Consider the following 71500-nt stretch of genomic DNA (forward strand, 5'->3'; position numbering starts at 1 on the left):
CCTATTTATTGAGCGCTTACTGTGGGCAGAGCACTGGACTAAACGCTTGGGAAGGACAAGTTGGCAACATCTAGGGACGGTCCCTACCCAACAGAGGGCTCACAGTGTAGATGTTGCCAGGTTGTTGCCAACTTGGACTTCCCAAGCGCTTAGCCCAGTGCTCTGCACACAGTGAGCGCTCAATAAATACGATGGAATGAATGAATGAAGGGGCGGTGCATTGGGCGGAGCACTGGGCGGAGCCCCCGCGGGGGGGATGGGGGGTTTCGGGGCGGGGTGCTAAGCACTGGGCGGAGCAGGAAGAGGGACTTCCCGGAATTGGGCCCACCACCGCCCACCGATGACCTCTGACCCCCACAGGGCCAAGGCAGAGGGGGGCGTAGGTGACCTCTGACCCCTGCCCTCCCACGGGGGGCTGCTCTCTAGGAAATAATCATCACAATCATGGCATTTGGTAAGCGCTTACTATGGGCCGGGCACTGTTCTAACCGCCGCGGGGGGGATACAAGGTAACAATGATGGTATTTGTTAAGTGCTTACTGTGGGCCGAGCACTGTTCTAAGCGCCCGGGGGGGATACAAGGTAATAATAATAATGATGGTATTTGTTAAGCGTTTACTATGGGCCGAGCACTGTTCTAAGCGCTGGGGGGGATACAAGGTAATAATAATAATGATGGTATTTGTTAAGCGCTTACTATGGGCCGAGCACTGTTCTAAGCGCCCGGGGGTGGGGGTGGGGAGGGGGTAATAGTCTTTTAGACTGTGAGCCCACTGTTGGGTAGGGACTGTCTCTGTATGTTGCCAATTTGTACTTCCCAAGCGCTTAGTACAGTGCTCTGCCCATAGTAAGCGCTCAATAAATGCGATTGATGATGATAATAATAACGATGGTATTTGTTAAGCGCTTACTATGGGCCGAGCACTGGTCTAAGCGCCCGGGGGGGATACAAGGTAATAATAATAATGATGGTATTTGTTAAGCGCTTACTATAGGCCGAGCACTGTTCTAAGCGCCCGGGGGGGATACAAGGTAATAATGATAATGATGGTATTTGTTAAGCGCTTACTATGGGCCGAGCACTGTTCTAACCGCCGCGGGGGGGATACAAGGTAACAATAATAATGATGGTATTTGTTAAGCGCTTACTATGGGCCGAGCACTGTTCTAAACGCTGGGGGGGGGGGGGGGGATACAAGGTAACAATAATAATGATGGTATTTGTTAAGCGCTTACTATGGGCCGAGCACTGTTCTAACTGCTGAGGGGGATACAGGGTAATAATGATAATAATAATGGTATTTGTAAAGCGCTTACTATGTGCCGAGCACTGTTCTAACCAATGGGGAGGATACAAGGTAATAATAATAATGATGGTATTTGTTAAGCGCTTACTATGGGCCGAGCACTGTTCTAAGCGCTCGGGTAGGGGGCGGGAATACAAGGGAATAATAATGATGGTATTTGTTAAGCGCTTACTATGGGCCGAGCACTGTTCTAAGTGCTCGGGGCGGGGGGGGGGGGGGGATACAAGGGAATAATAATGATGGGATTTGTTAAGCGCTTACTATGGGCCGAACAGTGTTCTAACCGCTGGGGAGGGATACAAGGGAATAATAATAATAATGGCATTTATTAAGCGCTTACTATATGCAAAGCACTGTTCTAAGCACCGGGGAGGTTACAAGGTAATCAGGTTGTCCCACGTGGGGCTCACAGTCTTAATCCCCATTTTACAGATGAGGTCACTGAGGCCCAGAGAAGTGAAGTGATTTGCCCCAAGTCACACAGCTGACAAGTGGCGGAGCCGGGATTTGAACCCGTGACCTCTGACTCCAAAACCCGGGCTCTTTCCATTGAGCCATGCTGCTTCACTTCCAATAATAATAATAATAATGATAGTATTTGTTAAGCTCTTACTATGGGCCGAGCACTGTTCTAAGCGCTGGGGAGGGGGGATACAAGGGAATAATAGTGATGGTATTTGTTAAGTGCTTACTATGGGCTGAGCACTTTTCTAAACGCTCGGGTGGGGGGGGGGAATACAAGGGAATAATTATAATGGTATTAAGCGCTAACTATGGGCTGAGCACTGTTCTAACCGCTGGGGGGGATACAAGGGAATAATAATAATGATAATAATGGCATTTATTAAGCGCTTACTATGTGCAAAGCACTGTTCTGAGCACTGGGGAGGTTACAAGGTAATCAAGTTGTGTAATAATAATAATGATGGCATTTGTTAAGTGCTTACTATGTGCAGAGCACTGTTCTAAGCGCTGGGGGGGGATACAAGGTGATCAAGTTGTCCCACATGGGGCTCACAGTCTTAATCCCCATTTCCCAGATGAGGGTACTGAGGCTCAGAGAAGTGAAGTGACTTGCCCAAGGTCACACAGCAGACATGTGGCGGAGCCAGGATTCGAACCCATGACCTCTGACTCCAAAGCCCGGGCTCTTTCCACTGAGCCACGCTGCTTCTCAAGTGGGGCTCACAGTCTTAATCCCCATTTTACAGATGAGGGAACTGAGGCCCAGAGAAGTGAAGTGACTTGCCCAAAGTCACACAGCTGACAGGTGGCGGAGTTGGGATTTGAACCCATGACCTCTGACTCCAAAACCCGGCATCTTTCCATTGAGCCACACAGCTTCACTTCCAATAATAATAATAATAATAATAATAATAGTATTTGTTAAGCGCTTACTATGGACCGAGCACTGTTCTAAACACTCGTGGGGGGATACAAGGGAATAATAATGATGGTATTAAGCGCTAACTACGGGCCGAGCACTGTTCTAAGCGCTCGGGGCGGTGGGGGATGCAAGGGAATAATAATGATGGTATTTGTTAAGCGCTTATTATGGGCCGAGCACTGTTCTAACCGCTGGAGGGGATACAAGGGAATAATAATAATAATGATGGTATTTGTTAAGCGCTTACTATGGGCCAAGCACTGTTCTAAGCGCTTGGGGTGGCGGGGGGGGGGGATACAAGGTAATAATAATGATGGTATTTGTTAAGCGCTTATTATGGGCTGAGCATTGTTCTAACCGTTGGGGGGGATACAAGGTAATAATAATAATAATAATGATGGTATTTAAGCGTTTACTATGGGCCGAGCACTGTTCTAACCAATGGGGGGGATACAAGGTAATAATAATAATGATGATGGTATTTGTTAAGCGCTTACTATGTGCCGAGCACTGTTCTAAGCGCTGAGGAGGAGTGGAAAGAGCCCGGGCTTTGGAGTCAGAGGTCATGGATTTCCAATCCCGGCCCCGCCACGTATCAGCCGTGCGACTTTGGGCAAGTCACTTCACTTCTCTGGGCCTCAGTTCCTTCATCTGTAAAATGGGGATTAAGTCTGTGAGCCCCCCGTGGGGCAACCTGATCACCTTGTAACCTCCCCAGTGCTTAGAACAGTGCTTGGCACCTAGTAAGCGCTTAATAAATGCTATTATTATTATCATACAAGGTAATAATAATGATGATGATGGTATTTGTTAAGCGCTTACTATGTGCTGAGCAATGTTCTAAGCGCTCGGGGGGGAATGCAAAGTAATAATAATGATGGCATTTGTTAAGCGCTTACTATGTGCCGAGCGCTGTTCTAAGCACTGGGGGGATACAAGGTAATAATAATAATGAAAGTATTTGTTAAGTGCTTACTATGTGCCTAGCACTGTTCTAATGGCTGGGAAAGATACAAGACAAGGTAATAATAATAATAGTGGCATTTGTTAAGTGCTTACTATGTGCTGAGCACTGTTCTAAGTGCTGAGGGGATACAAGATAATAATAATAACAGTATTTGTTAAGAGCTTAGTATATGCCTAGCACTGTTCTAATCGCTGGGAAAGATACTAGGTAATAATAATAATGATGGCATTTGTTAAGTGCTTACTGTGTGCCGAGCACTGTTCTAAGCACTCGGGGGGGATACAAGGTGATCAGGTTCTTCATCCCCATTTTACAGATGAGGGAACTGAGGCCGGAGAATAATAATAATATTAATAATAATAATGATGGCATTTGTTAAGCACTTACTATGTGCCTAGCACTGTTCTAAGCGCTGGGGGGGATGCAGGGTGATCAGGTTGTCCCATGGGTGGCTCACAGTCTTCATCCCCATTTTACAGATGAGGGAACTGAGGCACAGAGAATAATAATAGTAATAATGATGGTATTTGTTAAGCGCTTACTAGGTGCCAAACACTGTTCTAAGCACTGGGGGGGGGGGTAGACAAGGTGATCAGGTTGTCCCACGGGGGCTCACAGTGTTCATCCCCATTTTCCAGATGAGGGAACTGAGGCCCAGAGAAGTGAAATGACTTGCCCAAAGTCACCCGGCTGACAAGTGGCGGAGGTGGGATTCGAACCCATGACCTCCGACTCCCAGGCCGGGGATCTTTCCACCGAGCCACGTTGCTGGCCCCAATGCAAACTGGGCGGGGGAGGAGGAGGAGGAAGCGGTGAAGGGGTGGAAGGAAGGAGGAAGCGGTGAGAAGCAGCGTGGCTCAGTGGAAAGAGCCTGGGCTTTGGAGTCAGAGGTCATGGGTTCAAATCCCGACTCTGCCAATTTGTCAGCTGTGTGACTTTGGGCAAGTCACTTCACTTCTCTGGGCCTCAGTTCCCTCATCAGTAAAATGGGGATGTAGACTGTGAGCCCCCCCCGTGGGACAACCTGATCACCTTGTAACCTCCCCAGCGCTTAGAACAGTGCTTTGCACATAGTAAGCACTTAATAAATGCCATCATTATTATTATTATTAAGGGGGGAGGGGAGGTGCAGCCCTGGGAGCCCCCTCCCCCCGGGGCTGTGTGTGTGCGCCCCTCCCTATCCCCCCCTCCGCCTTACCTCCTTCCCCTCCCCACAGCACCTGTATATATGTATATATGTTTGTACGGATTTATTACTCTATTTTATTTGTACATATTTATTCTATTTATTTTATTTTGTTAATATGTTTTGTTTTGTTGTCTGTCTCCCCCTTCTAGACTGTGAGCCCGCTGTTGGGTAGGGACCGGCTGTAGATGTTACCAACTTGGACTTCCCAAGCGCTCAGTACAGTGCTCTGCACACAGTAAGCGCTCAATAAATACGATTGAATGAATGAATGTGTGTGTCTTTTGTCCCCGTGGGGACCCGGGTGGAGGGGAATGCTCTTGGTGCCCGTCTACTTGTTTGGTTTGGTTTTGTTGTCTGCCTCCCCCCCTTTTCTAGGCCATGAGCCCATTAGTTGGGCAGGAACCGTCTCTGTTGCTGAATTGGGCTTTTCCCAAGCGCTTAGTACAGTGCTCTGCTCACAGTAACCGCTCAATAAAGACGATGGAAGGAATATATACACATCAAAACAAGTAAATAGGCATAAAACTGTGAGCCCGTTGTTGGGTAGGGACCGTTTCTCTGTGTTGTACTTCCCAAGCGCCTAGTACAGTGCTCTGCACACAGTAAGTGCTCAATAAAGACGATGGAAGGAATATATACACATCAGAACAAGTAAATAGGCATAAAACTGTGAGCCCGTTGTTGAGTAGGGACAGTCTCTCCATGTTGCCGACTTGTACTTCCCGAGTGCCTAGTACAGTGCTCTGCACACAGTAAGCACTCAATGAAGACGATGGAAGGAATATATACACATCAAAACAAGTAAATAGGCATAAAACTGTAAGCCCGTTGTTGGGTAGGGACCATCTCTCTATGTTGTACTTCCCAGGCGCCTAGTACAGCGCTCTGCACACAGTAAGCGCTCAATAAAGATGATGGAATGAACATATACACATCAGAACAAGTAAATATCATCATCATCAATCGTATTTATTGAGCGCTTACTGTGGGCTCACAGTCTAAAATAGGCATAAAACTGTAGGCCCGTTGTTGGGTAGGGACCTCCTCTCTATGTTGCTGACTTGTACTTCCCAAGCGCCTAGTACAGTGCTCTGCACACAGTCAGCGCTCAATAAAGACGATGGAATGAATACATACACATCAGAACAAGTAAATAGGCATAAAACTGTGAGCCCGTTGTTGGGTAGGGACCGTCTCTCCATGTTGACGACTTGTACTTCCCAAGCGCTTAGTACAGTGCTCTGCACACAGGAAGTGCTCAGTAAAGACGATGGAAGGAATATATACACATCAAAACAAGTAAATAGGCATAAAACTGTAAGCCCGTTGTTGGGTAGGGACCTTCTCTCTATGTTGTACTTCCCAAGTGCCTAGTACAGTGCTCTGCATGCAGTAAGCGCTCAGTAAAGATGATGGAAGGAATATGTACACACCAAAACAAGTAAATAGGCATGCGTGGCTCGGTGGAAAGAGCCCGGGCTTTGGAGTCAGAGGTCGTGGGTTCAAATGTGGCCCTGCCAATTGTCAGCTGGGTGACTTTGGGCAAGTCACTTCACTTCTCTGGGCCTCAGTTCCCTCATCTGGAAAATGGGGATGAAGACTGTGAGCCCCACGGGGGACAACCTGAGTACCTTGTATCTACCCCAGCGCTTAGAACAGTGCTTTGCACATAGTAAGCGCTTAACAAATATCAACATTATTATTATAAAACTGTAAGCCCGTTGTTGGGTAGGGACCGTCTCTCCATGTTGTACTTCCCAAGCGCCTAGTACAGTGCTCAGCACGCAGTAAGTGCTCAATAAATACGATGGAATGATTGAATGAGTGAGGGAGGCCGAGACCGGCCCCGACCTGCCGGAAAGCAGCGCCCCCCGGTGGCCGGGAGCGCCCTCGCAGGCCCGCGCCGCGGGCAGGAGCAGCGCCCCCTTCCGGGAGCCCTGAGCCTCTGCCCCGGATAACAATAATAATGATGGCGCTTATTAAGCGCTTACTGTGTGCAAAGCACTGTTCTAAGCGCTGGGGAGGTTACAAGGTGATCAGGTTGTCCTCCGTGGGGCGCACAGTCTTCATCTCCATTTTACAGATGAGGGAACTGAGGCCCAGAGAAGTGAAGTGACTTGCCCAAAGTCACACAGCTGACAGGTGGCAGAGCCGGGTACGAACCCGTGACCTCTGACTCCAAAGCCCGGGCTCTTTCCGCTGAGCCACGCTGCTAGGCTGGGAGTAGCGCCCCCTGGTGACTGAGAGCCCCCACTCCACGGCAGCGTGGGGGAGAGGGGCTAGGCTGGGACTAGCGCCCCCTGGTGGCCTTGAGCACCTGCCTGGGGTAGCTAGGCTGGGACTAGCGCCCCCTGGTGACTGAGAGCCCCCACTCCACGGCAGCGTGGGGGAGAGGGGCTAGGCTGGGAATAGCGCCCCCTGGTGGCCTTGAGCACCTGCCTGGGGTAGCTAGGCTGGGACTAGCGCCCCCTGGTGACTGAGAGCCCCCACTCCACGGCAGCGTGGGGGAGAGGGGCTAGGCTGGGAATAGCGCCCCCTGGTGGCCTTGAGCACCTGCCTGGGGTAGCTAGGCTGGGACTAGCGCCCCCTGGTGACTGAGAGCCCCCACTCCACGGCAGCGTGGGGGAGAGGGGCTAGGCTGGGAATAGCGCCCCCTGGTGGCCTTGAGCACCTGCCTGGGGTAGCTAGGCTGGGACTAGCGCCCCCTGGTGACTGAGAGCCCCCACTCCACGGCAGCGTGGGGGAGAGGGGCTAGGCTGGGACTAGCGCCCCCTGGTGGCCTTGAGCATCTGCCTGGGGTAGCTAGGCTGGGACTAGCGCCCCCTGGTGACTGAGAGCCCCCACTCCACGGCAGCGTGGGGGAGAGGGGCTAGGCTGGGAATAGCGCCCCCTGGTGGCCCTGAGAACCTGCCTTGGGACAGAGTTGGGGAGAGGGCCTAGGCTGGGACTAGCGCCCCCTGGTGGCCCTGAGAACCTGCCCTGGGACAGAGTTGGGGAGAGGGGCTAGGCTGGGACTAGCGCCCCCTGGTGGCCCCGAGCCCCCGCCCCGGGGCGGGGTGAAGGAGAGTGGCTAGGCCGGGAGTAGCGCCCCCTGGTGACTGAGAGCCCCCACTCCACGGCAGCGTGGGGAAGAGGGGCTAGGCTAGGAATAGCGCCCCCTGGTGGCCCCGAGAACCTGCCCTGGGACAGAGTTGGGGAGAGGGGCTAGGCTGGGACTAGCGCCCCCTGGTGGCCCCGAGCCCCAGCCCCGGGGCGGGGTGAAGGAGAGTGGCTAGGCTGGATAGAGCGCCCCCGGGTGGCTAGGCCCGGAGTAGCGCCCCCTGGGGACTGAGAGTCCCCACCCCAGGGCAACGTGGGGGAGAGGGGCTAGGCTGGGAATAGCGCCCCCTGGTGGCCCTGAGAACCTGCCCTGGGACAGAGTTAGGGAGAGGGGCTAGGCTGGGACTAGCGCCCCCTGGTGGCCCCGAGCCCCCTCCCCGGGGTGGGGTGAAGGAGAGTGGCTAAATTGGGAATAGCGCCCCCGGGTGGCTAGGCCCGGAGTAGCGCCCCCTGGGGACTGAGAGCCCCCACCCCACGGCCACGTGGGGGAGAGGGGCTAATAATAATAATGATAATGGCATTTATTAAGCGCTTACTATGGGCAAAGCACTGTTCTAAGCGCTGGGAAGGTTACAAGGTGATCAGGTTGTCCCACGGGGGGCTCACAGTCTTCATCCCCATTTTACAGATGAGAGAACTGAGGCCCAGAGAAGTGAAGTAACTTGCCCAAAGTCACATAGCTGACAACTGGTGGAGCCGGGGTTTGAACCCATGACCTCTGACTCCAAAGCCCGGGCTCTTTCCACTGCTCCACGCTGCTTCCCCTAGGAAGTGGCTAGGCTGGGACTTGCGCCCCCTGGTGGCCCCGAGAACCTGCCCTGGGACAGAGCTGGGGAGAGGGGCTAGGCTGGGACTAGCGCCCCCTGGTGGCCCTGAGAACCTGCCCCGGGGTGGGGTGAAGGAGAGAGGCTAGGCTGGGAATAGCGCCCCCGGGTGGCTCTGAGCCCCTGCCCCGGGTGGCTAGGCTGGGAGTAGTGCCCCCTGGGGACTGAGAGCCCCCACCCCACGGCCGCGTGGGGGAGAGGGGCTAATAATAATAATAATGGCATTTATTAAGCGCTTACTATGTACAAAGCACTGTTCTAAGCGCTGGGAAGGTTACAAGGTGATCAGGTTGTCCCACATGGGGCTCACAGTCTTAATCCCCATTTTACAGATGAGGGAACTGAGGCCCATAGAAGTGAAGTAACTTGCCCAAAGTCACACAGCTGACAACTGGCGGAGCAGGGATTTGAACCCATACCTCTGACTCCAAAGCCCGGGCTCTTTCCACTGCTCCACGCTGCTTCCCCTAGGAAGTGGCTAGGCTGGGACTTGCGCCCCCTGGTGGCCCCGAGAACCTGCCCTGGGACAGAGCTGGGGAGAGGGGCTGGGCTGGGACTAGCGCCCCCTGGTGGCCCCGAGCCCCCGCCCCGGGGCGGGGTGAAGGAGAGTGGCTAGGCTGGATAGAGCGCCCCCGGGTGGCTAGGCCGGGAGTAGCGCCCCCTGGGGACTGAGAGTCCCCACCCCACGGCAGCGTGGGGGAGACGGGCTAAGCTGGAAGTAGCGCCCCCTGGTGGCCATGAGCACCTGCCCCATGTAGCTAGGCTGGGACTAGCGCCCCCTGGTGACTGAGAGCCCCCACTCCATGGCAGCGTGGGGGAGAGGGCCTAGGCTGGGAGTAGCGCCCTCTGGTGGCCATGAGGCCCCGCCCCACGGGGAGAGAGAGTAATAATAATAATTTGGTATTTGTTAAGCACTTACTATGTGCCAAGCACTGTTCTAAGCACTGGGGGAGATACAGGATCATCAGGTTGTCCTACAGTCTTAGTCCCCATTTTCCAGATGAGGTAAATGAGGCACAGAGAAGTGACGTGACTTGCCGAAAGTCGCACAGCTGATAAGTGGCAGAGCTGGGATTGGAGCCCACGACCTCTGACTCCCAAACTCGCACTCTTTCCACTGAGCCCCGCTGCTTCTCTAAGGTGGGAGCACCTAGACTGTAAGCTCACTGTGGGCGGGGAATGTGTCTGTGGTATTGGGCCATTGGACGCTCCCAAGCGCCTAGTCCAGTGCACCGCATCCGGGAAGCGCTCAATAAATATGAGCGATTAATTGAGCAGCACCGCTCCTCGGCCATGATCCCAGCGCTTAGAACAGTGCTTTGCACATAGTAAGCGCTTAATAAATACCATTATTATTATTATTATCCTCTGCCCAAGCCCTGCCTTACCTTCTGGCCTGACCTGTTGCGAGGCGTCATCCCGGTTAGGAGCGGTGGTGGAGCAGGTGGCGGAGAGACGGAGGGAGATAGTTTACCCTCTCCCTTTTTCTCACTGTGTTTCTAACTCTCTCCAGAACCTCCTTCTTTCATTCATTCGTTCAATCGTATTTATTGAGCGCTTACTTTGTGCAGAGCACTGGACTAAGCGCTTGGGAAGTACAAGTTGGCAACATATAGAGACGGTCCCAACCCTTGCATCTGTAAAGTGAATCTGCCACTGCCTCCCAAAGACAAAGGGTTAAACGCAAAGCGGTGTATTGGGAGAATTTTGAAGTGGGTATAATGTACTGCTGCCATTTTATCAATTAATCAGGAATTTTGAAGTGGGTATAATGAACTGCTGCCATTTTATCAATTAATCAGTGGAATTTATTGAGCGCTTAATCCTCCAAAGGCAGTATTAGAGAAGCAGCAGGACGTGGTGGATAGAATATGGGCCTGAGAGTCAGAAGGTCATGGGTTCTAATCCTTTCTCTGCCACTTCTCTACCGTGTGACCTCGGGTAAGTCACTTCACTTCTCTGGGCCTCAGTGACCTCATCTGTAAAGTGGGGATTGAGACTGTGAGCCCCACATGGGACAGGGACTGTGTCCAGCATGATTTGCTTATATTCATTCATTCATTCAATCATATTTATTGAGCGCTTACTGTGTGCAGAGCATTGTACTAAGCGCTTGGGAAGTACAAGTTGGCAACATATAGAGACGGTCCCACCCCAGCACTTAGTACGGTGCCTAGCACACAGGAAGAGCTTAACAAATACCACAGTTCTTCTTATTATTACTGTTAATAAACACTAGCACTTAGTACAGTGCTTTGCACACAGTAAGTGCTCAATAAGTACAATTGAATAAATGAATGGTGTAGGGAGGGAGGGAAAAGAAAGAGGAAGTGGAAGATGCAGGGAAAAGAGGGGAGGATCACTGAGGGAGATTGAGGAGCACGTGATGGGGAAAAAGGAGTGGTGGATATTACAGTGCTCTGCACACGGTAAGCGCTCAATATATGCGATTGAATGAATGAATGAATATTGGAATCGTCACCCTCGGAATTTCCCCTCAGGAGCAACTGCTTGGAGGGAAGGGGAGTGTCCTCTCTGACAAGACGATGCCTGGCTGAAGGAAGCTGGAGGGCGGACACAGCTTGAAGTTGGGAATTTCCCAGGGAAGCTTTCCTGGAGAAGGTGGCGTTTCAGGAGAACTTTGAAAATTAGAGGGATTGCATTCTGGAGAAGTTGAAGGCAGAAGAAATTCTGAGATTGGTAAGTAGGAGACTCACACACACATAATAATAATGATGATGATGGGTATTTGTTAAGCGCTTACTAAGTGCCAAGCACTGTTTTAAGCACCGGGGAGGTTACAAGGTAATCAAGTTGTCCCATGGGGGGGCTCACAGTTTTAATCCCCATTTTACAGATGAGGTAACTGAGGCCCAGAGAAGTGAAGTGATATGCCCAAAGTCACACAACTGACAGTTGGCAGAGCTGGGATTTGAACCCATGACCTCTGACTGCAAAGCCCTTGCTCTTTCCACTGAGCCATGCTTCTTTTCCATAAGGTGAATTTCACCAAGGGAGACATCTCCAAAGATGAAGATAGCTATAAACAGGAATACTCCAGAATATGACTAATCAGTAGTTTTCATTTATTTATTTTTTTATTGTTATTTGTTAAGCGCTTACTCTGTGCCAGGCACCTTACTGAGCGCTGGGGTAGATATAAGCTCATCAAGTTGGACACAGTCCCTGTCCCACATGGGGCTCACAGGCTTAATCCCCACTTTACAGATGAGGGAAATGAGGCAAAGAGAAATTAAATAATAATAATAATGGTCTTTGTTAAGCGCTTTCTATGTGCCCAGCACTGTTCTAAGCACTGCGGGGGATACAAGGTAATCAGGTTGTCCTGCGTGGGGCTCCCAGTTTTAATCCCCATTTGACAGATGAGGTAACTGAGGCACAGACAAATTAAGTGACTTGCCCGTGGTCACACAGCAGACAAGTGACAGAGCCGGGATTAGAACCCAGGTCCTTCCGCCTCCCGGACCTGTCCACTATCCATTAGTCCCCCCTGCTTCTCTGCTTTGATTGAGTGTTTACTCTATGCAGAGCACTGTACTATAATAATAATAATAATAATAATAATAATAATAATAATAATAATAACAATAATAATAATGGCATTTGTTAAGCGCTTACTATGTGCAAAGCACTGTTCTAAGCGCTGGAGCACTGTTCTAAGCGCTGGTGAGTACTGTAGTGTTAGAAACGATCCGTCTCCTAAAGGAATTTGCAATCTGTTAGAAACCACCCCGCAATATGCCCAACCTAGGGGTTATAGCCCACTTGTGTCAATCAGTTAGTTGTATTTATGAGCGCTTCCTGTGTGCCGAGCACTGTACTAAATTCTGAGGAAAGTACACTATAACAAGACAACAGACACATTCCGTGCCCAACATGAGCTAATTGTTTGTCTCCCCCTCTAGACTTTCATATAAATTATAGATACAGACATCAGTGCCGTGGGGCTGGGCATGTGGGGAATGAATAATAGTAATAACAAAATAATTGTGGTATTTGTTACGAGCTTACTTTGTGCCAGGCACTGTACTAATCAATCAATCAATCAATCGTATTTATTGAGCGCTTACTGTGTGCAGAGCACTGGACTAAGCGCTTGGGAAGTACAAGTTGGCAACATATAGAGACAGTCACTACCCAACAGTGGGCTCACAGTCTAAAAGGGGGAGACAGAGAACAAAACCAAACATACTAACAGAATAAAATAAATAGAATAGATATGTACAAGTAAAATAAATAAAGAAATGAATAGAGTAATAAATATGTACAAACATATATACAGGTGCTATGGGGAAGGGAAGGAGGTAAGATGGGAACTCTATGAAGCAGCTTGGCTTAGTGGAAAGAGCCCAGACATGGGAGTAAGAGGACATGGGTTCAAATCCTGGGTCCGCCACGTGTCTGCTGTGTGACCTTGGGCAAGCCACTTAACTTCTCTGTGCCTCAGTTACCTCATCTATAAAATGGGGATTAAGACTGTGAGCCCAATATGGGACAGCCTGATTATCTGGCATCTCCCCCAGCGCTTAGAACAGTGCGTGGCACATAGTAAGCGATGAACAAATACCATCATTATTATTAATATTACTAAGCGCTGGATAAAGGGAGCAAGTCAGGACGACACTAAAGGGAGAGGGAGAAGAAAGAAGGGCTCAGTCAGGGTTGTCTGCTGATCATTCATTCAATCGTATTTATTGAGCGCTTACTGTTTGCAGAGCACTGTACTAAGCACTTGGAAAGTACAATTTGGCAACAGAGACAATCCCTACCCAACAACGGGCTCACAGACTAGAAGTGGGGAGACAGGCATCAAAACAAGTAAACAGGCATCAGTAGAATCAATATAAATGACTGCATATAGGCCTAAGCCCCACCCCAGTGTTATGTCTAATTACTGCAGAGGGAGGATTTAGACTGTGAGCCCACTGTTGGGTCGGGACTGTCTCTGTATGTTGCCAACTTGTACTTCGCTAGCGCTTAGTACAGTGCTCTGCACACAGTAAGCGCTCAATAAATACGATTGATTGATTGATTGATTGAGGATCCCACTCTGCCCCCTCCTCAATTGCCTGGCCCACCCTCCTGGGTCCCCAGCACCTATCATTGGGATTAAAGTTGGAAAAACTTTACAGTGCTCTGCACATAGTAAGCGCTCAATAAATACGATTGATAACTCAATAAATACGATTGATAAAAACTGCAGCTGGGTGGGCTGGGGGGTCAGGAAAACGGCGAGGAGGGCAGGGCTGGGCAGGGCCCCAGTCACAATGTCATTTTCCTTATCTGCAGTGCCCAGTGGTAATGGTGGAGCTGGTTGGGGGCCGGATCCCAGCTAACTGCGTGTGAGTCGATGGGGAAGCGCTTCCCACCCTCATCCACGGTTCCGCGGTCCTAACCCTTCACCTAACGAGCCTAACATAATGATACCCCTTGGTATCGTGGGGTGCGCTTCAGTGTGCTGGGGTGGTGGGAAGGGGTGGGGTTTAGCCTGAGGACTTGAAGTCTACATCACCAGTGGTGAAGTTCACCTGTGAGTGGGAGGAGGGCAAAAACTGCCAATGTGGAATTGTTGGGCGCACATGTCCCTTTCCCTTTCCCTTTCCCTTTCCCTTTCCCTTTCCTTCCTTCCCCTCCCTCCCTCCCTTCCTTCCTTCCTTTCTCTCTCTTCCTCTCTGTTCCTCTCTCTATCTCTCTTTCCTTCTCTCTCTCTCTCTCTTTCTCTTCCTCTCTCTCTCCACAATAATAATAATAATAATGATGGCATTTGTTAAGCGCTTACTATGTGCAAAGCACTGTTCTAAGCGCTGGGGGGGTTACAGTGGGATCAAGTTGTCCCATGTGGGGCTCCCAGTCTTAATCCCCATTTTTACAGATGAGGGAACTGAGGCTCAGAGAAGTGAAGTGACTTGCCCAAGGTCACACAGCAGACTTGTGGCGGAGCCGGGATTCGAACCCACGACCTCTGACTCCAAAGCCCGGGCTCTTTCCACTGAGCCACGGAATAATGATAATGATAATGATAATGACACAATGACTGTAAGCTCATTGTGGGCAAGGAACATTTCTATTATGCCATACGCTCCCAAGCACGTAGTACAGTGCTCTGCACACAGTGCTCAATAAATACAATGAATTGCTTATTTCATTTGAGGGGAACTAAGACCCAGAGAGGTGAAGTGACTTCTTCAGGGTCCCACGGCAGAGCAGGGACTAGAACCCAAGCCTCCTGCCTCTTCGCCCCGTGGCCTTTTCCCCAGGCCTTAAAGCCCCCAGTCGGGGCAGAGGCCCGCTGGCCGGACTCATCCTCCCCTCCCCGCCAGCGGAGGATGGACTCCGTTTCCTCTCGCGCAGAGCGTTAGGCCGCCCGACGAGGGACGAGGAGGAGCCGGCAGCATGAACGACGATCGCGGCGTTGGCTTCCGTCAGCAGCTCCTGAACATCGACAAGAACCTGGGCAGCGAAGAGGTGGAGGCCCTCAAGTTCCTCTGCAACGACTGGATCCCCTTCAAGAAGCTGGAGAAGGTGCGGTCCGCCCAGGAAATCTTCCAGCACCTGGAGGACGGGGACAGGCTGAACCGGGAAAACCCTTTCGTGGTGGTCGAACTCCTCTACCACATCAGGCAGCACGCTCTGCTCAAGCATGTTGGCTACACCAAGGAAAAGGTCATCAAGGAACTGCCCGCCAAGGGCAAACTCTCTCCATTCAGGTGAGGCTTCTAGGCCGTAAGCTTCCTTGAGCACTTATTGCGTGCAGAGCACTGTATTAAGCGCTTGGGTCTCAGTTGGTGGCTCATTGGAAAGAGCACGGGCTTTGGAGTCAATCAATCAATCAATCAATCGTATTTATTGAGCGCTTACTATGTGCAGAGCACTGTACTAAGCGCTTGGGAAGTACAAATTGGCAACACATAGAGACAGTCCCTACCCAACAGTGGGCTCACAGTCTAAAAGGGGGAGACAGAGAACAGAACCAAACATACCAACAAAATAAAATAAGTAGGATAGAAATGTACAAGCAAAATAAATAAATAAATAAATAAATAGAGTAATAAATATGTACAACCATATATACATATATACAGGTGCTGTGGGGAAGGGAAGGAGGTAAGATGGGGGTCAGAGGTTATGGGTTCAAATCCCAGCTCCTCCAATTGTCAGCTGTGTGACTTTGGGCAAGTCACTTCACTTCTCTGGGCCTCAGTTACCTGCATCTGTAAAATGGGGATTAAGACTGTGAACCCCAAGTGGGACAACCTGATCACCTTGTATCCTCCCCAGCGCTTAGAACAGTGCTTTGCACATAGTAAGCGCTTAACAAATGCCATCATTATTATAGAGAAGCAGCGTGGCTCAGTGGAGAAGAGCATGGGCTTTGGAGTCAGAGGTCATGGGTTCAAACCCCGGCTCCGCCAATTGTCAGCTGTGTGACTTTGGGCAAGTCACTTCACTTCTCTGGGCCTCAGTTACCTCATCTGTAAAATGGGGATTGAGACTGTGAGCCCCACGTGGGACAACCTGATCACCTTGTAACCTCCCCAGCGCTTAGAACAGTGCTTTGCACATAGTAAGCGCTTAATAAATGCCATTATTATTATTATTACAATGCAACAACATAACAGACACATTCCCTGCCCACAGTGACCTTACAGTCTAAAGAGGGAGTCAGACATTACTAGAAACAAATGACTGATACGAAAAACAATGCTTTGGGGCGGGGATGGGGAATGAATAAAGGGAGCAAGTCTGTGTGGGAAGGGAATGTGTCCATTGTATTGGACTCTCCCCAAGCATTTATACAGTGCTTTGCACACATTAAGTGCTCAAAAAGGATGAATGAATAATAGTAATAATTGTGGTATTTGTTCAGCGCTTACCGTGTGCCCGGCACTGTATACTAAGCGCTGGGGTGGATACAAGCAAATTGGGTTGGACACAGTCCCTGCCTCACATGGGGCTCACAGTCTCAATCCTCATTTTCCAGATGAGGTAACTGAGGCCCAGAGAATAATAATTAATAATTTTGGTATTTGTTGAGCGCTTACTATGTGCAGAGCACTGTTCTAAGCTCTGGAGTGAAGTGATTTGCCCAAGGTCACACAGCAGACAAGAGGCAGAGCCGGGATTAGAACCCGTAACCTTCTGAGTCCCAGGCCCAGGTGCTAGCCACTGTGCCATGCTGCTTCTCAGTGAACTTCCGCTCTCCAGAACAAAAAAATGTTCAGCCTTTCCAACCTGCAGTCGATCAATCAATCAATCGTATTTATTGAACGCTTACTGTGTGCAGAGCACTGTACTAAGCGCTTGGGAAGTACAAGTTGGCAACATATATAGACAGTCCCTAATCAATCAATCAATCAATCAATTGTATTTATTGAGCGCTTACTATGTGCAGAGCACTGTACTAAGCGCTTGGGAAGTACAAATTGGCATCACATAGAGACAGTCCCTACCCAACAGTGGGCTCACAGTCTAAAAGGGGGAGACAGAGAACAGAACCAAACATACCAACAAAATAAAATAAGTAGGATAGAAATGTACAAGTAAAATAAATAAATAAATAAATAAATAAATAGAGTAATAAATATGTGCAACCGTATATACATATATACAGGTGCTGTGGGGAAGGGAAGGAGGTAAGACGGGGGGATGGAGAGGGGGACGAGGGGGAGAGGAAAGAAGGGGCTCAGTCTGGGAAGGCCTCCTGGAGGAGGTGAGCTCTCAGCAGGGCCTTGAAGGGAGGAAGAGAGCTAGCTTGGCGGAGGGGCAGAGGGATTGGGGGCATTCCAGGCCCGGGGGATGACGTGGGCCGGGGGTCGATGGCGGGACAGGCGAGAGCGAGGTACAGTGAGGAGATTAGTGGTGGAGGAGCGGAGGGTGCGGGCTGGGCAGTAGAAGGAGAGAAGGGAGGTGAGGTAGGAGGGGGCGAGGTGATGGACAGCCTTGAAGCCCAGGGTGAGGAGTTTCTGCCTGATGCGCAGATTGATCGGTAGCCATTGGAGGTTTTTGAGGAGGGGAGTAATATGTCCAGAGCGTTTCTGGACAAAGATAATCCGGGCAGCAGCATGAAGTATGGATTGAAGTGGAGAGACACACGAGGATGGGAGATCAGAGAGAAGGCTGGTGCAGTAGTCCAGACGGGATAGGATGAGAGTTTGAATTAGCAGGGTAGCGGTTTGGATGGAGAGGAAAGGGCGGATCTTGGCAATGTTGCGGAGCTGAGACCGGCAGGTTTTGGTGACGGCTTGGATGTGAGGGGTGAACGAGAGAGCGGAGTCGAGGATGACACCAAGGTTGCGGGCTTGTGAGACGGGAAGGATGGTAGTGCCGTCAACAGAGATGGGAAAGTCAGGGAGAGGACAAGGTTTGGGAGGGAAGACAAGGAGCTCAGTCTTCGACATGTTGAGCTTTAGGTGGCGGGCGGACATCCAGATGGAGATGTCCTGAAGGCAGGAGGAGATGCGAGCCCGGAGGGAGGGGGAGAGAGCAGGGGCAGAGATGGAGATCTGGGTGTCATCAGCGTAGAGATGATAGTTGAAGCCGTGGGAGCGAATGAGGTCACCGAGGGAGTGAGTGTAGATTGAGAACAGAAGGGGACCAAGCACTGAACCTTGGGGAACCCCCACAGTAAGAGGATGGGAGGGGGACTGTCCCTACCCAACAGTGGGCTCACAGTCTAAAAGTCCTCACAGGATGGTGCTTAGAAAGAAAACCAGAAGCAGCGTGGGCATGTCACTTCACTTCTCTGGACCTCAGTTTCCTCATCTGTAAAATGGGGATTCGATTCCCGTTCTCCCTCCCATCTAGACTGTGAGTCCCGTGTGACTGTGTTTGACCTGATTACCTCATATTTACCCCAGGGTTTAGTACAGTGCTTAGAGAAGCAGCGTGGCTCAGTGGAAAGAGTCCAGGCTTGGGAGTCAGAGGTCGTGGGTTCTAATCCCGGCTCCGCCACTTGTCAGCTGTGTGACTTTGGGCAAGTCACTTAACTTCTCTGTGCCTCAGTTCCCTCATCTGTAAAGTGGGGATGAAGACTGTGAGCCCCCACATGGGATAACCTTGATTACCTTGTATCTCCCCCAGCACTTAGAATGGTGCTTGGCACATAGTAAGTGCTTAACAAATACCAACATTATTATTATTATTATTAATATTATTATTATTATTATTACAGTGAGCCCTATGTGGGACAACTTGATCACATTGTATCCCCCCAAGCGCTTAGAACAGTGCTTTGCACGTAGTAAGCGCTTAATAAATACCATCATCATTATTATTTAGAATAATAATTCTGGTATTTGTTAAAAGCACTTACTGTGTGCCAGGCACTGTACTAAATGCTGGGGTGGCTACAAACAAATTGGGTTGGACACAGTCCCTGTCCCACACTGGGCTCATAGTCTTAATCCCCATTATACAGATGAGGAAACTGAGGCCCAGAGAAGTAAAGTGACTTACCCAAGAATACACAGCAGACAAGTGGCAGAGCCAGGATTAGAACCCACAACCTTCTGTCTCCTAGGCCCGTGCTCTAACCACTATGGCACACTGCTTCCACTAGGTCATGCTCCACTGTAGCCAGTGTCATCTATCGATTAATCCATCAGGGGTATTTATTGAGGTCTTACTGTGTGCAAGACATTGTAGTAATAATAATAATAATAATAATAATGGCATTTATTAAGCGCTTACAATGTGCAAAGCACTGTTCTAAGCGCTGGGGGGTTACAAGGTGATCAGGTTGTCCCACGGGGGGCTCACAGTCTCCATCCCCATTTTACAGATGAGGGAACTGAGGCCCAGAGAAGTTAAGTGACTTGCCCAAAGTCACATAGTTGACAGTTGTCGGAGCCGGGATTTGAACCTATGACCTCTGACTCCAAAGCCCGGGCTCTTTCCACTGAGCCACGCTGCTTAATATAATAATAATGATAATCGAGGTATTTGTTAAGCCCTTACTATGCGTCAGGCTCTGTACTAAGCGCTGGAGTGGATACGAGCAAATCGGGATGGACGCAGTCCCTGTCCCACACGGGACTCACAGTCTTAATCCCCATTTGACAGATGAGGGAACTGAGGCCCAGAGAAGCAAAGTGACTTGTCCAAGGCCTCACAGCAGACAAGTGGCGAAGCTGGAATTAGAACCCGTGACCTTCTGACTCTCAGGCCCGGGCTTTATCCACTCCGCTGTGTACTAAGGCCTTGGGAAATTACAACCGTGCAACCAAATCAATCGTATTTATTGAGCACATACTATGTGCAGAGCACTGTACTAAGCGCTTGGGAAGTACAAATTGGCAACACATAGAGACAGTCCCTACCCAACAGTGGGCTCACAGTCTAAAAGGGGGAGACAGAGAACAGAACCAAACATACCAACAAAATAAAATAAATAGGATAGAAATGTACAAGTAAAATAAATAAATAAATAAATAGAGTAATAAATATGTACAACCATATATACATATATACAGGTGAGATATTATATATACAGGTGAGATGTATATTTATATACATATAAACAGAGTTTGTAGCTGTGATCCCTGCTCCCGAGGAGCTTACAGTCCTCAGGGCTGTGCATCTCTACATCCACAACGGCTTCTGATATCATATCGCTCTGCACCCAGACAGAGTGGAATAGTTGGAAGAACATTCCCTGATTCTGCCGAAAATGTGGAGTGAAAACACATTCCTGACAGAACCGAATGTACGATGAAGAGACTATTTCCTCACAAATAAGGTTTATTGATCAACTACTATGTCCAAAGTACTAAGGGCTTGGGAGAGAACAATACATCATCATCATCATCATCAATCGTATTTATTGAGCGCTTACTATGTGCAGAGCACTGTACTAAGCGCTTGGGAAGTACAAGTTGGCAACATATAGAGACAGTCCTTACCCAACAGTGGGCTCACAGTCTAAAAGGTGGGCTCACAGTCTAAAATTAGCCAAATTAGCTGACACGTTTCCTTCCAGTAAGGCGACCTGGACTTTAAACCCAGCCTTGCAACTGGCCCTGCTGTGTGACTTTAGGCAAGTCACTTCATCTCTCTGGGCCTCTGTTACCTCGTCTATAAAATGGAGATTACTGTCTCTTCCCGCCCCTTAGACAGGGAGGGCCATCAGTGGTGTGTATTGAACGCTAACTGTGTGCAGAGCACTGTAGAAAGCACTTGGGAGAATCCAAGGGACTTGAAGGACAAGGACTATGTCTACTCTTAACTTCTCTGTGCCTTAGTTACCTCATCTGGAAAATGGGGATTAAAACTGTGAGCCCCCTGTGGGACAACCTAATCACCTTGTAACCTCCCCAGCGCTTAGAACAGTGCTTTGCACATAGTAAGCGCTTAATAAATGCCATTATTATTATTATTATTATTATTACTCTCATTACCTCATATCTGTCGTAGCGCTTACCAGTACAGCACGGCATAGTGGATAGAACATGGGCTTGGATGTCAGAAGGCCCTGGTTCTAATCCCATCTTCACCATTTGTCTGTTGTGTGACACTGGGGCAAGTGACACTGGGGCAAGTCCCTTAACTTCTCTGTGCCTTAGTTACTTTATCTGTAAAATGGGGATGAAGATAAAATGGGGATTAAGACTGTGAGCCCCATGTGGGCTGGGGATTGTGCCCAGCCCAGTTGGCTTGAATCCACCCCAGAACTTAGAACAATGCCTGGCACATAGAAAGTACTTACAAATACTACAGGTGTTGTTATTATTGTTATTATTATTGTTAGCACACAATGTTAGAAACTTATTCAGTACTTAATACAATGATAATAACAAACTGAAACCTTATTTAAGCAGTTTGACTCTAAAAGCTACCATCAGCGAGATAGACCTGGGCAGGTGGTGTTCTTCCTTGTAGGATCTGTGGCCAAACAGTAGTAATAGTAATAATAATAATAATAGCATTTATTAAGTGCTTACTATGTGCAAAGCACTGTTCTAAGCACTAGGGAGGTTACAAGGTGATCAGGTTGTCCCACGGGGGGCTCACAGTCTTCATCCCCATTTTACAGATGAGGTAACAGGCCCAGAGAAGTGAAGTGACTTGCCCAAAGCCACACAGCTGGCAAGTGGTGGAGCCGGTATTTGAACCCATGACCTCTGACTCCAAAGCCCGGGTTCTTTCCACTGAGCCACGCCGCTTCTCCAAGTAGTAGAAGTAGTTGTTGTGTTGGTATTTACTGAATGCCCACTGGGTGTGTTGCAGTGTACTAAGCACACGAGAAGTACAAAAGAGAGGCTGTACATCTCCCATGCCCGCAGCGTGGCTCAGTTGGAAAGAGCATGGGCTTTGGAGTCAGAGGTCATGGGTTCAAATCCCAGCTCTGCCAATTACCAGCTGTGTGACTTTGGGCAAGTCACTTAACTTCTCTGTGCCTCAGTTACCTCATCTGTAAAATGGGGATTAAGTCTGTGAGCCCCCCGTGGGACAACCTGATCACTTTGTAACTTCCCCAGTGCTTAGAACAGTGCTTTGCACATAGTAAGCGCTTAATAAATGCCATTTAAAAAAAAAGAAAAAAAGAAAAAACATTTATCGAATTGGATCTTTGTCCCAGGAAAATGCTGTTTGAACTGTCGGAGGACATCACTCAAGAAGACTTGAAGAGTATGTTATTCCTCTTGGCCGATCATCTTCCAAAGAAGAAAATGGTGAGCAGGGAAGAAGAGCCCCCCATTTTCCTCTGCTTCTCCTCCCCTTCCCATCACCCCTACTCCCTCCCTCTGCTCTACGCCCCTCCCCGCCCCACGGCACTTGTGTATATATGTGCATATTTATTAATTATTCCATTTATTTTATTAATGATGTGTATATATCTATAATTCCATTTACATATATTGATCCTATTGATGCCTGTCTACTTGTTTTGTTGTTTGTCTCCCCCCTTCTAGACTGTGAGCCCATTATTGGGTAGGGATTGTCTCTATCTGAGAGAGGCAGCGTGGCTCAGTGGAAACAGCATGGGCTTTGGAGTCAGAGGTCATGGGTTCAAACCCCGGCTCTGCCAATTGTCAGCTGTGTGACTTTGGGCAAGTCACTTAACTTCTCTGTGCCTCAGTTACCCCATCTGTAAAATGGGGATTAAGACTGTGAGCCCCACATGGGACAACCTGATCACCTTGTATCTGCCCCAGCGCTTAGAACAGTGCTTTGCACATAGTAAGCGCTTAACAAATACCAACATTATTATTATTATTATCTGTTGCCGAATTGTACTTTCCAAGCATTCTGTACAGTACTCTGCACACAGTAAGTGCTCAATAAATATGATTGATCGAATGAATGAATGAAAGAAAGAAAGAAGGCCAGGCCTCGGAAGTTTTCCGCTGTACCAGTCAGCAATCATTGTTATATGCCTGGTCTCTTTCCCCCTTAAAATCTGAGCCCCATGTTGGGCAGGGGCCATGTCCTGACTAATTATCCTGCGTCGAGCATGGTGCTTGGCATACGGCGAGTGCGTAATCAATACCGTCGTTATTATTACCGGGAGATGTAACAACTCCTCCCATCAGAGCCGGAACTTTTAGTTGGATTGGGTATAACCGAGGCTTTTGCTAATGGGCCTCTGTTTGATCAACCGATCAATCATTGGTATCTTTTGAGCACTTATTGGGTGCAGAAGTCTGTACTGAGCCCCTTGATTGTCATGACTCTTGTTATCGGTTCCCCCTTCCTGGCAGAATTTTGCTTTTCTCTCTCTTGAGCCGCAGCTGGAATTCCTGCCATTTCCCAGAAGAACAAAAACCCAGATTCATTCAGTTGTATTTGTTTAGCACATACTGGAGAAGCAGCGTGGCTCAGTGGAAAGAGCCCGGGCTTTGGAGTCAGAGGTCATGGGTTTGAATCCTGGCTCCACCAATTGTCAGCTGTGTGACTTTGGGCAAGTCACTTAACTTCTCTGAGCCTCAGTTACCTCATCTGTAAGACTCTGAGCCCCCCGTGGGACAACCTGACCACCTTGTAACCTCCCCAGCACTTAGAACAGTGCTTTGCACATAGTAAGTGCTTAATAAATGCCACTATTATTATTATTATTATTACTATTATTATTACTGTGTGCAGAGCACTGTACTGTGCAGATCCAAGGAGCAGGCAGTCTCTAAGTCACACTCTAGACTGTAAGCTCGTGGTGGACAGGGAACATGTGTGTTATATTGTTACATTGAACTTTCCCAAGTGGTTAGAGTGCTGTGCAAACAGTAAGCGCTCAATAAGTACTATCGATGCTGGGATTTGGGACTCTGTCTCGGCCCGCTGCTCTCCTTTCACTTTTTTAGGGATCTTTTAACTACAGGACCCTCCTGCAAACTTTCTACCTTATGCTCCCAACCGCTTAGTACAGCACTGTGCCCTGGGTGAGAGCTCAGTAAATCCTACTGATCAGAAGAAGCAGGCGCTGGAAATGATTTCCATGCTTTTGGGAAAGCGTGGAATAAAACCCCAGTTGGCAGAGAGAGGGAGGCAGAAGCAGCGGCAATAATAATAATAATAATAATTTTGGTATTTGTTAAGCGCTTACTATGTGCCAAGCACTGTTCTAAGCACTGGAGGAGATACAGGGTGATCAGGTTTTTCCACTTGGGGCTCACAGTCTTAATCCCCATTTTCCAGATGAGGAAACAGGCCCAGAGAAGTGAAGTGACTTGCCCAAAGTCACACAGCTGAGAAGTGGCGGAGGCAGGATTCGAACCCATAACCTCTTACTCCCAAGCCCGTGCTCTTTCCACTGAGCCACGCTTTTTCCACTGAGCTGTGCTGCTTGAATAAAAGTATTTATTGAGTGCCATTGGGTGCTCTGTTCTGCACTGAGGACAACGTGAAGCATGAGCGGCAGTCTCTGGTCACAGAGGGCTCTCATTCTAATGGGGGAGATGGACAAAGTATAAAATATTAATCCACGGTATTTAGTGAGTGCTTACTGTGTGCAGAGTACTTTTCTAAGCACTTGGGAGAACACAGTGCAGCAGGGTTCACGGACACATGCCCTGCCCACAACCAGCCTAGAGTCTAGAAGGGAAGACAGACACCAATATAAATAAGTAATTTCAAATATATTCATTCATTCAATCGTATTTATTGAGCACTTACTGTGTGCAGAGCACTGTACTAAGCGCTTGGGAAGTACGAGTCGGCAACATATAGAGACGGTCCCTATTCAACAATGGGCTCACAGTCTAGAAGGAGGAGACAGACAACAAAACAAAACATGTTGACGGGTGTCAAACCCGTCAGAATAAATAGGATTATAGCTATATGCACATCATTAATAAAATATAGTAGTAAATATGGACAAGTAAATAGAGTAATAAATCTGTACAAATATATACAAGTGCCGTGGGGAGGGGAAGGAGGTAGGATGTGGCAGGGGATGGGGAGAGGAGAGGAAAAAGGGGGCTCAGTGTGGGAAGGCCTCCTGAAGGAGGTGAGCTCTCAGTAGGGCTTTGAAGGGAGAAAGAGAGCTAGTTTGCCGGATGTGTGGAGGGAGGGCATTCCGGGCCAGGGGAAGGACTTGGGCTGAGGCCGACAGCGGGACGGGCAAGAAAGGGGCACAATGAGGAGGTTAGCAGTAGAGGAGCGGAGTGTGCGGGCTGGGCTGGAGAAGGAGACAAGGGAGGTGAGGGAGGTGAGGGAGGAAGGGGCAAGGGGATGGAAGCCTTGAAGCCGAGGGTGAGGAGTTTAATTTGAAGATACATAAGTACGTTCGGTGGGGTTGAGGGTGGGGCTACTATCCAAAGTCCAAAAATCCAGGTGCTTAGATGATGCAGAATGGAAAGAGAGCCTGCAAAAAGAGGGCTTAATCAGGTAAGGCCTCTTGGAGGAGATGTCATCTTAATAATGCTTTGAAGGTGGGGAGAGTGGTGGTCTGGCGTCTTTGGAGGAGGAGGGAGTTCCAGGTTAGAGGAAGGATGTTGAAAAGGAGTCGTCAGCGAGATAGACGAGATCGGAGCATAGCTGGTGCTAGAGGAGAGAAATACGTGGGCTGGGCTGGAGTAGATCAGTGGGGTGAGGAGGGAGAGACCAAGCAGATTGAGAGCTCTAAAGCCGAAAGTCAGGAGCGTTTGATGTGGAGTTAAATGGGCAGCCACTGGAGGTTCTTGAGGCGTGGGGAGAAGTGGACTGAACTTTATTTATTTAGGAAAATGATCTGTGCAGCAGAGTTATCTTGAAATAGGGGTCGCAAGACCCTGGGTTACTTGGATTCTGAAGTACTGTACGTGTAAGGTGGAGTTGCAAAGATCATGATACGCACAGTACGGTGAAGCAATAATTTGACTTTATAATATTAGTGCTACAAGGATTCAAGAGGGATTCATTAGAATAATTGCAGTCAATCCGTATCCCCGTAGGAAAATAGGTCATAAAGAGATCCTTATAAAGGAGAAATAATAATTAGTTAGGATAATTGCAGCTAGTTTGTGTCCACATAGGAGAATAGGTCATAAAGAGAAGCAGCGTGGCTCAGTGGAAATAACATGGGCTTTGGAGTCAGAGGTCATGGGTTCAAATCCCGGCTCTGCCAATTGTCAGCTGTGTGACTTTGGGCAAGTCACGTCACTTCTCTGGGCCTCAGTTCCCTCATCTTTCAAATGGGGATGAAGACTTGGGACAACCAGATCACTTTGTAACCTCCCCAGTGCTTAGAATAGTGCTTTGCACATAGTAAGCGCTTAATAAATGCCATTATTATTATTATTGTTATTATTATTATTATTAAAGAGGTAGGTATAAAGGAGGAATAAGACCATAGCAGCTAGAGGGAGACCAAGCGGACCTTCGGTTTTCACACTGTTTCTGTAACTTTATTTGTTTGTATTGATGTCTGCCCCCACCTCCGCCTCCCCCATCTAGACTGTAAGCTCGTTATGGGCAGGGAATGTCACTGTTTATTGTTATATTGTACTTTCCCAAGTGCTTAGTACAGTGCTCTGCACACAATAAGCAGTCAATAAATACGATTGAATGAATGAATATTTCGGGTTACCCGGCGTCAGCTACAGCAATTCTGGACCTCACCATTGGCTTTAAAGCACTTAATCACCTTGCCCCCTCCTACCTCACCTTGCTACTCTCCTACTACAACCCAGCTCGCACCCTTCGTTCCTCTAATTTCCACCTTTTCACTGTACCTTCATCTCATCTTTCTCACCACCAACCTCTTGTCCACATCCTACCTCTGGCCTGGAACACCCTCCCTCCTTATATCAGGCAGTTAATTGCTCTCCCCGACTTCAAAGCTTTATTGAAGGCCCATCTCCCCCAGGAGGTCTTCCCTGTCTAAACTCTCCTCTCCTCCCACTCCCTTCTATGCCACTCTTACTTGCTCCTTGCTTACTTGCTTCATTCATCCTCTCTCCCATACCGACAGCACATATGTATTTATCTGTATATATCTATAATTTATTTATATTAATGTCTGTCTCCCCCGTAGACTCTGAGCTCATTGTGGGCAGGAGTGTGCCTGTTTGTTGTTATATTGTACTCTCCAAAGCACTTAATACAGTGCTCTGCACAGAATAAATGCTCAATAAATTCGATTGAATGAATGAAGAGTGAGAAGCAGCATGGCTTAGTGGATAGAGCACGGGCTTAGAAGTCAGAAGGTCATGGGTTCTTATCCCGGCTCTGCCACTTGTCTGCTATGTGATCTTGGGCAAGTCAATTCACTTCTCTGTGCCTGTTACCTCATCTGTAAAATAGGGATTGAGACCCGTGTGGGACAGCAACTGTGTCCAACCTGATCTCCTTGTATCCACCCTAGAGCTTAGTACAGTGCCTGGCACATAGTAAGCGCTTAACAAATATCATAATTATTATTTATTATTAAGAGTGAAGTATGGACTGGAGTAGGGAGAGGCAAGAAGGTCAGTGAGGAGACTGATGCAGTCGTCAAGGCAGGATAGGATAATTACTTGGATCAGAGTGGTAGCCGTTTGGATGGAGAGGAAAGGGTGGATTTTAGCAATGTTGTGAAGGTAGGATGGACAGGATTTGGTGACAGAATTTTCTCCCCCCTAGACTGTAGCTCATTGTGGGCAGGGAATGTCTCTGTTTATTGTTTTATTGTATTCTCCCAAGCACTTAGTACGGGGCTGCGCACACAGTAAGTGCTCAATAAATACGATTGAATCAATGGCAAATTGAATATGTGGGTGGGATGAGTGAGATGAGTTGAGGACAACGCCAAGGTTCTGGGCTTGTGAGATAGTGAGGATAGTGGTCTTATCTACAGGTATAGGAAAGACAGGGTTTGGATAGGAAGATAGGAGTTCAGTTTTGGATCTGTGTAGTGTGATTCATCTGGACGTCTGGGTAGTGGTGCCTGAAAACAGGAGGAAAGGTGAGCTTGCAGGGAAGGAGAGAAGTCAGGGCTGGAGGTGTAGATTTGGGAATCATCTGCTTAGAGATGGTTGTTGAAGCCATGGGAGCAAATGAGTTTTCCAAAGTAATGGGTATAGTTGGAGAATAGAAGGGGACCTAGAACTGAACCTTGAGGGACTCCCACTGTCAGAAGGCGGGAGCCAACAAAAGAAATTGAGGAGGAGCGGTCAGAGAGATAAGAGGAGAATCAAGAGAGGACAGTGTCAGTGAAGCCAAGGTTTGATAAAATTTCCAGGAGAAGGGGCTGGTCTGCAGCATCAAAGGCAGCTGAGAGGTCAGGGAGGACTAGGATAGAGCAGAGGCCATCAGATTTGGCGAGAAGAAGGTCATTGGTGACCTTAGAGAAGGCTATTTCTGTGGAATGAAGGGGGCAGAAGCCAGATTGAAAGGGATCCAGGAGAGAATTGGAGGAAGAGGCGACAGCAGGTGTAAACTCTCTCCCAAGAAGTTTGAAGAGGAGTGGTAGGAGAGAGATGGGGCAATAACTGGAGGAAGCCATTGGAGTTAAGGGAGGGTTTTTTGGAGGATAGGGAATCCGTAAGCACGCTTGAAAGCAGTGGGGAAGAAGCCGTTGTAAAGGTAACAGTGGAAAATGGCAGTCAAGGAGGGAAGAGTGTCTTAAAAAGATGTAAAGAAATGGGATCGGAAGCACAGGCAGAGGTGGGAGATTTAAAGAGGAGGTGAGACATCTCTGGAATTACTGCAGGGAATATAAGGAGAGTCAAAGAGTGTGGAGGAGCGGGGGTGGGGGTGGGTGGGGGTAATTGGAGAGGACAGGGGGCTATTTTAGGGAGATCATGCCTGATGGCTTCAGTTTGGTTGACAAAGGCGACAGGAAGTTTGAGGAGGGAGTTAAATGTCTGGAAAAGCTGGTGGGAGCAGTGGATATGGGAGCGAATTAGGAGGGAGACGGGCAGAGGAGAGGGCCGAATTGAAGTGGATAAGAATGACTTTCAGGTGGACAAGATCAGGGAGATGAATGGATTTCCACCAACAGCGCTCCACAGCTAGGGCACGGAAGTGGAGAACGATCCTCCCATTGTCTCAGTCCTCAGATAATAATAATTATGGTATTTGTTAAGTGTTTCCTATGTGTCAGGCACTGTGCTCTGACACAGTAAGCGCTCAATAAATACGATTGAATGAATGAATGTACTAAGCTCTGGGGTGAATACAAGCAAATCGGGTTGGACACAGTCCCTGTCCCGCATAAGGTTCACGGTCTCAATCCCCATTTTACAGATGACATAACTGAAGCACAGAGAGAAGTGAAGTGACTTTCCCCAGGTCACACAGCAAGCAATTGGGAGAGCTGGAACTAGAACCCAGATCCTTCTGCCTCCTTGGCCGTTACTGTGTCCACTAATAATAATAATAATAATAATGGCATTTGTTAAGCGCTTACTATGTGCAGAGCACTGTTCTAAGTGCTGGGGGGAATCCAAGGTGATCAAGTTGTCCCACGTGGGGCTCACAGTCTTAATCCCCATTTTCCAGATGAGGTAACTGAGGCTCAGAGAAGTGAAGTGACTTGCCCAAGATCACACAGCAGGCATGTGGTGGAGCCAGGATTCGAACCCATGACCTCTGACTCCAAAGCCCGTGCTCTTTCCACTGAGCCACACTGTTTATCTCCTGTGTTAGGGCTCTGTCCAGTCCAACTGGGGATGGTTAGAGGCAAGATTCAAGATACTGAACTCACTACACAGAAGCAGCATAGCTCAGTGGAAAGAGCCCGGGCTTTGGAGTCAGAGGTCATGGGTTCAAGTCCCGGCTCCGCCAATTGTCAGCTGTGTGACTTTGGGCAAGTCACTTCACTTCTCTGTGCCTCAGTTACCTCATCTGTAAAATGGGGATTAAGACTGTGAGCCCCCAGTGGGACAACCTGATCGCCTTGTAACCTCTCCAGCGCTTAGAACAGTGCTTTGCACATAGTAAGTGCTTAATAAATGTCATTATTATTATTATTATTATTATTATTACTACACACCTGCCCTATGGTTATTAAGATGAGTGACCTATTGGAAAGAGCACAGGCCTAGGAGTCAGAAAACCTAGGTTCCAATCCTGGCTTCACAAATAACCTGCTGTGTAACCTTGAGCAAGTCACTTCTCTGGGCCTTAGTTCCCTCATCTGCAAAATGGGGATTCATTACCTCTCCCGCCACCCCTTTAATTCATTTCAGTGTATTTATTGAGCACTTACTGTGTGCAGAGCACTGTACTAAGCTCTTGGGAAAGTACAATACAACAATAAACAGTGACATTCCCTGCCCACAACGAGCTCACTAGAATGTGAGCCCTATGTGGGACCCTTTTTTTTTAAAATGATATTTGTTAAGCACTTACTATGTGCCAGGCATTCATTCATTCAATTCAATCGTAGTTATAGAGCACTTACTATGTGCAGAGCACTGTACTAAGCACTTGGGAAGTACAAGTTGGGCACTCTTCTAAGCACTAAAGTAGATGCAAGCTAATTAGGTTGGACACAGTCCCTGTCCCACATGGGGCTCACAGTCTTAGCCCCCATTTTACAGATGAAGTGAGGCCCAGAGAAGTGAAGTGACTTACCCAAGGTCACACAGCGGAGCCAGGACTAGAACCCAGGTCCTTCTGAATCCTAGGTCCGGGTTCTATCCACTATGCCACGCTGCTTCTTTAATTAGCTTTCGTCTATCCCTGTGGTTAGTACAGTCCTGGACATAGATAAGTGCTTAACAAATTAATTAATTAATTAATTAATAATGGCATTTATTAAGTGCTTACTATGTGCAAAGCACTGTTCTAAGCGCTGAAATACTGTTTTATCATCACAGCATGGCTTAGTGGAAAGAGCACAGGTTTAGGAGTCAGAGATCACGGGTTCTGAGCCTGTCTCCGCCCCTTGTCAGCTGTGTGACTTTAGTCAAGTCACTTAACTTCTCTCGACCTCAGTTCCCTCATCTGTAAAATGGGGATGAAGACTGTGAGCCCTCCTGTGGGACAACCTGATCACCTTGTTACCTCCCCAGCGCTTAGAACAGTGCTTTGCACATAGTAAGCATGTAATAAATGCTATTAAAAATGTGTACAAATAAAATAGAGTAATAAATGTGTACAATTAGACGTGCTGTAGGGAGGGGAAGGGGACACAGCATTAATAAAATAGAGTAATAAATATATACAAATAAAACAAATAGAGTAATGTGTACAAATAGACAGAGTAAAAAATATATACAAATAAAATAGAGTAATAAATCTGTACAAATAGACAGAAATGCTGTGGGGAGGGGGAGGATAGGAGGGGGTGATCCAAAATAGAGAAATAGAATGATAGCTATAGACACAGCATTAATAAAATAGAGTAATAAATATATACAAATAGAAGTGCTGTGGGGACGGGAAGTGGGGGAGGGCAGAGGGGGGCACGATCCAAAATAGAGAAATAGAATGATAGCTATAGACACAGCATTAATAAAATAGAGTAAAAAATATATATACAAATAAAATAAATAAAGTAATAAATCTGTACAAATAGACAGAACTGCTGTGGGGAGGGGAAGGGGGAAGGGCAGAGGGGGGCGCAATCCAAAATAGAGAAATAGAATCATCATCAATTGTATTTATTGAGCACTTACTGTGTGCAGAGCACTTAGAACAGTACTCGGCACATAGTAAGCACTTAATAGAATGATAGCTATAGACATAGCATTAATAAAATAGAGTAAAAAAATACAAATAAAATAGAGTAATAAATCTGTACAAATAGAAGTGCTATGGGGAGGGGAAGTGGGGAGGGCGAGCGATGAGGAGGAGGAGAGGAAACAGGTGGCTGAGTGTGGGCAGGCCTCCTGGAGGAGGTGAGCTGTCAGTAGGGCTTTGAAGGGGCGGAGCATTGGGCGAAGCACTGGGCAGAGCCCCTTGGGGGGGACGGGGGGTTTGGGGTGGGGCGCTAAGCACTGGGCGGTTTAGTGTGGTTTAGTGGAAAGAGCACAGGTTTAGGAGTCAGCGGTCATGGGTTCTAATCCCAACTCCGCACCTTGTCAGCTGTGTGACTTTGGGCGAGTCACTTAACTCAATTACCTCATCTGGAAAATGGGGATTAAGACTGTGAGCCCCACGTGAAACAACCTGATAATCTTGTATCTTTCCCAGTGCTTAGAACAGTACTTGGCACATAGTAAGCACTTAATAAATATTATTATTATTATTATTATTATTATTATTTATTCATAAAAGCAGCGTGGCTCAGTGGAAAGAACATGGGCTTTGGAGTCAGAGGTCATGGGTTTAAATCCTGGCTCCGCCAATTGTCAGCTGTGTGACTTTGGGCAAGTCACTTCACTTCTCCGTGCCTCAGTTACCTCATCTGTAAAATGGGGATTAAGACTGTGAGCCCCCAGTGGGACAACTTGATCATCTTGTAACCTCTCCAGCGCTTAGAATAGTGCTTTGGTATTATTATAATTATTATAATATAATATAATATAATAATAATAATAATAATAAGCAATAGCATTTAAGCAACAGGGGTTTAAGGACAAAGGGCAGGTGGGTTCAAAAGCAAGGGAAAACTTGAGGGAAATGGTACGATTTCTGAGAAAAGTTTGGGCTCTTCATGCTTTATTTCCGTTCTTTAGCAGTCGACCCTGAGCCTTCTGCTTTTCCTGGAGAAGCAGGAGCTGTTGGGGGAGAATAATCTGGAGAAACTGGAGGAAGTTTGCAGACAAGTTTCGCCGGAGCTCGTGAGAAGAATCAACAAGTACAAAAACGAGAGGCGTAAGTTGTGCCATGGGTACTTTGTTAGGCCAACCCTTAAGCTCGTCGTGAGCAGGGAACGTGGCTACCATCTCTGTTGTGTTGTCCTCTCCCAGGTGCTTAGTACATGCTTTGCGTACAGCATGCGCTCAGTAAATACCATGGATGATGGCGATGAACTAACGAGCAGAATCAGGCTGGTTTTCATCCCTGTAACTAAGCTTGGGAACAGGCCCGCTGTCGTCTTGATAGTAATAATAATTACAGTATTTGCTAAGCACTTACCATGTGTCAGGCACTGTTCTAAGTGCTGAGCTAGATACAAGATACTTGGGTTGGACACAATCCCTCTCTCACACGGGGCTTACAGTCTTATCCCCTTTTTACGGATGAGGGAATTGAGGCACAGAAAGCTAAGTGATTTGCCCAAGGTCACACAGCAGACAAGCAAACCTTTCTCTTTCCTGAGCCAGAACTAACTTTGGCTGTCATTGTGATAGCGAGAAGGGGGATTTGTTGTGGGTAGGGAATGTGTCTAAATGTTGTTATATAGTACTCTCCCAAACGCTTAGTATAGTGCTCTGCACACAGTAAGCGCTCAGTAAATATGATTGAATGACTGAATGAATGGTCAGAGAAGGGGGGAGTGGAGAGTGGGGTACAGAGATGAAAAGGAGTAATATAGCCTCATGGAGGTATTTCATAGGAAAATTAACAATCATAATTAATCAAGTGTTGGAGTTCCTACTGTATGCAGAGAACTGTGCTAAGAGCTTAGGAGAAGACGATAGATGTAATAACTTGATCCTTGCCTTCAAAGAACCTATGATCCCTCTAAACTGCAAGCTTGTTGTGGGCCGGGAATATGTCTGTTTATTGTTTATTGATTAATTCATTCAATCGTATTTATTGAATGCTTGTTGTGTGCAGAGCACTGTACTAAGCGCATGGAAAGTACAGTTTGGCAACGTACAGAGACAGTCCCTACCCAACAACAGGCTCAGAGTCAATAAGGGGAAGACAGACAGCAAAAGAGAACAAGTAGACAGGTGTCAATACCATTGTTGTGTTGGCTGAGTACAGTGCTCTGCATGTAGTAAGCACTTAATAAAAACTGCATGAACTTGTACTTGTACTTCCCAAGCGCTTAGTACAGTGCTCTGCACACAGTAAGCGCTCAGTAAATACGATTGATTGATTGATGAACGAATCTCGCTGGAGAGAAAGATCCATGAAGAAGCTGAAGAGAGAGAGTGTCAAGCACTGTGCTAAATGCTGGGGTAGACAAGGTGATCAGTTTGGACACTGTCCCTGCCCCATGTGGGGCTCACAGTCTTTATCCACATTTACCAGATGAGGTCAACGAGGCCCTGAGAAGCGACGTGACTTGCCCGTCGGTTGGCGGGGGCGGATACTAAGATGAATTGATTTCAGAAGCTCTTACTATGAGCTAAGCACTGGGGTAGATTGAAGATAATCAGATGAGACACAGTTGAATTCTGTTTCATGGAGGCTCCGGGCTGGAGCTTGTTCGGGGGAGAATCTAGTGAGAAAGCAGTCCGGCCCCCCGGGGGTCTGGCATTACCTCAGAACCTGAGAGTGTGGAGACCGTTCCTCACACTTCTTTTTAGAACTGTGAGAAGCAGCATGGCCTCATGATTAGAGCACCATCGCTTGTCTCCTTGGGCAAGTCACTTCATCATCAATCGTATTTATTGAGCGCTTACTGTGTGCAGAGCACTGTACTAAGAGCTTGGGAAGTACAAGTTGGCAACATATGGAGACAGTCCCTACCCAACAGTGGGCTCACAGTCTAAAAGGGGGAGACAGAGAACAAAACCAAACATGCTAACAAAATAAAATAAATAGAATAGATATGTACAAGTAAAATAAATAAATAAATAGAGTAACAAATATGTACAAACATATATACATATATACAGGTGCTGTGGGGAAGGGAAGGAGGTAAGGTGGGGGGGATGGAGAGGGGGACGAGGAGGAGAGGAAGGAAGGGGTTCAGTTTGGGAAGGCCTCCTGGAGTCACTTCACTCCCCTGGGCCTCAGTTCCCTCATCTGGAAAATGGGGATTAAGACTGAAAACCCCATGTGGGACAGGGACTGTGTCCAACCTGATTAGTTTGTATCTCCCCCAGGTCTTCAAACAGTGCCAGGCACGTAGTAAGCACTTAACAGATACCGTAAAAAAAACACCCAGCCCAGATGAAAGGCATAGCCAGAGATCAGTCATTTTTATTGAGCGCTTTTTCTGTACAGAGCATTGTACTAAGCACTGTGCAGTTGGTAGACATGTCCCCTGCCCACAAGGACCTTCTAAGATAGAGTGGGAGACAGACATTAATATAAATAAGTTATGGATATCGATGTAAGTGCTGTGGGGCATAAAAGGAGCAAATCCAAGTGCACAGGTGACTCAGGAGGGAGTGGGAAAAGAGGAAAGAAGGGCTTAGTCAGGGAAGGCCTCTTGGAGGAGATGGGCCTTCAATTCATTCACTCAATTGTATTTATTGAGCACTTACTGTGTGCAGAGCACTGTACTAGGCACTTGGGAAGTCGAAGTTGGCAACATATAGAGACGGTCCCTACCCAACAGCGGGCTCACAGTCTAGAAGGGGGAGACAGACAACAAAACAAAACGTATTAACAAAATAAATAGAATAAATATGTACAAGTAAAATAAATAAATATATAAAGTAATAAATAAGGCTTTGAAAGCGGGGAGAGTAGTTGAACGTCAGGTATGACATCATAACGGTGCTTTGGGGCAACTGATGAGTCTTGGTTTTCTTTTCTAGACTTTCGCAAGGCGGATCCAGTGAGCCTGCAGGAGCATGGTGAGATAATGCGGTCCTTTGCAAGACAAGAAGGTAGTAATGGTAGTGGTATTTATTGAGCTCCCACTGGGTGCAGTGCATTGTACCAAGCGCTTGGGTAAGACCAACAGAAACATAAGACGTGCTTCCATCCCACAAGGAGCTTACACTCTAAACTGTAAGTTCGCTGTGGGCAGGGAACGTGTCTACTGACTGTTATATTGTACTCCACCAAGCATTTAGAACAGCGCTTTGCACACAGTAAGCGCTCAATAGATACGATTGATGCACTCTAGCAAGGGAGGCAGACAGAAGCATATGTGGGATTGGGTCCTTTAAACTGGGAGCACTGGCCTTTTCCCTTTCTCTTTTCCTACCATTGGTAGCTCTGTCTGCCTTCTAGATTGTAAATTCCATGTGGGCAGGGAAAATAGTTACCTACCCTGTTATATTGTATTCTCCCAAGCGCATAGTACAGTTCTCTGCACAGAGGAAGTGCTCAATAAATACCATTGGTCAGTTGGTGGAAAGATGATTGTCAACTTAGCACCCAAGAAAAGGGATAGAAATATAATAATACTAGTATTTATTGAGTGCCCCTTAAGGCGTGATGCAGCGCTTAGAACAGTGCTTGTCATATAGTAAGCGCTTAACAAATAACATCATTATTATGCATGGTACTAAGTACTTGGGAAAGAATAAACCAAGGAGGAGAGAGGTTTCCTGCCCACAAGGAGCTTGCATGCTTAATAGGGGAGACAGACATAAAAATATTTTTAGTTGGCTGCCCAGGGCTGAGATCCTATATCTGTCCTACGCAATCAGCAATTATTGAGTGCTTACTCTGTGCAGAGCACTGTACTAAGCGTAAAGGAGAGTAGAATTAGGAGACACGATTGAGGCCTAGGGGATAGAGCAAGGGCCTAGGAGTCAAAAGGACCTGAGTTCTAGTCCCGGCTCCTCTACCTGTCCTCTGGGTGATCTTGGGCAAGCCACTTCACTTCTCTGTCCCTCAGTTCCCTCATCTGTAAAATGGGGATTGAGACTGTGATCCCCGTGTGAGACAGGGACTGTGTCCAACCTGGTGAGCTTGGTTCTACCCCAGCGCTTAGTACAGTGCCTGACCCGGAGTAAGCAGTTAATAAATACTATCACAAACAAATGATCCCTGTCCTCGGGGATATAATGGGAGAGACACAGAGGATTAAATTACAGGTAGGGGAAGCAACAAAATTTTAAAATAATCATCAATTAGTGGCATGAATTGAGCGCTTACTGTGTGCAGAGCACTTGGGAGAGTACAATACAACAGAGTTGGTGGAAACTTAATACCAATGAATGAATTGAATGCCTCCTTCCCTGTCCACCACAAGCTTCCAGTCTAGACTGATGCCTAAGCGCTACAGGGTGAAGGTGGGTGATTCATTCAGTCGTATTTATTGAGCGCTTACTGTGTGCAGAGCACTGTACTAAGCGCTTGGGAGAGTACAATACAACAATAAGCAGACACGTTCCATGCCCACAACGAGCTTACAGTCTAATGCCTAGGTGAAGTGGAGTGCTGAAGTAGTACAGAGCAAGTAGTACAGTGCTCTGCACAAAGTAAGCGCTCAATAAATACAATTGAATGAATGAAGTGTCAGTGATGGGCGGGGGGAAGTAACTGGGGAGATGAGAGAGTAATGAGAGACGGCGTCTTGGAGAAGTTGTGACTTGAGAACTCTCTCGAGTTTCTGTTCACTGTGGCGACAGCTCTAATCAGAGGTAGGGCTGGGCCCAGGGTCTATCTTGCCAACTTGTCGCCGACTTGTACTTCCAGTGCTCTGCACACAGTAAGCGCTCAATAAATACGATTGAATGAATGAATGAATGAGATTCTCAAGTACGTCTCTGGCCTTTGGGGAATCTAATTCAAATGCCGTCTCAAGTACGTCTCTGGCCTTTGGGGAATCTAATTCAAATGCCGACGGGGAATCAAATTCAAATGCCGTCAAGTCATTTCCGACCCATAGCGACTCCATGGACACACCCTCTACGGAACGTCTTCCGTCGTAAAGTCGTCGTGGTGTGTGTTTCCCTAGGGTTTTCTCAGTGAAAATGCGGAAGTGGTTTACCATCACCGCCTTCCGCCCGGTAAAAACTCCTGTCTCTGCCGTGGTCTTTGATCAGCGTTCTGATCACTCCGTCATCCGCTTTTGACTCTTTCCCACGCCACCGCTGCCCAGCGCAAGTGAATGGAGAAGCACTGAGGCTCAGTGGAAAGAGCCCGGGTTTGGAGTCAGAGGTCATGGGTTCAAATCCCGGCTCCGCCCACTGTCAGCTGTGTGACTTTGGGCAAATCACTTAACTTCTCTGTGCCTCCTCATGTAAAATGGGGATTAAAACGGTGAGCCCCCCGTGGGACAACCTGATCACCTTGTAACCTCCCCAGCACTTAGTGCTTTGCATATAGTAAGCACTTAAAAAATACCATCATTAAATTAAATTAATCAGTTTTGCCTGATGCTTCAGCTTAGGTCTTTCCATTCCGGGTATGTGGCACAAGCCCTAAGTTTGAACAGCGGATGCGAATTCTCCTGCCGCGAAGAGGCGTTGATTGATAGGGGAGACTCTGTGGAATGGGCTGGGTTTAACTGGGTTTTGTTTCTCCCTTCCAGATGATAAGGTGGCAAAAGTCCCTCTGCCCGTTTCCAGAGAGCTGGTGGGCGAGTCCAACTTCAGGAGGGGATCAGAAGGCAGCACAGAGGTTTGGAAGACTTCCAGAATTCTTTTTCTCTCCCTTTATTGAGTCATTCATCAGTCATATTTATTGAGCACCTACTCTGTGCAAAGCACTTGAGAGAAGACAATAGAACCAAAAACAGACACATTTCTTGCCCACAACAAGCTTCCAGTGTAGACCTTCTGGGGAGAGGCAGGACCCAGTATTTATGGAGCACCCCTTGGGTAAGGCACTGCAGGGCTCAGTAGCTGTTTGTAAGTCTGAGGCTTGTAATTAACATTAATTTAAGAAATATTAGTCAATGGTATCTTTTTAAATTTAGATCATGCTTTTGTCTCCTGCACTGCCACCAAAAGAAGCGAGGGAATGCCAGTACCGGCAAAGGAAAATGTAATTATATTTGTCGTATTTGTTAAGCGCTTACTTCGTGCCAGGTAGGGTACTAAGCACTGGGATAGGTACAAGCAAGTCAGATTGCGCCCAGTCCCTGTCCCACACAGGGCTCACAGTCTTAATCCCCATTTTACAGATGAGGGAACTGAGGCCCAGAGAAGTGAAGTGACTTGCCCAAGGTCACACAGCAGATAAGTGGTGGAGCTGGGTTGAGAACTCAGGTCCTTTGGACGCCCAGGCCTGAGATCCATCCGCTAGGCCATGCGGCTTCTCTAATTTCATTTAGAAGTACCAAAATGTCGAAAGGTGGTGGCAGTTTTCAAAACAAATGATTCAGCTTCACAAGGGCATGGGGATAAATTCTGAGTAAAGGAAGAAGACAAAAATGTCCAAAAGCGTATGAGGCAGTCCACCACTAGAAATGAAAATGATTTACCAGAAGATAAAGGAGTAGTAATAGCAGAAGGAAGTGGTAATAGCAGGAGCGGAAATGCGAGAAACATTTTAAGTGAAAATTTGAATGCAATAGTAGTTTCCAAAATAAATTCGTTCAAAAATGTATAAAAGTATATCTCTCAGGCTGGTGAAATCAGCCTCTGAAATCAATCACTTAATGAAGATTGATCCATAACTCTGATATTTTTATTAATAATAATAATGATAATTATTATTATTGTATTTGTTAAGCGCTTACTATGTGCCAAGCACTGTTCTAAGTGCTGGGGTAGATACAGGCTAAGCAGGTTGTTCCACGTGGGGCTCACAGTCTTAATCCCCATTTTACAGATGAGGGAACTGAGGCACAGAAAAGTGAAGTGACTTGCCCAAAGTCACACAGCTGATAAGTGGCAGAGCAGGGATTAGAACCCATGACCTCTGACTCCCAAGCCCGGGCTCTTTTTGTGCCAAGAATGGTACTATGGGCTGGGTTAGTTACAAAATAATCGGGTTGGACACAGTCCTTATCCCACTTGCGGCTCGGTCTTAATCCCCATTGCTTCGTTTGAGTTGCAGACCATTTAATCTTTTACCCCTTCCTCAACCCGATTATCTCCTCTAGACCGCAAGCTCACTGTGGGCAGAAAACGAATCTGCCAACTCTGTCATATTGAACCCTCCCACGTACTTCATACAGTGCTCTGCACACAGTAAGCGCTCAATAAATGCTACCGATTGATTCGAGGAGCTTACAGTTTGGTGAATGGAAGCTTTAATCTTTTTTTTTTTTCTCCCCTTTGAACAGGAAATGTCAACCTATAGGATGGATCGGGCCCGTAGAGGTTACTGCATCATTTTTAACAACTTTACATTCAAGGGCAAATTAAACTCCAGGAAGGGAACTCAGAAGGATGTGGGTAAGGAATTTCAGGACTGTTTCTGGGGTTTAAAGTGGGTTTCTCTCTCTCTCTCTCTCTCTTTTTCTTTTTATGGGGAAAGGGGCTTTCACTTTATAGTCCTACCTTTTAAAGCCCTGAGCTATATCTATTCATTCATTCAATCATATTTATTGAGCTCTTACTGTGTACAGAGCAGCACATTAAGTGCTTGGGAGAGTGCAGCATGGCGTAATGGATAGAGCACGGGCCTGCGAGTCAGAATCAATCAATCAATCAATCGTATTTATTGAGCGCTTACAGTGTACAGAGCACTGTACTAAGCGCTTGGGAAGTACAAGTTGGCAACATATAGAGACGGTCCCTACCCAACAGTGGGCTCACAGTCTAGAAGAACTAGAAGAAGGTCTTAGGTTCTAATCCCGGCTCCACCACTTGTCTGTTGTGTGACCTTGGGCAAGTCACTTCACTTCTCTATGTCTCAGTTACCTCATCTGCAAAATGGGGATTAAGACTGTGAGCCCCAAGTGGGACAACCTGATTGCCTTGCATCTACTCCAGTGCTTAGAACAGTGCTTGGCACCTAGTAAGTGCTTAACAAATACCGTCATAGTAATAATAATAACAATAATAATAATAATAAGCAGACACATTCCCTGCCCACAATGAGCTTACAGTCTAGGGCTTCTTTTGTAGGAACTCTGCAGTCAAATGCAACTGCTCTTTTTTTTTTTTTGATAATTGGTTAGGCGCTTACTATGTGCCCGGCACAGTACTAAGCACTAGGGCAGAATACAAGTTAATCTGATTAGACACAGTCCATACCCCACGTGGGGCTTGGTCTTAATCCCCATTTTACAGATGAGTAGCTGAGGCATGGGGAAGTAAAGTGACTTGCCCAAGGTCCCACGGCAGACAACTGGTGGAACTAGGACTAAAACCCAGGTCCTCTGACCCTTAGGCTTGTGCTCTTCAGTCAGTCAGTCAGTGGTATTTATTGAGCACTTACTGTGTGCAGAGCATTGTACCAAGATCTTGGGAGAGGACAATATAACAGACACAGTCGCTGCCCACAACGAGCTTACGGTCTAGAGGAAGCTTGTGTTCTTTCCACTAGGCCATGTTGCTTTTCCAGTCTCTTCTTTTCAAGCAGTTGCAAATCTGTGATTGAGAGAGAGAGAGAGAGAGAGAGAGAGAGAGAGTGTATATGTGTCTACATAGTCATAATCAATCAATCAGTGGTATTTATTGAATGTTTATTATGTGCAGAGTACTGTACTAAGTGGGAGAGTACAACACAACAAAATTAGCAGATGTATTCCCTGCCCATAGTAAGCATACGGTCTAGAGGAGGAGAAGGAGTTGAAATGTTGGCATTAGGCCAATTTGTAGCTATCAATCAGTGGAATTTATTGAATGCTTTCTGTGTGCAGAGCACTGTCATTCATTCATTCAGTGGTATTTATTGAGCAATTACTGTGTGTAGAACATTGGACGAAGCACTAGGGAAGTACAATTAAGCAATAAAGAGAGACACACCCTTCCCATACTGGGCTTACAATCTAGAAGAGGGAAGACAGACATTAAAACAAATTAACAGGCATCAATAGAAATAAAAAGGATTACAGATACATATACATCAAAATAAGTAAGCAGGCATCAATATAAATAGAATTATAGATATATACATATATATGTAAGTGCTGTGGGGTGGGGAGAGGGGGAAAGCAAAGGGAGTGAGTTGAGGTGAAGTGGAAGGGAGGGGGAGCTGAGGAAAAGGGGGGGCTCAGTCTGGGAAGGCCTCTTGGAGGAGGTGGGCCATCAATAGGGCTTTGAAGGGGGGGAAGAGAGCTAGTTTGGCGGATGTGAGGAGGGAGGGCATTCCAGGCCAGAGGTCGACGTTGGGACAGCTGAGATCGAGGCACAGTGAGAAGGTTAGCACCAGAGGAGTGGAGTGTGCAGGCTTTGGTGGAGAACTTAATCAAATGGGGATGAAAACTGTGAGCCCACCGTGGGACAACCTGATCACCTTGTAACCTCCCCAGTGCTTGGAACAGTGCTTTGCACATAGTAAGCGCTTAATAAATGCTATTATTATTAGTATTGTTATTATTATTATTATTATTAATCCCCATTTTACATATGAGGGAACTGAGGCACAGAGAAGTGAAGTGACTTGCCCAAAGTCACACAGCTGACAATTGGCGGAGTTGGGATTTGAACCCATGACCTCTGACTCCAAAGCCCGGGCTCTTTCCACTGAGCCACGCTGCTTCTCAGACATAAGTGCTGAGGGTGGGGGATGAATAAAGGGAGTAAGTCATGACAACTCAGAAGGGAGTGGGAGAAGAGGAAAGGAGGGCTTAAGTCAGGGAAGGCCTCTTGGAGGAGACGGGCCTTCAATAAGTCTTTGAAGCAGGGGGGAGAGGAATCGTCGGTCAGATTTGAGGAGGGAGGACGTTCCAGGCCAGAAGGAGGATGTGAGCGAGAGGTCGGCGGCGAGAGAGACGAGATGGAGGTACGGTGAGCAGGTGAGGACTAGAGAAGCGAAGCGTGCGGGCTGGGTTGTAGTAGGAGAACAGCGAGGTGAGGCGGGAGCGGGCAAGCGGATTGAGTGCTTGAAAGCGGACGCTGAGGAGTTTGTGTTTGTTGCGGACAGCCGAGCTACAGCGGGTGTTCCGGTGGCTGGGTCTGGACGTGGAGACGTTCAACGACAAGACCAGGCAGGAGATGGTGGCGACCCTGGAGGAGTGTAGCAGGCGGCCGGACCACGACGTGCGGGACTGCCTCGTCTGCTGCGTGCTGTCCCACGGCGAGTCGGGCGCCGTCTACTCGGCCGACGAAGAGCTCATCCCCATCCGCCAGATCATGTCCTACTTCACGGCCAAAGGCTGCCCCGGCCTGGCCCACAAGCCCAAGCTCTTCTTCATCCAAGCCTGCCAGGGCAAAGACATCCAGGAGGCGGTGCAGATCGAACCGGACGCCCGGAACCCCGAACTGGACCCGCAGCCCGAGCCGCCCCCAGCCCCGCGGGAGTCTCCCAAGGACAGCATTCCCGCCGAAGTGGACTTCCTCTTGGGCATGGCCACCGTCGACGGCTACGCGTCCTTCCGCCACGTGTACCAGGGCACCTGGTACATCCAGGCGCTCTGCCGCCAGCTCCAGCTACTGGTACCCAGGTGATGATGGGTCTGGGCCTTGTCGGGGAGGGGAGAAGGCACCGTTCATCACCCTGCCCACTATCCGTTCTGAGGCGAGGGAATGGAAACTGACTCTTCCCAGACGTGGGGGAAGATAATAATAATTCTGGTATTTGTTAAGCACTTCCTACAGGTCAAGCACTGTTCTAAGTGCTAGGGTAATAATAACAATAATAATAATAATAATGATGGCATTTATTAAGTGCTTACTATGTGCAAAGCACTGTTCTAAGTGCTGGGGAGGTTAGAAGGTGATCAGGTTGTCCTACGGGGGGGCTCACAGTCTTCAGCCCCATTTTGCAGATGAGGTAACTGAGGCACAGAGAAGTTAAGCGACTCGCCCAAAGTCACACAGCTGACAACTGGTGGAGCCAGGATTTGAACCCCTGACCTCTGACTCCAAAGCCTGTGCTGTTTAATAATGATGGCATTTATTAAGCACTTACTATGTGCAGAGCACTGTTCTAAGCACTGGGAAGGTTGCAAGGTGATCAGCTTGTCCCACGGAGGGCTCGTGGTCGTCATCCCCATTTTGCAGATGAGGTAACTGAGGCACAGAGAAGTTAAGCGACTTGCCCAAAGTCACACAGCTGACAGTTGGCGGAGCCGGGATTTGAGCCCCTGACCTCTGACTCCTAAGCCCGGGCTCTTTCCACTGAGCCACGCTGCTTCTCATAGATAGAGCTAGATACAAGTTAATCAGGATGGACACAGTCCTTGTCCCACATGGGACTCACAGTCTCAATCCAGTCCGGCTGGACGTTATTCACAACAATAATAATAATAATGATGGTATTTGTTAAGCGGTTACTATGTGTGAGGCAGTGCACTGGAGTAGATAGAGGTTTATCAGGTTGGACACGGTCCCTGTTCCAAATGGGGCTCACAGTCTCAATCCATACTGGCTGGATGTTATTATTATTAATAATAATAATGATGATGATGATGATGAGGTATTTAAGTGCTTACTATGTATGAGGCAGTGTACTAAGTGCTGGGGTGAATACAAGGAAATCAGGTTGTACACAGTCCCTGTCCCACATGGGGCTCACAGTCTCCATCCCCATTTTACAGATGAGGTAACAGAGGCACAAAGAAGTGAAGGGACATGTCCAAGGTCACCCAGCAGACAAGTGGCAGAGTCAGCATTAGAACCCGTGACCTTCTTATTCCCAGGCCTGTGCTCCCTCCACTGCACCATGCTGCTTTTGCGTTGTGGTGGGAGGGTGTGGTGTGGAAGACACTTAAAATGGGGATGGCAACGAGACTCCGGTCACTCCATGGCCCAGTGAGGACAAAGAGGAGCCCCGTGTGTAACTGGGATTGGTAAGAGGCTTCTCGTCTCGGGGGAGAAATTAAATGAGACACTCCGGCTCCACCACAGGCCTGCTGTGTGACCTTGGGCCAGTCTCTTCCCTTCTCTGTGCCTCAGTTACCTCATCTGTAAAATGGGGATTAAGATTGTGAGCCCCACATGGGACAACCTGATCACCTTGTATCCTCCCCAGTGCTTAGAACAGTGCTTTGCACATAGTAAGCGCTTAACAAATACAAAAATTGTTATTATTCTCTGAATCCTCATTCTGCAGATGAGGTAACTGAGGCATTCATCATTCAGTCGTATTTACTGAGCACTTACTGTGTGCAGAGCACTGTACTAAGCGCTTGGGAAGTACAAGTTGGCAACATCTAGAGCCGGTCCGTACCCAACAGCGGGCTCACAGTCTAGAAGGGGGAGACAGACAACAAAACATATTAACAAAATAAAATAAATAGAATCTCCCTCCTCCCCCTCCCCATCCACCCCGCCCTACCTCCTTCCCCTCCCCACAGCACCTGAATATATGTTTGTACAGATTTATTACTCTATTTTACTTGTACTTATTTACTATTCTATTTATTTTATTTTGTTAATATGTCTCGTTTTGTTGTCTGTCTCCCCCTTCTAGACTGTGAGCCCACTGTTGGGTAGGGACCATCTCTATATGTTGCCAACTTGTATTTCCCAAGCACTTAGTACAGTGCTCTGCACACAGTAAGCGCTCAATAAATACGATTAAATGAATGACTGAATGAATGCCTGAGTTACCTCATCTGCAGAATGAGGATTCAATACCTGTTCTCCCTCCTACTTAGATTGTGAGCCCTGTGTGGGCTGTGTCTGACCCAATTATTTCTTGTCATCCCCAGCGTTTAGAACATGCTTGATGCATAGTAAGCGCTTAACAAATACCACAGTTATTTTCATTATTATCATTATTAGACCGTGAGTCCCATGTGGGACAGGGCCTGTGTCCGATCTGCTTGTGTTCGGTCTTTCTAGCGCCTCGTTCAGTGCTTGGCACATAGCAGGCGCTTAAACAAATAGCACAGTGATTCTTTTCTTCTCTCTGACAGGAGGGAAGACATCCTCTCCATCCTCACAGCGGTCAATGACGACGTGAGCCAGCGGGCGGATAACTTGGGGAAGAAGAAGCAGATGCCCCAGCCGGCCTTCACGCTCCGGAGGAAACTGGTATTCCCCGTGCCGCGTGGAGCCCCACCGTCCAGCCTGGAATAGCCTCTTTCAGCCCCAGGGGCTAACGTCCAGCCGGACCTCTGCCGGAGAGCATTTCTTGGAGAGCATTTCCACGTGTCTGTAGATGGAAAGTATTTATTGTGTGCAGGGCACAGTTCTAAGCACTTGGGTCAGAGTAATGATGTTCCCTCAAGAGCTTAGAATCTCACGGAGACAGACTCAAAGCAAATGGAGGAGGGGGAAGAGGCTTGGAAGATCGCAAACTTAAAATTGGGGTCAGGTTAATGGATCTGTCCAGGACCCCAAATCTCAGGGAGTGGGGCCAGGGGGCTGATATGAACATCATGACTTCACAATTTCACTTTGGACTGTTTGGGCTGTGTGCATTTTGATTGATGGAGGGGTGTCCCTTCTCCTCTGGAGTGCTATTTCTGTCACTGGCAGGATCGATCAACCTTTGTGAGCGGAGCCCTGTACTGAGTGCTTGGGAGGCTACAGTAGAGTCAGTTGACACCATCCCTGCCCTCAAGGAGCTTAGAAAATGGCAGGATTTCAATCAGTCAGTAGTAGTGATTGCCTACTGTGGACAGAACACTGTAATAAGTGTTTGGAAGAGTACTAAAAAGGAAGTAGACACAATCCCTGCTGTCATGGAGTTTACTGTGTGAAGAGCCCTCTACTAAGCCCTTGGGAGCGTATAATAGAAAGAGCACAGGCCTGGGATCAGATGACCTAGGTTCTAATCCCGGCTCCAGCAATTTTGTGCTGTATGACCTTAGGCAAGTCTCTTAACTTCTTAACTTCTGTGTGCCTCAGTTACCTCATCTGTAAAATGGGGATTAAGACTGTGAGCCCCACCTTTGTCCAACCTGATTAATTTGTATATACCCCAATGCTTAGTCCAGTCCCTGGCACATAGTAAGCACTTGACAAATATCACTAATAAATAGACCAGATCCCTGCCTTCAAGGAGTTTACATTCTACTGTGTGCAGAACAGCATACTGAACTCTTGAAAGACTATAATAGAGTTAGCGGACATGATTCCTGGCCTCATGGAGTTAACAACGTAGGATATTTTGGATCTCGGATCCCAGGGCTGATGGCAGAAGATGAAAGGTGCGGGAGCCAGAAATCCCGACTTTCCAAAATCCTGACGTGGTGACCCGTTCGCAGCCTGGCAGGAAGGGAGGAAGGACAAAAGGGACCTGCTGGAACAAATGATGCCGAAAGGCCAAGCGCAAGCACGAGGTGAAATTGCCCAGGTGCCGGATGAGCCCCTGAGTAAAATGGCAGCGGAGCGCAGGATCTTGAGGATGTTGTGGCTGGTTGAATTCTCCTTCTTAAAAGGAAAGATGGGACCCGACCATGGTAGAAGGAGTTCGTCTTCTCAAACACTTTGCTGCCGGATGCTGGAGACAGAGCAGCTGGGAAAAGAACATTTTAATCAAGAAACTGAATGCCTCTTTTAACTGAAACGAGGAATCCAGAGTTTAGAAATGTCAGACCCCACTGTCATATCTAAGACAGGAAACATGATTTATCTCCAGGAAAAGATGTTAAGGTGATTGGTTAAGTGCTGGAATTCACTTCCAGCATCTGTCGTTTCTCCACCCCACAGTACACACCCAGAAATTTCAGACTTCTGAAAACCCTAGAAATAGACAACTGCAGCTTTTATTCAGCAGGGTAAATTAGTGCCCCAAAGCCCACCTGACCATAGTAGCAAGGAGAATCACGGTCCCCATAGCTCTGGGAGCTGGATATTCCCAGACTGGCTAATCCCCGGGCTCTGACCAGACTCAGTTTCCAGGCAGGGCTGAAAAGACTCCAGTTTGTGGCTCTCTGGCCTGTTTGCTCTTTGAAGCCCATTTCCCCACAGTTCCCATTCATTCAATCGTATTTGAGTACTTTCTGAGAGGAAAGCGCTGTACTAAGCGCTTGGGAGAGTCCACTATGACAACAAATGGACACATTCCCACCCCACAAAGATCCCTGAACTCAAAATGAAGAGCCAGCAACCTATCGCGTAACTCAGTCCACTTGGGATTCGCGTCGCCTTTGTGGTCACCAGCAGGGTGGACAAAGGGCCCTCCGTGTGTAGAGTCCATCCACGCACATCGCAGAGATGATCCCTGCCCTCGGGCACTTTAGTCTAATCCATCTCATTATGCTCCTGTGTCATCCAGTTGTTGCCTTGGATGTTTTTTTTCTGGGAATCATGTCATGTCTGCTACTCTTGGGGTGCTTAGAAGCCAGGCAGACCCTTGGATGTCACCCCTTTCATTGTAACCCGGCTCTCTTCCCTTCTCCGAGTCACCCTGGATGAGCGTATAACAAGACCATAGGCTTCCTCTGATGGATCAGTCCATCGGTGGTATTTATTGAGCGCCTATTCTGGTCGAGAGAACTGTGTTAAGTACTTGGGAGAGTACTGTAAAATTTGTTTTCACTATCCCTTCCCCTAAGGAGCTTAAGACCATTTCTCGGGGGAGGCAGCAAGATCTGGATCGCAATAAATTTTAAGAGTCTTCTTGCAAGTATTCTTAGTGCATTTATTGGTAATGAACAAAGGAATTCCAGTCCCAACTGCCTTCCTGTAGATCTAAACAGAGGCGGCATGGCTTAGTGAGAAGCAGCGTGGCGTAGTGGCTAGAGCACAGACCTAGGAGTTAGAAGGACGTGGGTTCTAATCTTGCCCCTGCCAGGTGTCCGCTGTGTGACCTTGGGCAAATCACTTCACTGGTCCTCAGCTACCTCATCCGTAAAATGGGGATGAAGACTGTGAGCCCCACGTAAGACAGAGACTGCATCCACCCTGCTAAACTCGTATCTACCCCAGTGCTCGGCATATTGTAAGCACTTAACAAGTACCATTATTAGTATTATTAATGTTATCTAATATCCCCACCTTCCCCAAGCCCTTTTTGTTTTCCTGTAGGTGTTCCAAGGCTCTCACTACTCTGGTTCTTTTCCCTCTTTTCTCGAGGTGTCCCAGTTTCCAGTCTCTCCCTGTTTGAGGTCTTGGTTGCCTGAATAGATCTGTACCATTTCTCCCCCTCAGGGCCAGGAACCTCGTTCCTTCCAAGTCCTAACCTCTGGACCTCCTAAACCTTCCGGGTATCTTAACCCTCTGGGATCACATCTCCGATCCCTCCCTGCATCCCGTATCCATCCCTGATATTCCTTCAAGACCGGTCACATGCCTAGGATAGTACAATGCTGTAATAAATCAATCCATCTCATTTCCTAAGCACTTGCTATGTGCAGAGCACTGGACTAAGCCCTGAGGGCAGTACAGTATAACGCCACATCAGGAAACAGGACCCTTGGGGCCTTGTCTTTTGGGTAAGTGAGGGTACAAGCGGGCTAGCAGCTCTGACACGTGGACCACCAATCAGGCGAGAGTGCTTACTATGTGCAGAGCCCTGTACTAAGCGCTTCGGAGAGTAATTATAACAGTGTAACAGACACAGTCCCTGCCCACAACGAGCTTAGTCTAGAGGACTCGTCTGATGGTTTACGGAAAAGATTATCAATCACATTCATTGTACTTTCAGTGCCCTTTGTGATGGGCATCAGATTCATTTGAGCTTTTTGTTGATGTTGTTGTTGCAAGCCTGGTTTGTCTGGTCAACTGGGGAATCTAAACTGGAGATTCTAAACTGCTCTCAATTGGGATCTGGGCACTTCTTTGCTAGTTACACTTCTCCATGTAGGATTTATTGTCCATATCTGATGTGTTTATCGTCCTTGTTAGGGAGGTGACGATTCCACAAGCAGTAAACCCAAAACCTGACGCCAGATTAAGGGCTCGGATGGTGGTGGCAAACGAGGATCCAGGAATCCCAAGGATCCCTTAGGGAGGATTCCTTGAGGAGCATTGTGATTCATTCATTCAATCGTATTTATTGAGCGCTTACTGTGTGCAGAGCACTGTACTAAGTGCTTGGAAAGTACAATTTGGCAACAGATAGAGACAGTCTCTACCCAACAATGGGCTCACAGTCTAGAAGGGGGAGACAGACAACAAAACAAAACAAGTAGACAGGCCTCAATACCATCAAAATGGTCAGTCAGAGATGGGAAGTTTGACCTCTACTTTGGATTCTTCAAATAAACACAAAGGACCAGTGCAAACACCAACTCCGGCTCCTTTCCTTTGGATAGACCATGGGCCTGGGACCTGGGTTCTAATCCTGGTTCCACCACTTGCCAGTTGTGTGGTCATGGGCAATTCATTTAACTTCTCTGGCCTTCCGTTTCCTCATCTTTAAAATGGGATTTCAACACCTGTTCTTCCTCCTTAGCCTGCGAGCCCCATGTGGGACAGGTGCTTTCTGACTTGATTTTGTATCTACCCCTGCACTTAGAACAGTGCTTGACACATAGTAAGTGCTTAACTAGTGCCATTATTGTGATTATGATTGTTATTAAGGGTTATGGGGTGAAATGCCCAACTCGCACCCTCAAGCATCTGGAGAGCTGAGGATGAGCTGATCTCTGATGGAGATCAGCCAGGGGATACGGGAAGGGAGGGGAAGCAGCATGGCAAAGTGGATAATGCACAAGCCTGGAAATCAGAAAGTCGTGGGTTCTAATCCCAGGTCTGCCACCTGTGTCTGCTGTGTGGCTTTGGGCAAGCCACTTCAACTCTCTGGGCCTCAGTTACCTCATCTATAAAGAGGAGATTAAGACGGTGAGCCCCATGAACGTATCTGTTGGTTGTGCCCGTTGTTGAGTAGGGACTGTCTCTATATGTTGCCAACTTGTACTTCCCAAGTGCTTAGTACAGTGCTCTGCACACAGGAAGTGCTCAATAAATACGATTGAATGAATGTGGAACAGGGACTGTGTCCTGGTTTGTACCCACCCCAATGCTTAGTATAGTACCTGGCACATAGTAAATGCTTAGTGAATACCACAATTATTATTATTATTAGGAGTAGGCTGTCAGTAAATACCATTGCTGGATTGATTCATCAGCTTCTCCCTTTCTCCGCCGGGCCCCACCGTGAAAATCAAAAACCGGCACTTGTGCTACTGAAAGCGGGGCGAGGGAGGCCCACTGGGGCATCAATAATAATAATAATAATGGCATTTATTAAGTGCTTCCTATGTGCAAAGTACTGTTCTAAGCACTGGGGAGGTTACAAGGTGATCAGGTTGTCCCACGGGGGGCTCACAATCTTAATGCCCATTTTACAGATGAGGTAACTGAGGCACAGAGAAGTTAAGTGACTTGCCCAAAGTCACACAGCTGACAACTGGCGGAGCTGGGATTCGAACCCATGAACTCTGACTTCAAAGCCCGGGCTTTTCCCACTGAGCCACGCTGCATTCAGATGTGTTATTTGTTTGGAACCGTGTAGGTTTTGTAATGTGGTTTACATACTTTTCCTGGTGCCAAGCAGCTTATCCTTTTTCACGTTACTTTTTATCTGGGAAGGAAACAATTTCCAGAACATTAATTTCCTCAAAAGCGCGGACTCTTCTGTGAAACTTAAAGAGGCCATAACTGGAAAAATCCCAGAGTTCTGCCGGATGATCACTGTGTCTCTGTTTCTAGAGTGACTCCAGTCACTCGACTGACGACTCCTCGAGTCTCGCTCTTCGGTACTGTGTCAAACGCCTCCCGCTCTGCTGTGCAGACAGTAGGCGCTCGATAAACTTGTACTTGTACTTCCCAAGCGCTCAGTACAGTGCCCTGCACACAGTAAGCGCTCAATAAATACGATTGATTGATTGATTGATAAATACGATTAATTTGTGATGATTTAGGTGGCATCACTTCCCTTTACATCTCAATCAGTTATTCAATCAGTGGCATTTATTGAGTGCCTATTTGCCAAAGCACCATACTAAACACTGGAAAGCGTACAGCGGAAGCGAGGCATGTTATTTCCTGCCCTCAAGAAACTTGCAATCTAATCTCAGGTGGAATCTAATCATTCCAAATTCACTGAAGACTCAGGATTCAGATTGTCCCCATCTTAATCCGTGGCCTCGGTGTAATAGCAATTTTTGTATTGTGTTCTACTCTTGAAAAATCGTGTTTTTATGGTTTTTAAATATATATAAAGTTATATATGTGCCTAAGGGGGAGAGTCTTTGCAGAGGTTGCTTTCAACCCCCAAGAAGATTGTTCTCAGGGCCTTGAAAATGGTGGGAGACTCAGGTTCTCTTTTTCTGACCTTTGAACTGAGCCCCTGTTGGCTGAGCTCGGTTGGCTGCTCTTGCTGCTACTCTGGGATGCCTCTCCTGAGAACAAGTGCCACCATCCCTCCTTAAGACATCGCGGGGTTCTGCCGTGGGATCTGGGCCATTACGGGGAAAACCCACTAAGGGCCAAAAACGAGGAGCAGATTGCTCTCACCGGTCGGCTCCTCTCCACCTGAGGGAAGAACAATGCATGACGTCCAGAAAACCGAGGAGTTTCCCCTCATCAAACTTCCTCGTCCCCCACGGCCTCGAAGCCCAAGATGGTGCCGGAGGAGGGCCGGTGTCTGGTGCCCAGACTCCTCTTGGAAAAGAACACCGGGTAAAGTGGCTTTGAGTTCACTTCACGCTGGATCACACCTGGATCCCATCTCTCTTCGAGGAGCGTCATCTTGGAACCTCGTATCTCGCCCCGTCCACACGCAGCCGGGAAGGGAATCTGACCCCGCCTGAGGTCGGCGATGGCAGCCACGGAGAATCGGTTCCATCCTCAGGTGCCTTCTGCGTTTCCAGGTGGGGTCCCCAAAGGGTGGGGATCATGTGCCGGGTGGCATTCATCCCTAACCAGCGGAGAGGTTTTGGTCGAAGCCGCCGGCACTGACGGGATCCCGGGGGCCGGTTTCAGAGCCCGGGTCCCCGAGAAGAAAGGGGTGGCCTCTCCACAACAGAGCTTTAACGTGGACTTATGTAGATGCGTGAGCGGGTCCGTTGACAAATAAACTAAGTTTTCCCTCATTTTCCTTCCTTGGAGTGAGCTTTCTTCATTTCTGCTGGGACTCCCCAGTTCCCAACTGCCCAAGCCTTCAGCGTAATCACACACTGGATGTTTTATAATAATAATAATAATAATAATAATATTAATGGCATTTATTAAGCGCTTACTATGTGCAAAGCACTGTTCTAAGCGCTGGGGAGGTTAGAAAGTGATCCAGTTGTCCCACGTGGGGCTCACAGTCTTAATCCCCATTTTACAGATGAGGGAACTGAGGCCCAGAGAAGTTAAGTGACTTGCCCAAAGTCACACAGCTGACAATTGGCGGAGCCGGGATTTGAACCCATGATCTCTGACCCCAAAGCCCGTGCTTTTCCCACTGAGCCACGCTGCTTATGGATTGAATCGTCACATGACAAGTCACCTCTGGTCGCCAACCGGAGGGAGCAAAAGTCCAACCTGATTAGTTTGTGTAAAAATGATAATGATGGTATTTAACCACTTATTATATGCCAGGTACTGTACTAAGCGCTGTGGTGGCTACAAGCAAATCAAGGTGGGCACCGCCCCTGCACCTCTCACAGTCTCAATCCTCATTTTACAGATGAGGGAACTGAGGTCCAGAGAAGTGAAGTGATTTTGCCCAAGCAGACAAGCAGCAGAGCTGGGATTAGAACCCATGCCCTTCTGATTTCCAGGCCCGGGCTCTAGCCACTAGGCCATGCTGCTTCTCTGTATCTTCTATCCCAGCACTTAGAACAGTACTTGGCACATAGTAAGCGCTTAACAAATACCATTATTAGTATTATTATTATTACAATAACCCACTTTTCCTGCCTTCGAGGCCCTTGTACTAGGCTAGGGTACTTCTTTCAGCCGAGGAGGTCCAGGGGCAAATCATCATCATCATCATCAATCGTATTTATTGAGCGCTTACTATGTGCAGAGAGCACTGTACTAAGCGCTTGGGAAGTACAAATTGGCAACATATAGAGACAGTCCCTACCCAACAGTGGGCTCACAGTCTAAAAGGGGGAGACAGAGACCAAACATACTAACAAAATAAAATAAATAGAATAGATATGTACAAATAAATTAAAAAAATAAATAAATAGAGTAAAAAAAATATGTACAAACATATATACATATATACAGGTGCTGTGGGGAAGGGAGGGAGGTAAGATGGGATGGAGAGGAGGACGAGGGGGAGAGGAAGGAAGGGGCTCAGCCTGACTGAGCCTGGCATAGAGCAGCCTGGTGTTCCTGGCCGTTCATTGTCTATCGAGCCAGTACCAGGGGGCAGGGGCAGCGGTGACCCAAAGCCGGGATTAGAACCCAGGTCCTTTGACTCCCGGGCCTAGGCTCTTTCCACTAGGCATGCTGCTGGACTTCACTTGGGCTCTGGAAGTGGAAGTTCTGGGATCAGAGGGAATAGGAGCTGACCTCGGGAACCTCGGGAGTATGAGATCCCATGGGAAGCCAGCGTGGCTTTGTGGAGAGAGCCCACGCTTGGTAGTCAGAGAACTTGGGTTCTAATCCCAGCTTGTCTGCTGTGTGACCTTGGGCAAGTCACTTACCTGCCCCGGGCATCAGTTACCTCATCCGTAAAATGGGGATTAAGACTGTGGGACAAATTGAATAGCCTGTATCTACTCCAGCGCTTAGTACAGTGCCTGAAACGTACTAAGCGCTAAGGTCGGGGAAGCAGCGTGGCTCAGTGGAAATCAGTCAATCAATCAATCGTATTTATTGAGCACTTACTGTGTGCAGAGCACTGTACTAAGCGCTTGGGAAGTACAAGTTGGCAACATGTAGAGACGGTCCCTACCCAACAGTGGGCTCACAGTCTAGAAGGGGAAAGAGCCCGGGCTTTGGAGTCAGAGGTCATGGGTTCAAATTCCAGCTCTGCCAACTGTCAGCTGTGTGACTTTGGGTAAGTCATTTAACTTCTCTATGCCTCAGTTCCCTCATCTGTAAAATGGGGATTAAGACTGTGAGCCCCACGTGGGACAACCTGATCACCCTGTATTTCCCCAGGCCTTTGCATTATTGTTGAGTGGGGCCTTTTATCCCTCTGTTTGCTTTTAACAGCAAGAATGAGGCTGCATTCCTAAAGTCTCAGATCATAAAGCTGTGCAGTTCCTAAGGTACCAGGTTATTCCTTTCTCCTTCATTAAGTATTTTTCCTGAATTTTGAGATGGGGTAGCAGATCCCTTTCCCACCTCAGTTAATCTTTAGAATACTGGAAACAGTAAAAGCCTTCCCCAGATAATTTCCTACACTTCGAGTCACAGCAGTCCCGGCCACCTCACCGTGCCTCGTTCTGGCCTGTCCCGCCGTCGACCCCCGGCCCACATCCTCCCCCTGGCCTGGCATGCCCTCCCTCTGCCCATCCGCCAAGCTCACTCTCTTCCTCCCTTCAAGGCCCTACTGAGAGCTCACCTCCTCCAGGAGACCTTCCCAGACTGAGCCCCCTCCTTCCTGTCCCCCTCCTCCCCCTCCCCACCCCCCACACCTTACCTCCTTCCCCTCCCCACATCACCTGTATATATGTATATATGTTTGTACGGATTTATTACTCTATTTTATTTGTACATATTTATTCTATTTATTTTATTTCGTTAATATGTTTTGTTTTGTTGTCTGTCTCCCCCTTCTAGACTGTGAGCCCACTGTTGGGTAGGGACTGTCTCTATATGTTGCCAACTTGGACTTCCCAAGCGCTTAGTACAGTGCTCTGCACACAGTAAGTGCTCAATAAATACGGTAGAAGGAATGAATGAACAGTGCTTTGCACTTAGGAAGCGCTTAACATATACCATCATCATTATAATTATTATTAAATACCATTTTTAAAAAATGGGGTCGAAGCTGTGAAGTGTCACTCCTTCTCCCAAAGAGAAACTCCGTTCTTCAGCTGGTGGACCTAGGTAAGCAATTAAGTCCCCTCCCTCACCGTGCCCCCCAACCCCTTTTCCACCCCCCCACCCCGTTATTACACCATCTCTACCCTCTTGTTTTCCTTAAATCATTTCTCCCTGTCCCTTCCTACCATCCCTCCTACCAGCCTGATGTGACCCCTCCGATTCTCCACGGAGCTTCTGCGGATCGACTGCCAAGACGTAGGGGCCGGGGCTTGGGACGTGGGTACTGTCACAGCCTGCTGGGAAGCTTCCTGCCCCTGCCAGGTTTTCCTGGACCAGAGCCTTCACATCCCTCAGATGCCACAAGCCTGGAGAAACTGAGGCAGGTCAGTACCCTAGGAGGTGAAGGGGCCTAAGTTCAGGAGAAAAGGCAAGAATGGCTCAGTGGAAAGAGCCTGGGCTTGGGAGCCAGAGGTCATTGGTTCTAATCCCGGCTCAACCACTTGTCAGCTGTGTGACTTTGGGCAAGTAAGTCACTTCACTTCTCTGGGCCTCAGTTCCCTCATCTATAAAATGGGGATTAAGACTGTGAGCCCCGTGAGGGATAACCTGATCACCTTGTATTCCCCCCCGGCCCGCACTTAGAACGTGCTTCGCACATAGTAAGCGCTTAACAAATGCCGTTATTATTATTATTGTTATTATGACACACAGATGGAGCTGACTTATTTAGTTTATGAGTTTAATGTCACCCATTAAATATCACGGAGAGGGCAGCGGGCAGAGCCTGGGCCTGAGGGACTTGTGGTCTCATCTTGGCTCCACCACTTCATTCATTCAATTGTATTTATTGAGCACTTACTGTGGGCAGAGCACTGTACTAAGTGCTCACCACTTGCCCGCCATGTGACTGTGGGCAAATTAATTACCTTTGTGACCATCATAATGTTATAATGTTGAGAAGTGGCGTAGCTCAGTGGAAAGAGCCTGGGCTTTGGAGTCAGAGGTCATGGGTTCAAATACTGGCTCCGCCAACTGTCAGCTGTGTGACTTTGGGCAAGTCACTTAACTTCTCTGTGCCTCAGTTACCTCATCTGTAAAATGGGGATTAAGACTGTGAGCCCCTCATGGGACAATCTGATCACCTTGTAACCTCCCCAGTGCTTAGAACAGTGCTTTGCACATAGTAAGCGCTTAATAAATGCCATCATTATCATCACAGTCCGGGAGAAACTGAGCCAGGTCAACAAGCTATGGAAGGGAGGGAGCTAGAGTCAGGATAGAGGGAAAGAGTGTATGTGTGTCCATGTGTGCTGACCTATTTGGTTTATTTAATGTTGCCACAGTCCTGGAGAAACTGAGTCGGATCAGCATGCTATGGGGGGGGGGGGAGGGGGCTAGGCTCAGGAGAGAGGGAAAGTGTGTGTGTACACGTAGGCTATGCTGACTTGTTAGATTTATTAGTTTAATTGCCTTTCACCCTTCATTCATTCATTCATTCATTCAATCATATTTATTGAGTGCTTACTGTGTGCAGAGCACTGTACTAAGCACTTGGGAAGTACAAGTTGGTAATATGTAGAGACGGTCCCTACCCAACAGTGGGCTCACAGTGTAGACATCTATTGCCCCAGTTGAAAGTGCTTTCTCTCCCCATTGTAGTATAAACTCCTTGTGGACAGGATTTTTTTTGTTGTTTTGTATTCCTCAAGCGCTCAGTGTAGTGCCCTACAGCCCATGGATTCTCAGCACAGTGCACTGTAGCCAGTGGAAGAAAAGCAGCACGATCTAAAGGAAAGAGCACTGGTCTGGGAGATGGAGGACCTAGGTTCTAATCCTGGCTCCGCCACTTGTCTTCTGGGTGACCCTGAGCGAGTTACTTCACTTCTCTGGGCCTCAGTTACTCCATCTATAAAATGGGGGTTAAGACTGTAAACTCCACATAGCACATGGATTGGGCCCAAATCGATTAGCTTGTATGTACCCCAGCATTTAGGAGGGTGCCTGGAACATAGTAAATGCTTAACAGATACCATTCAGAATAAGAAAAAAGCAGCCTGGCCTAGTGAAAAGAGCATGGGCCTGGGAGCCTCAGAGGAACTGGGTTCTAATCCTGCCCAGTCAATCGTTTACTGTGTGACCTTGGACAAGTCATTTCTCTGTGCCTCAGTTTTCTCAACTGAAAAATAAGGATTAAATAACTTTTCTCCTTCCTACTTAGACTGTGAGCTCCGTGGGGGACAGGGACTGATTATCTTGTATCTACCCCAGTGCTTAGAACAGTTCTTGACACATACTACTTAACAAATACTATAAAAAAATGGATGCTCAGTGGAGCGCACTGCAGCAGATATTCAGCACAGTAGCCAGTGGACATTCAATGCAGTGCCCTCAGTCACTGGATGCTCAGTAGAGTGACTGTAGCCAGTGGGAGTTCAAAACAGTAGCCAGTGGGCATTCAGTGCAGCACTCTCAGCCAGTGGTTGCTCAGTACAGTGCACTGCAACCAGTAGGAGCTCAACACAGTAGCTGGTGGGCGTTCATTGATTCATTCACTCGTATTTCTCGAGCACTTACTGTGTGCAGAGCATTATATTAAGCTCTTGGGAAACTACAGTAAAACAATAAACAGTGACATTCCCTGCCCACAACAAACTTACAGTCTAGAGGAGGGGAGACAGACATTAATACAAATAAATAAAATGACTTATCTAGACATAAGTGCTGTGGGGCTGGGAGGGGGGGGAAGGGAGCAAGACGACGCAGAAGGGAGTGGGAGATGAGGAAAAGTGGGGCTTAGTCTGGGAAGGCCTCTTGGAGGAGATGGGCCTTCAATAAGGATTTGAAGGTGGGGACAGTCATTGTCTGTTGGATTTGAGGAGGGAGGACATTCCAGGCCAGAGGCAGGGATGTAGGCTAGGGATTGGCAGGGAGACAGGCGAGATGGAGGCCTAGTGAGGAGAAGCACCAGGGAAGCAAAGTGTGCTCGCTGGGTTGGAGTATAATAATAATCATCATCATAATAATCATAATAATGGCATTTATTAAGTGCTTACTATGTGCAAAGCACTGTTCTAAGCGCTGGGGAGGTTACAAGGTGATCAGGTTGTCCCACGGGGGACTCAGTCTTAATCCCCATTTTACAGACGAGGGAACTGAGGCCCAGAGAAGTGAAGTGACTTGCCCAAAATCACACAGCTGACAATTGGCGGAGGCAGGATTTGAACCCATGACCTCTGACTCCAAAGCCCGGGCTTTTTCCACTGATGGACTGCTTTAAAGCCAATGGAGAGGACTTTTTGTTTGATATGCAGGTAGATGGGCAACCACTGGAGATTTTTGAGGAGCGGGATGACGTGTCCAGAACGTTTTTGTAGAAAAATGATCCAGGCAGCAGAGTGAAGTACGGGCTGGAGTCGGGAGAGACAGGAGGCTGGGAGGTCAGTAAGGAGGCTGATGCAGTAATCCAGGTGGGATAGGGAGAGTGATTGTATTAATGTGGTAGCTGTTTGGATGGAGAAGGATGGATTTTAGCGATGTTGTGAAGGTGGGACCGACAGGATTTGGTGACAGATTGAATATGTGGGTTGAATGAAAAAGAGGAGTTAAGGATAATACCAAGGTTACGGGCTTGTGAGATGGGAAGGATGGCGGGGCCATCTACAGTGGTGGAAAAGTCAGGGTACAGCACCCTCAGCCTGTGGGCACTCAGTACAGTTCATTAGAACTACTCAGGATCACAGTCCCTCCACCAAACAGTTGGGCAGATTCCCATGGGCTTTCTGAGAGTGGAACCCTTGAAGGAGCAGATTCATAAGGATCCAGTCATTCTGCAAGAACCCAATAGAAGCAGAACAGCCTAGTGGATAGAGCACGGGCCGAGGAATCAGAAGGTCATGGGTTCTAATCCCAGCTCCATCACTTGTCAGCTGTGTGACCTCAGCCAAGTCACTTCGATTCTCTGGATCTCAGTTACCTCATCTGTAAAAATGGGGATCGAGAGTGTGAGCCCCACGTGGCACAGGAGCTGTGACCAACCCGATTTGCTTGTATCCACCCCAGTGCTTAGTACGGTGCCAGGCACATAGTAAGTACTAAACAAATACTATTATTATTATTATTATTATTATTATTAGGGGGAACATTAGAGTTGGAACAGGGGTGGAGCAGGGAATTGATTACCAACACCATTCCCCTCTCCCCCATTCCTTGAAAAACCTCCGAGGGGAAGTCTGACCCTCCCACTTCCTCTATTTCATGATCCCAGGCTGAGACAGCCCCGTCTAGCACATGACTGGGTGGCATGGGGGGAACATTAATGTCCATATCTGTAATTAATTAATTGATATTAATATCTGTCTCCCCCTCTAAGCTGTAAGTTCATTGTGGGCAGGGAATGTGTCCATTTATTGTGTCAGTGTACTCTCCCAAGCATTTAGTACAGTGCTCTACACACAGTAAGCACCAAGTAAATACTATTGATTGACTGACTGACTGAGGTCAGAAGGTGAAAGATTAATTCGAATGATAGTCAATCTTTAGTTTCTCAGAGTGACTTTAAAAAAACAACAACCCAACTCTAATATAGTAGCTCTTTCAATTATTCTTTTCCTGGGATAATCCTCTGGGGCAGGGGTCTCCACCCCCCTACTTCTCCCTCTATCCCCTCAAAGAGAAATCAATTGTCTCTGAAGCCCTAGTGAAGAAGCGCCGTGTTTATCAGGGTTTCTCTGAAACAACCAGGTGGTCCTCCACTGGATGGAACCAAAGGCCCCTGGGCAAGAATTTCCTGTTACAAATATTCCCGGGGAAGTAGCACGGCCTAGTGGATAGAGCCCCGGCCGGATCAGAAGGTTCTGGGTTCTAGTCCCAATTCCGCCTCTTGTCTACTGTGTGACCTTGGGCAAGCCATTTAATTTCTCTGCGCCTCAGTTATCTGTAAAATGGGGATTAAGACTGTGAGCCCCATGTGGGACATGGACTGTGTCCCAACTAATTAGCTTGTATCGACCCCAGTGCTTAGAATGGTGCCTGGCACATAGTAAGTGCTGCTGAACAAATACCACAATTATTATTATTATTACTATTATAATTATAATTATTATCTTTGTACAGAAATGCTCCGGGCATGTTACTCCCCTCCTCAAAAATCTCCAGTGGCTGCCTGTCAACCTACGCATCAAGCAAAAACTCCTCACTCTCGGCTTCAAGACTCTCCAACCCTTCGCCCCCTCCTACCTCACCTCCCTTCTCCCTTCTCCAGCGCAGCCCGCACCCTCCACTCCTCTCCCGCTGCTCACCTCCTCACTGTACCTCGTTCTCGCCCGTCCCGCTGTCGACCCACATCTTCCCCCTGGCCCGGAATGCCCTCCCTCCACACATCCGCCAAGCCAGCTCTCTTCCTCCCTTCAAAGCCCTACTGAGAGCTCACCTCCTCCAAGAGGCCTTCCCAGACTGAGCCCCCTTTTTCCTCTCCTCCTCCCCATCCCCCCCGCCCTACCTCCTTCCCCTCCGCACAGAGACGTCTGGTCCCTACCCAACAATGGGCTCATATATAACCAGGTTAGTTTGTATCTATCCCAGCACTTAGTATAGTGCCTGGCACACAGTAAATGCTTAACGAAGACCATAAAAAAATTAAGAAGATGCATTTTCTGTCAGTTAATAATAATGAGGGCATTTATTAAGCGCTTACTATTTGCAAAGCACTGTTCTAAACGCTGGGGAGGTAATCAGGTTGTCCCACAATCAATCAATCAATCAATCGTATTTATTGAGCGCTTAGTGTGTGCAGAGCACTGTACTAAGCGCTTGGAAAGTACAAGTTGGCAACATATAGAGACAGTCCCTACACAACAGTGGGCTCACAGTCTGAAAGGGGGAGACAGAGAACAAAACCAAACATACTAACAAAATAAAATAAATAGGGAGCCCACTGTTGGGTAGGGACTGTCTCTATATGTTGCCAATTTGTACTTCCCAAGCGCTTAGTACAGTGCTCTGCACACAGTAAGCGCTCAATAAATACGATTGATGATGATGATGATGATATGTACAAGTAAAATAAATAGAGTAATAAATATGTACAAACATATATACATATATACAGGTGAGCCCCACAGGGGGCTCACAGTCTTAATCCCATGAGGTAACGGAGGCGCAGAGAAGTTAAGTGACTTGCCCAAAGTCACACAGCTGACAATTGTGATCAGGTTGTCCCACGGGGGGGCTCACCATCTTAATCCCCATTTTACAGATGAGGCAACTGAGACGCAGAGAAGTTAAGTGACTTGCCCAAAGTCACACAGCTGACAAGGGGCAGAGCCGGGATTTGAACCGATGACCTCTGACTCCAAAGCCCGGGCTCTTTCCACTGAGCCACGCTACTTCCCAGTTAAAAGAACCTGCCTCAGTCTCTCGGTCTGGCCCAGTATGTAGAGGAGCCACAGACAAAAGATTTCTGTTTGACTTTTATTTATTTCTTTTTTTCTTTTTTCATTCGGCTAGCCTCTCAGGCCTCTCAGTCACGTCACCAACCAAGGGGAGAAGCTCGCCAGGGATGGCCAGCATCTTCAGCAGCAACAACTGCAGGCGTCACCCTATGGTCATGTGATCCGAGCCTATTTGGATGAAGGTGGAAACTGAAGAAACTTCAAAAGTTCCCGGGAAGCTGACCTGACAGAGCCGCCCCATTCAGGAAGGCCTGAGTTCCTCGCCGTCCGGGCCCGAGAGCCAGACAGTAAGTGTCACACCAGGCCGATTGAAATGAATTTCAGACTGCAGGGTGGGATGGAAACTGGAATTTTTAACAGTAGAGGTCTGGGGTTTTTCCTTCTCTCCCATTTTTTCCTGCCACTGTGAGAAGGGAGAAACAAGCCACAGGCCCAGGTGATCACTGTGGGCGCTCAGAGGTAAGTTTCCTGGGGTGGAAGGGTGGGCTGGCGATTTTCTAAAATTCCCTGGAATTGTGAAAATGAAAGTAAAGAACAAAACTCGAGTGTATTGTTTCTCCCTGCACTGAGGAACAACGAGAGGAACAAGATGAGGGAAGGAGGGTGTTTCGCTCTTGGCCGGGAACCACGGGGTGTGGAGCTTGGCTTGGGATAGGCTGGATGATTTTCCCGCCCTAGGTGACCCCTCGAACCCAGGACCCCAGGGGATCTGGGTGGGGCCGAACTCAGGGACGATAGAACAGTGCTTTGCACATAGTAAGCGCTTAACAAATACCATCATTATTTTTAATATGGGGATCCTCTCTAAATCTGCTCCAGAAGAATGGTCTGCCCAGGGATAAATAGTCACACCTCAAAGAGAAGTGTGGTCTAGTGACTAGACCAGCCTGGGAGTCAGGAGATCCCGGGTTCTAATCCTGCCCCACCACTTTTCTGTGCCTCAGTTCCCTCATCTGTAAAATGGGGATTAAGACTGTGAGCCCCAGGTGGGAGAGGGACTCTGTTCAACTTGATTAGCTTGTATCTGTTCCAGTGCTTAGTACAGTGCCTGGCACATAGTAAGCACTTAACAAATAGCATTAAAAAAAGGGCCACTCAGCCCTCTGGAAATCCCCTGGGCCAGGGAGGGGATGGATCGCCAGCCCCCGACCTACCCTGCTTTTCCTCTTTGGACTTCTTCCACAGCCCTGGGCCCAGGCTGGATCTCTCAGGGCTGTTCTGACCCTGACAACAGAGTGGGATAATTTAGCCTCTACCCCTCTATACTGTTTTAATGCGTTCTCCCCCTCTAGACTGTAAAGTCGTTGTGGCCAGGGAATGCCTCTGTTTATTGTTATACTTACCTCATCTGTAAAAGGGGGATGGAAACTGGGAGCCCTACGTGGGACAACGTGGTCACTTTGTGTCCTCCCCACCCTGTGCTTAGAACAGTGCTTTGCAATAGTGAGCGCTTAACAAATACCATTATTATTATTATTATTGTTATTACCCCATGCTTAGTGCAGTGTTTGACCTGAATGGGTGAAAGGACTTCATAGTCTCTGAGGCAGGCATTCCCCCGACCATCACAAGCTGAAGTTTCCTCCCCCCTGAATTCATTCATTCAATCGTATTTATTGAGCGCTTACTGTGTGCAGAGCACTGGACTAAGCGCTTGGGAAGTCCAAGTTGGCAACATATGGAGGTGATCCCTACCCAACAGTGGGCTCACAGTCTAGAAGACTGTGAGTGGCAGCGTGGCTTAATGGAAAGAGCCCGGGCTTTGGAGTCGGAGGGCAGGGGTTCAAATCCCAGCTCCGCCACTTGTCAGCTGGGTGACTTTGGGCAAGTCACTTCACTTCTCTGGTCCTCAGTGACCTCATCTCTAAAATGGGGATTAAGACCGTGAGCCCCTTGGGACAACCTGATCGCCTTGTAACCTCCCCAGTGCTTAGAACAGTGCTTTGCACTTAGTAAGCGCTTAATAAATGCCATTATTATTATTATTACTATTATTATTATTATTATTATTATTATTACAGTGCTCTATGCGCAGTAAGTGCTCAAGAAATACGATAGAGTGACTTGAACCTGGCACTCTGTCCCTTCCAGGCCTGGAGTCCTTACAGTCACAGCACTGAGGTGGCCATGTCTTTGGCTGGAAGAAGTGCGTTTTCTGCGACTCCGGCATTGGGTATATCCAGAGGAAATTAGCCTCGGGAAAACCAGTTCTCCAGAGGAATTTCCTCACCACCTAGGGCTCGCGTTAGAGCCACTTCCGTCCAGCATTTAGCTTAAACATGGAAGGCTCTTTCTCAGATCTTCTGCTTCCCAAAATTGTGCTCATGCTTCGCGTCCAGCCTGGAATCAATCCACCGATGGCGTTTATTAAGCACTTACTGTGTGCAGAACACTGTACTTAGTGCTTGGGAGAGGACAATACTGTAGAGTAGAGGTCTCCGCCCACAAGAAGATTTCGGCCTAGGTGGGGGGACAGATGTTAAAATAAATTATGGAACTCCCACCCCGTTCAAATCTGCCAGACCACAGCTCTTTTCCTATCTTCAGAGTCTTTCTGAAATTTCACCTCCTCCAGCAGGCTTCCCACCCAAAATTTCCTTTTTTTATGGCATTTGTTAAGCACTTACTAGAAGCAGCATGACTCAGTGGAAAGGGCACGGACTTTGGAGTCAGAGGTCATGGGTTTAAATACCTGCTCTGCCACTTGTCAGCTGTGTGACTTTGGGCAAGTCACTTCACTTCTCTGGGCCTTAGTTCCCTCATCTGTAAAATGGGGATGAAGACTGTGAGCCCCCGGTGGGACAACCTGATCATCTTGTAACCTCCTCAGCGCTTAGAACAGTGCTTTGCACATAGTAAGCGCTTAATAAATGCCATTATATATATATATATATATATATATACCAGGCACTGTACGAAGAGAAGCAGTATGGCCTAGGTGATAGCGCACAAGCCTGGGAGTCAGATTTTAATCCTGGCTCTTCCACTTGTCTTCTGTGTGACCTTGGGCAAGTCACTTCAGAGGAGCAGCGTGGCTCAGTGGAAAGGGCACGGGCTTTGGAATCAGAGGTCATGGGTTCGAATCCCGACTCCGCCACATGTCTGCTGTGTGACCTTGGGCAAGTCACTTAACTTCTCTGAGCCTTAGTTACCTCATCTGTAAAATGGGGATGAAGACTGTGAGCCCCATGTGGGACAACTTGATCACCTTGTATCCCCCCTAATGCTTAGAACAGTGCTCTGCACATAGTAAGCGCTTAACAAATGCCATCATCATTATTATTATTATTATTACTTCACTTCTATGGGCTTCAGTTCCCTCGTTTGTAAAATGGGGATTAATAATAATAATAATGATAGCATTTATTAAGTGCTTACTATGTGCAAAACACTGTTCTAAGCCCTGGGGAGGTTACAAGATGATCAGGTTGTCCCACGGAGGGCTCACAGTCTTAATCCCAATTTTACAGATGAGGTAACTGAGGCACAGAGAAGTTAAGTGACTTGCCCAAGATTGTGAGTGCCATGTGCGACAAAGACTGTGTCCATCCTGATGATCTTGTATCTGCCCCATCGCTTAGTACAGTGCCTGGCACATAGTAAGCACTTAACAAACACCATAATTATTATTATTATTAGGTCATACCCTCCCAACTACAACCTCAGCACACATGCATGTATGCTGTTCATAGAACTTTTTTAAAAAATGGTATTTGTTAAACAGGGAACATGTCTGCTAAATCTATTGTATAGACTTCCATGCCCTTGCCAGTTGTTACAGACATTTAACTCCCTCCTCAGGTTCCCCACCCCCCAGCTTCCCCCATCCCTTTCCCCCAGGGACCTGGCCACCTATTTCTCAGTGGCTCAGTGGAAAGAGCACGGGCTTGGGAGTCAAAGGTCATGGGTTCGAATCCCAGCTCTGCCACTTGTCAGCTGTGTGACCTTGGGCAAGTCACTTAACTTCTCTGGGCCTCAGTTCCCTCATCTGTAAAATGGGGATTAAGACTGTGAGCCCCCCCGTGGGACAACCTTGATCACCTTGTATCCCCCCCAACTCTTAGAACATTGCTTGGCACGTAGTAAGCACTTAACAAATACCATTATTATTATTATTATTCGTTCATTCATTCATTCAATCGTATTTATTGAGCACTTACTGTGTGCAGAGCACTGTACTAAGTGCTTGGGAAGTACAAGTTTGCAACATATAGAGACGGTCCCTACCCAACAGTGGGCTTAGAGGCTAGAAGGGGGAGACAGACAACAAAACAAAACATATAAACCAAATAAAATAAATAGAATAAATATGTACAAGTAAAATAAATGAATAAATAGAGTAATAAATATGTACAAATTATTATTACTTCATCAACAAAATTGACACTATCAGGCATGATCTCCCCAAAATCTCCCCTGCTCCTCTCCAGGCCCTCCCACTTCTGGCCCCTTCTTCAACTCTCCCATCTTTCCCAGCACTATCTCTAGAGGGAATCCTTATCTCAAAATCTACCCCCTCCACCTGTGCATCCGACCCCATTCCTTCACACCTCATCAAAACACTTGCCCCCTCCCTAATTGCCATCTTCAACTGTTCACTCTCCAATGACTTCTTCCCGGCTGCTTTTAAACATACCCAAATCTCCTCTAACCTAAAAAAAATCCTGCCTTGACCTCACAGCTCCCTCCAGTTAACGCTCCATCTCCTTCCTTCCATTCCTCTCAAAAATTCTTGAGCGACCTATCAACACCTGCTCCCTCAAGTTTCTCTCCTCCAATTCTCTCCTCGACCCCCTCCAATCTGGCTTCCATCCCCTTCACTCCACAGAAACCACCCTCTCAAAATTCACTGATGACCTCCTTCTTGCCAAATCCAATGGCCTCTACTCCAACCTAATCATCCCTGACTTCTCAGCTGCCTTTGCCACTGTCGACCTCTCCCTTCCCCTGCAAACATTATAATAATAATAATAATGGCATTTATTAAGCGCTTACTATGTGCAAAGCACTGTTCTCCAACCTCAGCTTCACTGACACTATCCTCTCCTGGTTCTCCTCCTATCTCTCTAGCCACTCATTCTCAGTCTCTTTTACGGGCTCCTCCTCTGCCTCCCATCCCCTAACTGTGGGGGTCCCTCAAGGTTCCGTTCTGGGTCCCCTTCTTTTCTCCATCTACACCCACTTCCTTGGAAAACTCATTAGCTCACCTGGCTTCACCTATCACCTCTATGCTGATGACACCCAAATCTCCATCTCCAGCCCTGATCTGCGTGGCTCAGCAGAAAGAGCCCGGGCTTTGGAGTCAGAGGACATGGGTTCAAATCCCGGCCCCGCCAATTGTCAGCTGTGTGACTTTGGGCAAGTCACTTAGCTTCTCTGTGCCTCAGTTACCTCATCTGTAAAACGGGGATTAAGACTGTGAGTCCCACGTGGGACAACCTGATCACCTTGTATCCCCCCAGCGCTTAGGAAAGTGCTTTGCGCATAGTAAGTGCTTAACAAATACCATTATTATTATTATTATTATTATCTCTCTCTGTCTCCACAGTCTCTCATTTCCTCCTGCCTTCAAGACATCTCTACTTGGATGTCCTCCTTTCACCTCAAACTTAATGTGGCTAAAACTGAACTTCTTATCTTCCCACCCAAACCCTGTCCTCCTGCTCGCTTTCCCATCACTGTAGATGGCACCACTATTCTTCCTGTCTCAAAAGCCTGTAACCTTCGCACTATCCTTGATTCCTCTCTCTCGTTCCACCCACATATTCAAGCCATCACTAAATCCTGTCAGTTCTATCTTCACAACATTGCCCAAATCCACCCATTCCTAACCATCCAAACTGCTACTACACTCATTCATTCAATCTTATTTATTGAGCGCTTACTGTGTGCAGAGCACTGTACTAAGCGCTTGGGACGTACAAGTTGGCAACATAGAGAGATGGTCCCTACCCAACAATGGGCTCACAGTCTAGAAGGGGGAGACAGACAACAAAACAAAACATGTGGACAGGTGTCAAGTCTTCAGAACAAATAGAATGAAAGCTAAATGCACATAATCAGGAGAAGCAGTGTGGCTCAGTGGAAAGAGCCCGGGCTTTGGAGTCAGAGGTCATGGGTTCAAACCCCGGCTCCGCCAATTGTCAGCTGTGTGACTTTGGGCAAGTCACTTAACTTCTCTGGGCCTCAGTTACCTCATCTGTAAAATGGGGATTAAGACTGTGAGTCCCCCCGAGGGACAACCTGATCACCTTGTAACCTCCCCAGCGCTTAGAACAGTGCTTTGCACATAGTAAGCGCTTAATAAAGTCATCATTATTATCATTATTATTATTATCATTAACAAAATAAATAGAATAGTAAATATGTACAAGTAAAATAAATAGAGTAATAAATCTGCACAAATATATACAAGTGCTGTGGGGAGGGGAAGGAGGTAGGGCGGGGAGATGGGGAGGAGGAGAGGAAAAAGGGCGCTCAATCTGGGAAGGCCTCCTGGAGGAGGTGAGCTCTCAGTAGAGATTTAAAGGGAGGAAGAGAGCTAGCTTGGCAGCTGTGCGGAGAGAGGGCATTCCGGGCCAGGGGGAGGACGTGGGCCGGGGGTCGATGGCGGGACAGGTGAGAAGGAGGCCCAGTGAGGAGGTGAGCGGCGGCAGAGGAGCGGAGGGTGCGGGCTGCGATGGAGAAGGACAGAAGGGAGGTTAGGTGGGAGGGGGCGAGTTGATGGACAGCCTTGAAGCCCAGAGTGAGGAGTTTTTGCTTGATGCGTAGGTTGACAGGCAGCCACTGGAGATTTTTGAGGAGGGGAGTAACATGCCCATTATGTATACATGCAGTAACATACATTAATGAAAGTACTTATCCTATCCCACCTTTGATTATTGTATCAGCCTTCTTGCTGACCTCCCTGCCTCCTGTCTCTTTCCACTCCAGTCCATACTCCATTCTGCTGCCCGAATGATTTTCCTTTAAAAACGTTCAGACCTTGTTTCTCCACTCCTCAAGAAACTCCAGTGGTTGCCCATCCATCTCCTCATCAAGCAAAAACTCCTCACCACTGGCTTTAAAGCACTTAACCACCTTGCCCCCCTTCTACCTCACCTCGCTTCTCTCCGACTACGATCCAGTCCGCACACTTCGTTCCTCTGGTGCTAACCTTCTCACTCTACCTCTGTCTCGTCTATCTTGCCGCTGAACTCTTGCCCACATCCTACTTTTGGCCCGGAACCCCCTCCCTCCTCATATCAGACGGATAATAGCTCTCCCCCACTTCAAAGCCTTATTAAAGGCCTATTTCCTACAGGAAGCCTTCCCAGACTGAGCCCTCCTCTCCTCTTCTCCCAATCCCTTCTGCTCCGCTCTGACTTGCTCCTTCATTCATTATAATAATAATAATAATGATAGCATTTGTTAAGCACTTACTATGTGCAAAGCACTGTTCTAAGCGCTGGGGAGGTTACGAGGTGATCAGGTTGTCCCCCGGGAAGCTCACAGTCTTCATCCCCGTTTTACAGATGAGGTAACTGAGGCTCAGAGAAGTGAAGTGACTTGCCCAAAGTCACACAGCTGGCAATTGGCGGAGCCGGGATTTGAACCCGTGACCTCTGACTCCAAAACCCATGCTCTTTCCACTGTGCCATGCTACTTCTCATAATTTATTTATTTATTTATATTAATGTCTGTCTCCCCCTCTAGACCGTGAGCTCATTATGGGAAGGAAATATGTTTGATGTTATATTGTACTCTCCCAAGTGCTTAGTACAGTTATTTGTACACAGTAAACTCTCAATACATAGGATTATTAATAATAATAATAACAATAATATTGTATTCTCCCATGCAAAAAGCCATATGGCCTAGAGGATAGAATAGTAGCTTGGGAGTCAGTGTTGTGGTCAGGGAATGTGTATATTTATTGTTATATTATACTCTCCCAAGCAATTAGTACAGTGCTCTGCACACAGTAAGCACTCAATAAATATAATTGAATGAATGAGAAGGACCTGGGCTCTAATGCCAGCTTTGCCACTTGTCTGTGGTGTGACTTTGGACAAGTCACTTAACTTCTCTGTTCCTCAGTTCCCTCATCTGTAAAATGGGGATTAAGTCCCATGTAGGACAGTGACTGTGTCCAAACTACTTGGCTTGTATGTGTTTAGTATAGTGCCTGCCACATAGTAACTGCTTTAAAAAAACATTTTAAAAAGCACTTAGTACTGTACTCTGCACATAATCACTGCTCAGTAAGTACCATTGATTGATTGTTTACGCACTTAGTATGTGCCAGGTGCTGTACTAAATACTAGGGAAGATACAAGATAATCAGGTTGGACACAGCCCATGTCCCACATGAGGCTCACCATCTTAATGCTCGTTTTACAGATGAGGTAACTGGGGCCCAGAGAAGTGAAGTTATAAGCCTAAAGTCACACAGCACACAAGCGGCAGAGCCTGGATTGGAACCCAGGTACTTTGACTCCCAGGGCTGGGCTCTTCCCACTAAACCACAGTGCTTCTCCACTTTTGTGTGTATCAGTATTTGGGGGTTTAGTGATTTTCCCATCCATCTTTCCATTCTGTTTTTCCTCCTGTAAGTAATTGTGACTCTGTCTCCCCACGTAGACTGCAATCCTTGCCGGCAGGATTCATGTTTACCAGTTCTATTCTATTGAACTCTCCCAAGCGCCTAGAACAGTGCTCTGTGCACAGCAGGCACAAAATAAAAATAATAATAATAATGGCATTTATTAAGTGCTTATTATGTGCAAAGCACTGTTCTAAGCGCTGGAGAGGTTACAAGGTAGTCAGGTTGACCCACGGGGGGCTCCCAGTCTTTAATCCCCATTTTACAGATGAGGTAACTGAGGCACAGTGAAGTGACTTGCTCAAAGTCACACAGCTGACAATTGGCGGAGCCGGGATTTGAACCCATGACTTCTGACTCCAAAGCCCGTGCTCTTGTCACTGAGCCACGCTGCTTCCCCGTAATAAATATCGTTGACTGACTAATGAATTAGGGTGGATAAATCACTAAAAAGAAATCATTTTAGCCAGCTGTAGTTGGGCAGGTCTGGACAGGTCTGAACAGGTGGCAGGAGGCTTGTTCTGGGCAGGAGGGAGAGCGAAGGGAGTGGGTGCCGAGGAAAAGAGGGCTAAATAATAATAATAATGATGGCATTTATTAAGCCCTTACTATGCGCAAAGCACTGTTCTAAACGCTGGCTTCTGAATCCGAGAGGGAAAACCTCTTGGAGGAGATGCGTCCTTAATAATGCTTTGAAAGTGGAAAGAGTGGTGGTCTGGCGGATGTGGAGGGGGAGAGA

The 71500-nt window shown here is 47.6% G+C and overlaps 1 protein-coding gene across 2 annotated transcripts; it reads left to right on the forward strand.

Annotated features, from left to right (window-relative positions):
- Nucleotides 1-370: 370 nt before the first annotated feature.
- Nucleotides 371-46458, forward strand: CASP10 (caspase 10). 2 transcript variants are annotated; one of them, XM_038749312.1, is made up of 11 exons: nucleotides 371-454; nucleotides 11275-11473; nucleotides 14084-14136; nucleotides 15146-15501; nucleotides 22371-22464; nucleotides 32815-32953; nucleotides 35746-35817; nucleotides 38421-38509; nucleotides 40122-40233; nucleotides 42872-43391; nucleotides 45810-46458. In XM_038749312.1, the coding sequence occupies exons 4-11, from the start codon at nucleotides 15188-15190 to the stop codon at nucleotides 45970-45972; spliced, it is 1503 nt and encodes a 500-aa protein (XP_038605240.1). In that variant the 5' UTR covers nucleotides 371-454; nucleotides 11275-11473; nucleotides 14084-14136; nucleotides 15146-15187; the 3' UTR covers nucleotides 45973-46458. The 2 variants fall into 2 exon arrangements, with proteins under 2 accessions (XP_038605240.1, XP_038605241.1); XM_038749313.1 differs by having other exon boundaries at nucleotides 35746-35784.
- Nucleotides 46459-71500: the final 25042 nt, after the last annotated feature.

The sequence above is a fragment of the Tachyglossus aculeatus genome, chromosome 7 (assembly GCF_015852505.1).
Source record: "Tachyglossus aculeatus isolate mTacAcu1 chromosome 7, mTacAcu1.pri, whole genome shotgun sequence".
NCBI lineage: Eukaryota > Metazoa > Chordata > Mammalia > Monotremata > Tachyglossidae > Tachyglossus > Tachyglossus aculeatus.

Excerpts from the sequence above, each read along its gene's own strand:
- CASP10 (XM_038749312.1), top strand. The coding sequence starts at position 15,188 with ATGAACGACGATCGCGGCGTTGGCTTCCGTCAGCAGCTCCTGAACATC. Across the intron at positions 35,818-38,420 it reads GTCCTTTGCAAGACAAGAAG|ATGATAAGGTGGCAAAAGTC; the intron begins GTAGTAATGGTA and ends TCTCCCTTCCAG. Across the intron at positions 40,234-42,871 it reads GGGAACTCAGAAGGATGTGG|CCGAGCTACAGCGGGTGTTC; the intron begins GTAAGGAATTTC and ends TGTTGCGGACAG.